This window comes from Schistocerca nitens, chromosome 6 (assembly GCF_023898315.1).
Source record: "Schistocerca nitens isolate TAMUIC-IGC-003100 chromosome 6, iqSchNite1.1, whole genome shotgun sequence".
Lineage (NCBI taxonomy): Eukaryota > Metazoa > Arthropoda > Insecta > Orthoptera > Acrididae > Schistocerca > Schistocerca nitens.
The window spans coordinates 416,722,654-416,794,742 of record NC_064619.1 but is presented as its reverse complement, the minus strand read 5'-3'; positions in this window follow the sequence as shown (position 1 = coordinate 416,794,742).

Below are 72,089 nucleotides of genomic sequence, written 5' to 3'. Positions count from 1 at the left end.
AGCAATGTAATCTATTAGATGCTACATAATTGTCATGTATGATTATTTCATTTATTGGTTGTAGGTGATGTGAATACCAATAAAGAACTATCTTGAAATCAAAAACGCAGTCACTTATCTAGCATTTTAGCTGGATCCCTTCATAGTCGTATAAAAAAAAATTCAAACTCTTTAATTGCTGTCACAGGCATCTGGAACAAACTGTTCTGCACTACACTAACATTTCACTACCCTTCTCACATTGAAAAAGAAAGGTGAAGATCCTCCGTTAATCATTCCATACGTTTTATTCACAAATTATCGTTTCTGACTGCTTCTGTACCCCAAACGGAGAAGCAAATTCTCTGTTCATCTTCCAATTACATTTCAAACTCTATGTTCTGCACATCAGTGTGAAATGGAAAGGTCGTCTGTGTTACATCTAGATCTTCATATATACTCTAAGAGTCACCTTATGGTGTATGGCGAAGGGTACATTGCCAGACTGTGTGGCCGTGCGGTTCTTGGCGCTTCAGTCTGGAACCGCGTGACCGCTACGGTCGAAGATTCGAATCCTGCCTCGGCATGGATGTGTGTGATGTCCTTAGGTTAGTTAGGTTTAAGTAGTTCTGAGTTGTAGGGGACTGATGACCACCGATGTTAAGTCCCATAGTGCACAGAGCCATTTGAACCTTTTTTTTTAAAAAAAAAAAAAGGGTACGTTGAGTAATATTGTCGGTAAGCCTCGGTGTGAACTCTAATCTCTCCGATTTTAGGTTCATGGTCGTATCGCGAGATGTATGTGGGAAGGAGCAGTATATTGGCTGACCGTCCTGGGAGTGAACGCTCTCAGAATGTTACCAATAAACCACACCATAATGCACAGCTCCTACCTTGTAGTGTCTGCCACTAGAGTTGAAATTGTAACGAAAGGCGTTGATTATGTTTTGGTCTTCTCTATTTGCTGTATCAGTCTTACATGTCCAAGATGATCAATAGGTTGACAGACGGATTTAGTAACTTACATTATTTGTGGGCGGTCTTCCAGATGGATCTTTCAATGAAATTTTGGCATCTACCCTCATTACTATTAGTTTCATCTGGACTTTTCGCTTTAAATCGCAGCATACCAATTCCTTCCGATGTTCCACGTATCTTGAGCAGTCGACCTGCCTGTTTATGCACAATACATTTGTTTACATTGAGAATCAAGTCACAATCGCTGCACCAAGCCTCGATCGCCTGTAGGTCTTCCTCTGTGCCGCTAAAATTTTCTAGTGTTGTGACGTCTCCTTTTTTCTTGTTTCTTTTCTCTCTTTCAACAGTTTTCTAGCTGTGTTTCTGTTGGCCACCACGAATTCCTTTTCTGTGTCAAACACTGCACTCAGATTCTCTTGTACCCAACGTATTCACGTATTCTTTAGACATATTCTAATCTTTGTCTCCCTCCACAATTTTTAACCTCTACAGCGCCCTCTAGTAGCAACGAGGTTTTTCCTTACTATCTTAACATGTGTCCTATCACCCAGCCCCATCTTCTTTTCAGGGTTTTCCACATCTTCCTTTCTTTGACGGTCTGCGGAGAACCTCCTCATTCCTTATCACTCCATCTAATTTTCAACATTCTTGTGTAACACCACATCTCAAACGCTTCGATTCTCTTCCGTTCCGTTTCTCCCATTGTCTGCTACTTCTAACTAGTTGTCTTTATTCGATTTATTCGTGATTCATTTTCTGTATTCTTTAGAGTTCATTGCCCGCGCGGGATTAGCCGAGCGGTCTGAGGCGCTGCAGTCTTGGACTGTGCGGGTGGTCCGGCGGAGGTTCGAGTTCTCCCTCGGACATGGGTGTGTGTGTTTGTCCTTAGGATAATTTAGGTTAAGTAGTGTGTAAGCTTAGGGAGTGATGAACTTAGCATTCAAGTCCCATAAGATTTCACACACATTTGACATTTTTTAGAGTTCATTCCATTCAATTGATCCTGTATTTCTTCTTCACTTTCACTGTGGACAGTTGGACTGATATTCTTTAACGTTGAATTTGAACCCCATTCTTGAAATATTTTTTTATTTCTGTTACTCCTTCTTCTATGTATAGAGTGAACAGTAGTGGCAAAAGACAGCTTCCCTCTCTTGCACCCTTTTTAATACGACCCCGTCATTATTGGTTTTCCAATCTCATTACCTCCTTTTGGCTCTCGTACAAACAGTATTCGCCGTCTTTCCTTAAATCTGACACTATCTTTCTCAGAATTTCGAACGACTTTCACCTTTTACATTGTCGACCGCATTTTCTAGGTCGACAAAGCCTATGAACGTGTCTTGATGTTTCTTCAATCTTTTTTATTTTTTATTTTTGTTTTTTACCATGCGCCCCGTCAGGATTGACACTCTGGTGTCTTTACCTATCCCAAAGGCAAACTGATCGTCATATAACAGGTCCTCAATTATTTTCACTTCTGTAAATTATTCTCAAAATTATTTGTACAGAAACCAGATGGCAGTTATAAGAGTCGAGGGACATGAAAGGGAAGCAGTGGTTGGGAAGGGAGTGAGACAGGGTTGTAGCCTGTCACCGATGTTATTCAATCTGTATATTGAGCAAGCAGTAAAGGAAACAAAAGAAAAATTCGGAGTAGGTATTAAAATCCATGGAGAAGAAATAAAAACTTTGAGGTTCGCCGATGACATTGTAATTCTGTCAGAGACAGCAAAGGACTTGGAAGAACAGTTGAGCGGAATGGACAGTGTCTTGAAAGGAGGATACAAGATGAACATCAACAAAAGCAAAACGAGGATAATGGAATGTAGTCGAATTAAGTCGGGTGATGTTGAGGGAATTAGATTAGGAAATGAGACACTTAAAGTAGTATAGGAGTTTTGCTATTTGGGGAGCAAAATAACTGATGATGGTCGAAGTAGAGATGATATAAAATGTAGACTGGCAATGGCAAGGAAAGCGTTTCTGAAGAAGAGAAATTTGTTAACATCGAGTATAGATTTAAGTGTCAAGAAGTCGTTTCTGAAAGTATTTGTATGGAGTGTAGCCATGTATGGAAGTGAAACATGGACGATAACCAGTTTGGACAAGAAGAGAATAGAAGCTTTCGAAATGTGGTGCTACAGAAGAAACTGAAGATCAGATGGGTAGATCACATAACTAATGAGGAGGTATTGAATAGAAATGGGGAGAAGAGGATTTTGTGGCACAACTTGTCAAGAAGAAGGGACCGGTTGGTAGGACATGTTCTGAGGCATCAAGGGATCACAAATTTAGCATTAGAGGGCAGCGTGGAGGGTAATAATCGTAGAGAGAGACCAAGAGATGAATACACTAAGCAGATTCAGAAGGATGGGGGATGAAGAAGCTTCCACAAGATAGAGTAGCATGGAGAGCTGCATCAAAACAGTCTCAGGACTGAAGACAACAACAACAACAACACATTATTCTCGTCAGCTGATTGTCCGATTGTTGTAGCACTTTATTTGCATATGCTATCTTCGATACTGTGTAGATTATGTCTATCCAAAATTCTGACGGTATGTCGCCAGTCTCATTGATTCTACAAACCAACCTGAATAATCGTTTGGTTGCCATTTCACCAATGATTTTAGAAATTCTGAGTGTATGTTACGTACCCCTCCTCCGTTAATTGATTTCAGCTCTTCCCGAGCTCCTTTAAAGTGTAACTCATATACCAGATCCCCTATGTCTTCCACATCGACTCTAGTTTCTTACTCTATGACGTGAGCAGACAAGTCATGGTCCTCATAGAGCCTTCAGTGCACTCTCTCTACTTATCAGGTCACTCCTAGGCGTTTTGCACTGGAATTCGCGTCACACTCTTAACTTATCACCCTTGTTTTTAATTTCAACGACGGTTGTTTTACCTTTTTCGAAAGCCATGTAAGTCCTTCCGACGATCAGTTCTTTGTCGATGTCATAATACGCGATTCATAAGTCGCGATGTCATAATAAGCGGAAATAACACACGTTCCAAAATACTGCAACATACTGTCGTCAGCGCTAAATGTCTATGGTTTTGTGCTAATTGGTTTTTCCTGATGACATTTCACCCCTAGTGATCTGGTATGGGTAAGAAAATACTGAGATAAAAAAAATAAACGGTAATGTCAGTAAATAATGTATAAATCAATCAATAAACATCGCACCTCGCTTGATTCGCATTCTGGTCGTGCGATATCATCCGTTGCAGAGACGGGCATGGAAGAGCGTCATTGAATCATTATGTTGCTCAGACTAGAGATGGATATAAGGCGCACCGGGCTGCATTTCTCTGTGAAGTTGAGAGTCGGTCGCACTCGCCCGACGTATCGCTCGCTGTTCCACAGTGCACGCCGTGTCGTCAGCCACCTTACATAATGCACACTGCAATCTCCCGCCTCAGCTGCACAGTGTAGCTACGCTTTGCCGACTCCATTGTCTTTCTGCATTACTCAAAACGAAAACACCTTTTCTCTCCTGGTCGCTGGACCATATTGGGAAAATGCGAAGGGCTGTCGAACAGACGCACACAAGTTTCTATCACTGGCGTCTGTTTTATGCTCGGGTGTTATGGGCTTTCCAGAGACCGAAAATCTCCTCTGCAGGAATCAACACAGATTCCGCAAATAACGATCGAGTCAAATCCACTGCGTTCTGTTTGTCTGGCGCACAGATTGATGCTGAATACCTTGACTTCCACAATGTGTTCGGCTACGTTTCTTGCTGTCACCTGCTGAGGTACGAGCTGAATATCAGAAAATGGTTTTGATTGGATTGATTACCTACTATATAGGACACAGAATGTCTTTTGTAACGCAGAAAATTTCTAAGACGCAAAAATAACTTCGAGTGTAACCCAGATGATCGCCACTGTTCACAAATATGTAACTATATTACTTCGTTACCTTCATGAGGGTGGTCCAGATGATGCTGTTGTAGACCGAGAAGTCATAGGGAAAAGCAAGAAGACTTGCAGGGAATCGACACTTAGTGCATGGACTAGTAGCTGAAGCTCAGCATTAACAAAGGTAAAGTTTTACGTACAAACAGATGGAGAGACCTGTTATTGTATGATTACACGATTGTTGAAGAATCAGAACATAGGGGTGTTTCGTCTGGGGCGATCTAAAATGAAACGACCCTGTAAAACCAATCACAAGTAGGGCAGATATCAGACTCAGATTCAGTGGAAGAATCATCTGGAAGGGTGGTGCATCCAAGAAGGAGGTAGCTTACGAAACTCTCATTCAGTCGACCCTTTAGTACTGTTCATCAGTCTGGGACTCAGACGATTCAAGGCTGCCGGCCGGGGTGGCCGAGCGGTTCTAGGCGCTACAGTCTGGAACCGCGCGACCGCTACGGTCGCAGGTTCCAATCCTGCCTCGGGCATGGATGTGTGTGATGTCCTTAGGTTAGTTAGGTTTAAGTAGTTCTAAGTTCTAGGGGACTGATGACCTCAGAAGTTAAGTCCCATAGTGCTCAGAGCTATTTTAACCATTCAAGGCTGGTAAAGCAAATTGACTAGATCGAAAGAAGAGCAGTGGGTTTCGTCATGAAAGTTCGTTTAATCAGCGCAAAAGCCTCACAGACATGCTCGTTCAATTCCAGATACAGGTGCTACAAGAGAGGCGTTGTGGTTGAGTGTGTGGTTTACGAAAAGTCAGGAAAATTTTACACGACTTGTTTACCTAGAAACAGCTTTCGACGAAGTAATTTGGAGGAAGATGTTTGAAATCCTTAAAAAGGCAGCCACATGCCGTAGAGAACGGTGGCTAATGTGCTACGTAGAGAAACCTATCAGTAAAAATAAGAGTCGACCACCAAGAAAAACTGACTTGGATAAAAAGGACCTAAGGCAGTGATGCAGTTTTTCCTGTACTGCTGAATCTGTATATCTAAAGAAAAAGGGCTGTCGTAGGAGACTGTTGCAAATGCTGTGTCTGACACCAACATCACATTTGACTAAGATACAGCGCGACCAATAGGACAGTTAATGTCAATAGGAAGACACAGCACTGAGTTTTACCGTTCTCGGTGCAAGAAAAGTTGCTTATATAGTTGTTTCTCAATTCTCCTTTGCTTTGTGTCATCAGTCTTCTGACTTGTTTGATGCCGCCCTCCAAGAATTCGTCACCTGTTTCACCCTCTTCTTTTCATAGTAGCACTTAGAGTAGGACTTGCACCCAACGTCTTAAATCATTTGTGGATTCTGTTCCCACCCCCATTCCCTCTATAACTTTTACCCTGTGCTGATTTCTCTGGTACTAGGTAAGTTATTCCCTGACATCTTGACAGAAGTCTTATTATCCTGTTTATCCTGGTGTCAGTGGTTTTTACACTATCCTTTCTTCGCCGATTATGTAGAGAAGCTCCTCATTCCTTACGTTATCAGCCCACCTGATTTTCAACATCCTTCCTTAGAAACGTGTCTCAAAGCCTTCGATTCCCTTCTTTCCGGTTGCCCCACAGTATATGATTTATGAATATACAATGCTGTGCTCCCAACTTACTTTGTCAGAAACTTCATCCTGAGGCTCCGACCTATGTTTGATTCTAGTACAATTCTCTTAGCCAACAATGTTCTCATTCCAAGTGCTAATCCACTTTTTGTGCTCTCCTTGCTTCATCCGTCGCATGATATTTTGCTTGCAAGGTAACTGAATACGTTCACTTAGTCTATACCGTGGGCCACAACACTGATGTTCAGTACATCGCTGATTTCATTTCTGCTATTCTTCATTAGTTCCGCCTACCTTCGGTTTACTCTTAATCCATATATAGTTCTCATTGGACTTTGCATTCCCTTCAACACGCCCTGTAATTCTTCTTCACTTTCACTGATGATAGCAATGTCATCATCGAATCTTATCAGTGATATCCTTTGAATCTAAATTCTAATTTCGCTCTTGAAATTTTCTTATTTTTCCATCATCGTTTCTTTAATGTATAGATTGAACATTACGGCCTAAAGACTCATCCCTGTCTTACACCCCTTTTTATCCGAGCACTTCGTTGTTAGTCTAACATAGTTATTGACCCCCACTTTGTTCTTGCATCCATTATATAATAGCTTAGTGTCCGCTGTATCACTCGCGTAGCCTTTCTATTTTATCGAATTTTTATGTTGTTCACAAATTGCAATACCTTCTAATCTTTCATGCTAATTAAGCCCATATAAGCATGGTATTTTCCGAATGTACTTTCGACCAAAACCGATGCTGGTCGCTGGAGCCCAAAGTTTTTGTTAATCACGCGTTTTGTGTTCTTGTGGACATATATCCATAGCAACTTTCATCCCCTAACAAACAGGGGTTGAAATTCCAGAAAGCATGAAACGTATTTTTTTTATTTCTAGCGGAGAATTCAAGTAGAAATTGTCACAGATGTGGCCTTAAAATCTTTTAATAGTTCTTCAGTAATTATTTATTTTCAAAGAAACTTTCACCCATAATTTTATCCCAGTAGTGGTTGAGTTCCAAAAAATGCTGAAATACGTGTTTTTTTATTTTCTGACTGAGACACGAAATACCAGTTTTCGAATTTCTAGCTTCAAAATACTCTTAATAGCGACATACTTTCAAAAAGCCTTTCATCCCGTATTTCACTCACATAGGAGTGGAATTTCTGACAATCCCTTTTTAATCGCTGCCTACAGTATAAAATTAAAAACCTCTCAAAACTTCAAGATTTTCTTCTTAGAGGTTTAGGCTGGACGATGACGAGTCACTGAGTCAGTCTGACCTTGTTTCATCCCCTTTAGGGTTTAATTTCCAAAAATAGTGAAATATTTATGTTTTCATCTCTAACCGTGAAGCCAAACACCAACTTTCAAAGATCAAGCTTTAAAGATGCTTTATTTACATAAAACGTTTCACCCCTATCTCATCCCCTTAGGAGTTGAATTTCCAAAAACAGTGATACACATATGTTTTATTTCTAACAGAGAGGCCAAATACAAAGTTTCATAGATTTAGCTTCAAAAATACTTCAACACTGAAATATTTCCATAAAAATTTTCAATCCTCTATTTCATCCCCACAGAGGGTGAATTTCCTAAAACAGTGAAACACCTTTTTTTTAATTTCTAACTGAGAAGTCAAATTTAAATTTTCATAGATTTAGCTTTAAATAGGCTTTCATAATAACATATTTTCATTAAGTCTCGTTCCCTATTTCACTCCCTTGCGGGTTCACTTCCAAAAATAATGAAACTCATATATTTTTATTTCTGACTCAGAAGTCAAACACCAATGTTCATAGATATAGCTCTAAAGGACTTTAGTAGTTCTTTAATAATTATATTTTTCAAGAAAACGTTTCATGCAATATTTCGCCCCCATATGGTTAAGTTTTCCAAAATGCTGGAAAACATATTTCCTTATTTCGGATAGATAAATCAGTTTTCGTAGCTCTAGCTTCAAAATTACCTATCGACATTTTTTTAAAAAAACCCTTCATCCCGAATGTCACCCACTTAATGTTGTAATTTCTAAAAATTCTTTCTTAGACGACTCCTACTCTATAAGATCCATACCTGCTTCAAATTTCAAGTTTCTATCCTTAGTGGTTTGGGCTGGTTTATGATGGGTGAGAGAGTGAGTCAGTCAGTCAAAATATTACATTTTGTACATAGAGAAGACAATCCGTCTTTCCCTACAACTGACATCTGTTTCTCTCAGAATTTCGAACATCTTGCCCTTTTTCCATTGTCGAAAGCTTTTACCAGGTCACAAATCCTATGAGTGAGTCTTGATTATTTTCAGTTATTGCTTCCATTGTCAAACGCAACATCAGAACTGCCTCTCTGGTACCCTCTGTTTTTTTAAAGCAAAAGCGGCCGTCACCTGACAGATCCTCAATTTTATTTTGCGTTCTTTTGCCTATTATTTCCCTCAGTAACTTGGATGCAAGAGCCGTTAAGCTGACTGTGCACTAGATTTCACATTTATCTGCCATTGCTGTCTTCGATATGGGTGACAATTTTCCGGGTGCCTAACGGTATGCTTCCAGATGTACATATATCTCCAAGCACACTCTAAATTGAATAGTCGCTTGCTTTCCACTTACCCCAGTGATTTCAGAAAATCCAAAGGAATTTTATCTCTCTTTTCTGCTTTATTTGATTGCAAATTTAAACTCTGACTTTATTCGCTATTAATAGCTGAAATTTATGCGGAAGGTAATTAGTCTTTCTCCTCTCTCATCCATACTCACCATATTATCCGTGAGTCTTTTTTTCCACTCCTTCTCCAATTTCCGAGTTCCAAGCTCACAATTATAAAATTATCATCTCGCTTTACATAATGTATTACTGTTCAGTGTCTTCAATACTTGCTATGTATCTCTATTTTCTACTGCTACTGTTGTTGGCGTTGGTTTGCTATTGATTGTCATGAGAACAGTCGGACCACTGAATTATTAGCAACTACTCATTCTACCCACTGTTTTTCTATTAGTAACGAATAGTTCTCCCACTATCTTTTTCAACTCCTGTTGATATTATTCTTCTTTCGTCTCACCAGAAATTCCTACCTTATCGTTACATGATCTTTTTCAAATTTTTGACCAAGTCTGTCCTCCGTAAGAAAGTAGAACACTTTACAAAAATACTCTATATATATAGTCATTTCTAGAGAAATATGTTGCTAGCAAATGTTGATTCCAATGAAAGGAGCCATCGGTGCAGACTAAGCAGACTCTTCAGAATAGCTGCTCAGTGATGGTACGCACTGGAGAGACACTGGGCAAAGTGCATTGAACCAAAAGATAATTTTGAAGAAAAGAAACAAATGCATATTTTATCCAAAAATATATTCTTATCAAGGAAAAACGGAAAGCACCGCCATTGTGGACACAGACGGGATAATCAACTACATTTACATCACAAAAAGAAACTATGGCTCAGAAACTGATCGTTAATGTTATTTTATTATACCACGAAGAGAATTAAATCATATGTGTTATTTCACGATTTTCAATTATTGTTGTGTACTACTGTAAAAGGGGATATTAGTGAATCCAAAGTGAAAGAACTATGTTTGATGTAATGCACCAAATATAATTGGAATGAAAGAAAGTGTTTTAACTGACTTGCCAGTTCGGCATCTGGAAGTCTACATATCTGAAGCAACCACTAATGTGTTTTCTCATTATATACAAACATACCGAAAGCTATGGATTTCGTAATGTATGCAGATCCACTGTAAAACTCAACCTCCGTTTTCACCTCATAATCGGTAGATTCTATTCAACCACGTATATTTCGTCCAGGATTTGAGCTACAATTATTAATAAATGTTAAAGGAGACATGGCCACGAAAAGGAAGCTATTTCGGCACTGATGCGGCGGGGGGAAGAATTGAAACATTATCAGAATGCTGTTCAATACTCACAAAGTAACACCTCGTGAGCAGGGCACGTTAGATATTTTGATTCCAGCTGCCTAGGAAACTAAAAACTCGTTCATCTTCGTTCCACTTAGACACTTTGTATACATACCACAGTTTAACCTTTCGCTACAGCATGCCATTTCTAATTCCATCTAAATTGATTACGTTAAAACAGAATAGAAACCTGTGATCCATTGACATTAGTTTACAGTTCCTTTCTCTCCAATCACAGTCACCTCTGGCTGCAGGTACCTAACGTGGTCATCTGCTTTCCTCTTGAGAGCCGGGCCCTTGGTCTTTCGTCAGTCCGCGTCTGCTAACGCAGGAAAACGGCCACGTAAAACTGGTACTGCCAGCCCGCACGCATCCGTCGAATAAAACGTGCAGCCAAACGGCTGCCATGGGCCGTGACTCGCTCTAACTGTCAGAATAATGGCTAAATGTTTTACGTTAGTGAGGCACTGAAACGGAAAAAACGTCTCAACAGTTTATCACTACGTACTTTGCTGGAGTACAGAATTTTCACGTGTTGAGAGACGGGTATTTAGTAATACACGTACGCCTCGATACCCTCGAACTCCTCAAGGGACGTGTATTGCACCTTGCCTTTCGCATTCGACCGTTTTTTTCCACCTCGTATCTTTCTGCGTTCTCCACATCTTCTTCTCTTCTTACAGCAACTTCGCACTCAGTACGTAAACATAAAACCCCAATCCATTACCCCACTTCGCTTCCAAACTAGGCTCATATTTATTCTTCGATGCATTTCCATCCATTCTCTTCAGCCAAAACTTCAAGCAGCTTCGACTTCCAAACCCTGAAATTACTGCCGACATCAATGACATCCTACACAGTCCATCCCAGACTTACCCTCCCAGACATACCTCCCTCGTTACACCTGTTCTCAACCCCGCCATTTCAATTCTACATTAGCGTCTCCTGCAGTTCTTAGCTGTCAAACGTCTTTTCATCTCCATCACGAATATAATGTTAACATTTACTAGATGTTACTGCAGCATCATGTTCATTTCCCACTAGAATCTTCCTCAGAAATCTCCTAGTTCCCAACCACACAGATTTAAAACGATGTCTAAAGTTGTGGCGAAATTTCCTTCGGATGTTTGTATCTCATAGCAACGAGTATTAGGAACAACTCAAATCATCGAGTATCGCCAGAACGTCATACGTTACGCAAAATTTTAAACCCCAAACAGCCATTTTATGACGAGACTGACGCTTCGAAACTAGTAATGAGACTTTCTGTTCATAATAAAAAGCATCATTAACAGTGCTATTTAACGTTTTTACTTCATTTTAAGGATCAACCAGTAATTTGAGATAGCTTCGAACTAAAAATGTCAGTTTTCAAAAAACTACAAGAAATTGTAGAATGTTTCTGTTTAATGATGATACTAGCTTGGTAATGTAGGATGCTGACTGCAAATCAGGTAATGTATCAACTAGAGCAAGGAAACTTGTAGACACTAAATTGATACTATATCACACTAAGACCAAATTGTCTCAGATTTTAACAAATGATTCAACTAAAACTGACATTTTGATAACACAGTATGGGCACAGGATTAGTGCATCTGAACAATTTAAATTAATAGATGCTCAGATACATGTTAAGGTGTCATGGAAAGACCATGTTCAGGATCTTGTTCAGAAACTGAAAGCTGCAATATGCACCGTTACAATAGTGTCTGCAGTAAGCGATAGTCCGACATGAAAATAGCTCTGAGCACTATCGGACTTAACTTCTGAGGTCATCAGTCCCCTAGAACTTAGAACTACTTAAACCTAACTAACCTAAGGACATCACACACATCCATGCCCCAGGCAGGAATCGAACCTGCGACCGTAGCGGTCGCGCGGTTCCAGACTATAGAGCCTAGAACCGCTCGGCCACATCGACCGTCAGCCCGACATGAAATTAGTCTGCTTCCCATATTTTCATTCGCTTATGCCATACAGCATTATAATCTGGTGTAACACTTTCTACTCAAAAAGCGTATTTTTTGCTCAGAAATGGGCAGTTATAACAATATCTCGGGTAAGCTCTCGAACCTCCAGCTAAACCCTGTTCAGGAGAATTCTGACGTTGGCTTCTCAATATATATTTTCTTTAATGTATTTGTTTTTAATAATATGACCTTTTTCTTTTTGAATCATCAGTTGTCTGACTGATGGAGCCTGCATAGATAAATCCCCTGTGCCAACCTCTTCAACTCAGCGTAGCACTTGCAACAAACACCCTCTATTATTTGCTGGATGTATTCCAATCTGTACCTTCCTCTATAGTTTTTACCATCTACAGTTCCTTATAGTATCATGTAAGTAATACCCTGATGTCTTAACAGACGAACTCCCATCATGTCCCTACTTTTTGTCAGTGTTCCCCATACATTTATTTCCTCGCTGATTCTCTGCAGAACCTCCTCATTCCTTACCTTACAAGTCCATCTACATTTTAACATTCGTCTGTAGCACCTCATATCAAATGTTTCGATTGTCTTCTGTTCTTGTTTTCCCAGAGTCCATATTTTACTACCATACAATTCTGTACTCCAAAAGTACATTCTCAAAAATTTCTTCCTCAAATTCAGGCCTACGTTTACTATCAGTAGACTTCTCCCGGCCAGAAACGCCCTTTTTGCCAGTGCTAGTATGCTTTTGATGTCCTCCTTGCTCTGTACGTCGTCGGTTTTTTTACTGCCTAGGTAGCAGAATTCCTTAACTTCATCTGCTTCGTGACCATCAGTCCCGATGTTAAGTTTCTCGCTGTTACCATTTTTACTACTTCTCATTACTTTCGCCTTTCTTCTATTTACTCTCAATCCATATTCTCTACTCATTCCGTTCTGCAGATAATGTAATTCTTCTTCACTTTCACTCAGGATAGCAATGTCATCAGCGAATCGTATCACTGATATCCTTTCACCTTGAATTTTAATTCCCTTCATGAACCTTTTATTTCCATCATTGCTTCCTCGATGTACAAACTGAACAGTAGGGGCGAAAGGCTACACCCTCGTCTTACACCCTTATTAATACGAGCACTTCGTTCTTGGTCGTCCACAGTTGTTATTTCTTCTCGGCTTTCGTGCATATTATATTTGACTCGTCTCTCCCTATAACTTACCCCTATTAGAATTTCGAACATATTGCACCATTTTATATTGTCGAACGCTTTTTCCAAGTCGACAAATCCTATGAACGTATCTTGATTTTCCTTTAATCTTGCTTCCATTATTAGCCGCAACGTCAGAATTGCCTCTCTCGTGCCTTTCCTAAAGCCAAACTGATCGTCAACTAGCGCATCCTCAATTTTCTTTTCCATTCTTCTGTATACTATTCTCGTATAATGCTATCCCGAAAGTCAGTTGGTATTTCGACAGACTTGTGCATTCTACTCACTCATGTGAATAGTCGTTTTGTTGCCACTTCCGCGATTGCTTTTAGAAATTCTGATCGAATGTTATCTATCCCTTCTGCCTTATTTGATCTTAAGTTCTCCAAAGCTCTTTAGAATTCTGATTCTAATACTGGATTCCCTGTCTCTTCTAAATCGACTCCTGGTTCCTCTTCTATCACATCAGACAAATTTTCCCCCTCATAGAGGCTTTCAGTGTATTCATTCAACCTTTTTCGGTCTCTCCTCTGGATTTAACAGTGGAATTCCCGTTGCACTCTTAATCATTTCTTTTTCGATTTCTTCATATTTTTCATGCAGCCATTTCGTCATAGCTTCACTGTACTCTCTGTTTATTTCATTCCTCAGAGACTTGTATTTCTGTATTCCTGAGTTTCCCGGAACATTTTTGTATTTCCTCCTCTCATTGATCAATTGAAGTATTTCTTCTGTTAGCCATAGTTTCTTCGCAGTTACCTTCTTTGTACCCATGTATTCCTTCCCAACTTCTGTGATGGCACTTTTTAGACATGTCCATTCCTCTTCAACTGTACCACCTACTGAGCTATTCCTTATTGCTGTATCTATAGCCGTAGAGAACTTCAACCGTATCTCGTCATTCCTTAGTACGTCCCCATCCCACTTGTTTGCTTATTGATGCTTCCTGACTAATGTCTTAAGCTTCAGTCTACTCTTCAACGCTACTATATTGTGATCTGAGTCGATATCTGTTGCTGGGTACAACTTACAACTCAGTATCTGATTTCGGAATCTCTGTCTGACCATGATGTATTCTAACTGAAATCTTCCCGTATCACCCGGCTTTTTCCAAAGTATACCTCCTCCTCTTGTGATTCTTGAACAGGGTATTCGTTATTACTGGCTGAAACTTGTTACACAAGTCAATTAGTCTTTCTCCTCTCTCATTCATTGCCCCAAGCCCTCATTCTCCTGTAACCTTTTCTTCTTCTCCTTCCCCTACAACTGCATTCCAGTCCCCCTTTACATACTGTATTGCCCTTTCAGCAACCTCCTATACTTTTTCGGTTTAATGTCAGTTCTGATAAGAACAACCCTATCAATGAACTGATAACTGTAACACGCTTTCTGCTCTAGCTTCGTATTCATAACGAAACTTTCTCCCGTTATACCATTTTCTGCTGCTGTTGATACTACCCTATACTCATCTGACCAGACATCCTCGACTTTTTTTCCATTTCACTTCGCTGACCCTTACAAGTCTAAAATAAACAAGAAAAGATCCCGGTTACCGGTTAGGCAGCAGTAGCGTTCCCGCAAACAGTTTAGGCATGGTGGTGTCTCGCATCACTTTGCGGCGTTTACTGTGGGTGGCAGGCAAGCACGGCGGCCGCTACACTGATGTAGGCCTCCCCAGCCGCTGCCGGCTTGCGTCGCGGGTTTGCATAATGCCCTGTGGCAGGAACCGCACTCATGCACGCCACAGACGCCACCACCCCCACCGCCACCAACACCGCCCGAGCGTCAAAGGTCTGACGCAGCACGCTCTGAGCCCCATTGTCCCTGCCCGGCCTGCTGTTCTTCATTCATTTCTGATTTTCCCCACTCATCTCTTTCTCCGCATGAGACGAAATCAGCTGTACCACAATGTTCAGTCTTGCGCCCTGTACTCTTTCTCTTCTGACAAAACTGCTCTAGACACAGACTTCCTCTCTTACTTTGTCTACACTTCTGTGATACCACATTTATACAACTTTTATACTCAGATTTGGAATGTATCCTTTTTATACTTTTTCTGTGTTTTTCCTTTTCTAAGTTGTAATTTCCTATTGTCATTATTTACACTGGCATTAAATTATTATAATCCTGTATAACATGTAGGACATATCTCTTCTCACTGCAAAAAATGACCCTAATAAATTTGCGTCCCTGTGTATTTTGTGCTATGATTTAGAGGGCAACAGATATTTGTACTGATATCCCTCTAACGTACATCAGTCACTGTTTACACTGAAATTAATCCACTCTTTATTAGATTCCCTGGACAGGTGCACCACACAAAACCACTAACGATCGTAATAGTTGGATATGTAACACGAGTGTTGAGCATTCTGTTTAACATACTCTGACAAATTTAATGATAAGACATTCTGCGTGTTGTCCAAAACCTCTGTTTTCGTGGTTTGGTTTCCTTCACACTAATGTATTTGTGAACGCTAGTCTGATGTTGTCTGCTGATGAAATAATATTCAGAAACTCTCTTGGTAATAAACAAATATCTACATCTACATCTCCATACGCCGCAAGCCACCTCACGGTGTGTGGCGAAGGGTACTTTGAGTACCTCTATCGGTTCTCCCTTCTATTCCAGCATCATATTGTTCGTGGTAAGAAAGGTTGTCGGTATGCCTCTGTGTGGGCTCTAATTTCTCTAATTTTATCCTCATGGTCTCTTCGCGAGATATACGTAGGAGGGAGCAATATACTGCTTGACTCCTCGGTGTAGGCATGTTCTCGAAACTTCAACAAAAGCCCGTACCGAGCTACTGAGCGTCTCTCTTGCAGAGTCTTCCACTGGAGTTTATCTATCATCTCCGTAACGCTTTCGCGATTGCTAAATGATTCTCTAACGAAGCCAGCTCTCTCCGTTGGAACTTCTCTATCTCTTCTATCAATCCTATCTGGTACGGATCCCACACCGGTGAGCAGTATTCAAGCAGTGGGCGAACAAGTATACTGTAACCTACTTCCTTTGTTTTCGGATTGCATTTCCTTAGGATTCTTCCAATGAATCTCAGTCTGGCATCTGCTTTACCGAATATTAATTTTATATGGTCATTCCATTTTAAATCACCCCTAATGCCTACTCCCAGATAATTTATGGAATTAATTACTTCCAGTTGCTGACCTGCTATATTGTAGCTAAATGATAAAGGATCTTTCATTCTATGTATTCGCAGCACATGAGATTCAATTGCCATTCCCTGCACCATGCGTCAATTCGTTTCAGATCCTCCTGAGTGTAAGAAAACCCAGCTTGTGTTTTTTTAACTATAAACGAAACATTTTCACTGTCACTGACATTCACAAACAACGTTTATACCAGTTCTGAAGATTAAAACTTCTGCTGCGAGCTAGTCCTGTTGTATCCCTTGATCCGGCTGGGGGCCTCGTTTGCAGTAATGTTTCGCAACTGTGCACACGTAAGTTGATCAGCAACTCCCTTGTCTGTGATTGAAAGTGAGACTAATTCATAACTTTACACTAAGTACTGATGCATTAACGTCAATAATTTGTTTTCATACCAAGAAAAAAAGACGAATGGTTTTGCAGGACGTTCTACTCGTCTAATGAGAAAACTGGTCATATTCTTCCTCAGTTTTCGTCAAATGTAGTGATTAGTGCGTGAATTTTTAGCATACTTTGGAACGCCGGAGAACCTTAGTGTCCCAATCCAGTGATGTCGTTTGTATTGCCGTATGAGGATTTGAGCAGCTGGATAGAGATAAACTGCCTAACTGAACGTTTTCTGACACATTACAATATCTTGCAATCTCTTCTCTTACTTTTCAGCTGAATGCACTGTTTCCTGCTTTCATTTGTTTAGCAATGCGATCACATTTGAGGTTGATTCGTTCATTCTTAAACACTAATTATCATTCAATTAGTCAACCAACGTAACTAGTAATTGTCTTGTTTATAGAATTTCTTCAATACATTTAGGGGATCTAAAGTTATAATGCTACTACAGATAAAATTCCAAACCATTGTGCAATTGTTGTGTTGCTTGAGCTTTTCCCAACGGACTACTCGTAGAAATGGTTCTCGGGCAAGACGTCGGACGGTCCCCCGACGCTACCTCCCCCCCCCCCCCCCCCCCGCCCTTATGTTAGCCGTAGACTTCCCGATGAATTTTACGTGCGTTTTTTCAGTCATAATGATAATTCTTTACTGATTTTGTAAATTCCAGAAAGTGGTGTACCGTATCTGAGATAATAATGAAGACCATGTCCTGTGATTTGCAAAGTACTCGATTAGCTTTCTTCCTGCATACTGTATTCTCGAAAATCGACTACATCTTTTGAATCAAAAATTTTGGTCTTCAGGGCACAGAATATCAGACAGTATCTCCTAAACATGGAATTAGTATTTGTCTTACTCAAGAACGTTTCAGTCGTCGGAATGCCCAGATTTCCTTGACCGAATTAAAAGCTGGTATTACAGTTTCATGGGGTTCCTACATCGATAATACCATCTTTAGTTGTCACAGTGCGATTAAAAGCCAACAGAAGATTTGCGTTATTCCATCAGTAGACAGCATAAATTATGCAATGGCGATAGTTAACGAGGAGCTTGTGTGGTCATTATCTCTGTTAGGCGTCCCTGCAGAAAAACGCATGTTAATCTCTCTTGGCTAATGTATCAAGGACAGAGCTGAAAAATATTATTATGAAGATGTTAATTAACTAATTAACGAAAAACACTTTGAAAATAGATTCAGTGGCGTGTCTCGTACATGTGCATTGGTATTCCTTATTCCTCTCTCTCTCTCTCTCTCTCTCTCTCTCTCTCTGTCTGTCTCTCATGCAACTTGCAAAGTTTTTCTGTTTCACTCATACAGTACTATGATGACAAATTGTAAACAAATAACGGAAGGAAAGAAAAAGCGCAGCCAAAACTGAAAAGATATAATACAAAAAAATGTATCATGGCCACAGACTCCAAATCTACTTAATGAAAACAAACTGCAAAATATATAGAAAGCGTACTACGACAGTCTTCATGCTGAATACTGCAGGTTGAACATGTTACAATACACACAATTATTTGTAAACAGAATTTTGTTTTCTGCAGTAGTGATGTGACAGCGCGAAACATAGTGAATGATTAACTAATGTTTTGTTTCTAACATGGAGTCTGTAACAGCATTGCCCATGAAAGCCTAGGTTTCGCGTTCGAGTCTACCACACAGTTTGAATATGCAAGAAAGGTTCAAGATTGTGACAATTTCACTGCTGATTTCAAGCTACGTTTACTGCTGCATTACCTTCGACAGTACCATCGCAAGTTTTGCTTATGTGATATTTGTTTACTTATTTTTATTTCACCTGGAAGGATTCAAGCCTAAAGGTCGTTTCTTGCAACTAACTAAACGTCCTGAGGAAGCTAAAATTACAACTGGTATAAATGTGAGCAACATTTAGTAACAGTAATAATAACAACAATAATTTGCACTGCCATCCAAAGTGTCAGCAAAATCAAGGAGACACGACTTGCACTAGTTTCCACACAGGCTTAGAAAATCGAATTGCAGTGACTCTAGCGTAAACCACGGAAATTGGTCCCAATGGTTCTCAGCACACTGGGAGCAGTGCCGGATCTTGAGGGTGCTTGGAAACCACTGGCACTGATAAAATATCCATCTACCAAAAAACAAAAGGTCACTTTATTGGGACCTGCAAGACTTGTCTGGTGATAAATGAGTTAGAGCAGTGATCGCTAACTGATGTATCGCAAGGAGAGAGGAGAGTAAAATATGAGCATTGGAAGGGATGTAAGGCAATAATGGTCACTGTCACACAAGTTGTTCATCATATATGGAGAAGAAACGATAGGTAAGGCCACAGAGGAGGCAAGAGATATTGCAATTTGTGGATAAAGGATAAAAACAATAAAACAAGGGGATGATCAAGCACTAATGGTGGAATCAGAAGAGTAACAACGGAAAATGTTAAAGAATATTGCAAGAACGGGCGAGGAGTATGGAATGAAGATAAATAGAGCAAAGAAAAAAGTGATGAGCATAAGCAAGAAGGCAGCTCCAGCTAACATATTGTTAGAAGGTAAAAAGATAAAACAAGTAAAATTCTTTGTGTTCCTAGGAAGTTTCATCATATGGAGCGAAAGCTATACAAAAGAAATAAGGAGTGTTACTGTGAGGAAGAGAACATTAGAAAATGCGAAGCAGCTACTAACAACTGGAAGACTTGCACAGGGACTTGATAAATGTTACGTCTGTCGTTTAGTATTATACAGCTGTGAATCATGCATAGTTCAAAAGAAAACAGAAAGATATTTAGAAACTATTGAAATAAGAATGCTCAAGGGGAAGCGGTCGGGAAGAGTCAAGGAAAAAAGTGTAACTAAGAAAATAAGTACAGAACGAAAATTATTGGAAATGATCGGAAAGAGGAAAAAATCTTGCCTGGAACACATACTGTTTAGGAGTTGTCAGGAACAAATAATTTTAGGAAGAAAAGTGGAAGGAATGAGAGAAAGGGGTAGCATGGGAATTGGAGTGATGGACGTTAGAAGAGGACGAACGTACCAACAGATGAAGAAAGGTGCTCAGAACAGAACACGATGGTCAGAGTCTCAGAAGATAGAAACTCTAAAGAAGAGAAGGAAACACTCACATTCCCAGACCCTTAGAAAGAGTCAGACTACTGAAAAAATACGAAAACCAGCGTGGTGCGCAACTGTGTTCGCTGTGTTGATAATAATAATAACATTTACAGTAAAAAATATGTCGAACTTAAGAAATGTCGGTGTTATCAGCAATGAGCAGTTGCTTCATTCAGTCTTTTCGAAAGCGAGTAGCGACATCTAATAGAAACGTGTGACAACAGTGCAGGAGAAATAAACGTGGAGAGGAACTGGACTTGTAACGGGAAGTGTGAGAAATTATATGGTAAGATTAGAAGCTGAGATAGAACTAATGAAACAAAAAAGAAAGAACGACAAACGCACAGATACTTTGCAGGGTGGCAGAAACACTGGTTCTATGTCGAGAGGGAAGCTAAGCCGAAGATAAAGCTTTAATATCATTTTTGAGGATCTAAGTTTCTGTAAGTTGGAGAAGTACAAATACGCAAGCAATAATACGTTTCGCAGAGGTTTGTAAGGGACATGTAGAAAAGAAGATGACGGTGTAATGTTCCGCCGACGATGAGGAACGCTTTGAGGTCCTAAGCTGGGATTTGGCTTTTTTGGGGAAGGAAATCAGGCGTTCTAAGGGAATCATAACGGTATTCGCCTAATGCGATATAGAAAAAATGCGGAAAAATTAAATCTGAATAGCCGTTCGCAGGTTTCAGCGGTCGTCCCCCATGATGCGAGTCCTTTGTGACTCCTCACTCGGTAGGACTTATAGAGGAGCTGTTTTAGAGATGATTACAAAATCTGCTGATAAAGTCGAGATTAGCATAGTGAAGATGTGGAAGGGATAAGAGGAGCGGGACCAGCGAAGCGGGCGACGACAGCAAGTAGGGACAGCTGTAATCTGCGTGAGGCAGGTGACGCGAAAGGAATGGGGATTGCGGACGTCAGACACAGCCCGTGGAGATTGGCTGCGCGGCACGGCGCGGCGCGGCTGGGGACGCCGTATTCCCGAGTCTGCTATCTCGCCCACACTCTGAATTCCAATGGTCTGCAGGAAGCGGGCAGGGACCGCGCGGCGCGCCCACCCTCCGCCACCCACCGCTCTCCTCGGCCGCCGGCGTCCGGCGTCTCATGGGAAATGTGCCCGAGCGCGCTAGCCCTGCTGACTCGGCCGCCGCGAGTAGCGAGTAGCGAGCGGCGGGGGGCTGCCTGCCACGACATTTCGCGCCGCTTACGAATGGCGGCGGGAACTTCATCCGGCTGCGCTGCACGTCCCACGGCTGCGGAACGCAACTTGCAGACTAAGCAGCCGAAGACTTCAGCGGGCGTCGCTTGCTCGCGTCCCTGATTATCTGGTAGCAGTCCCGCTAAGACTGACGTTAACTGGGATCTGGCGTCTTTCAAATGCTGCGTAACAGACGACGCAAAATTGACAGACGATCCTGAGATCTTTCTCTGATTCACGACTGGGATTTGAGGGTTCCCTATAAAAAGATAGTCATAAGGTAATGTTTTGTGGGACGGGTACAGTACCCTCATGAGCACTTCTATAAGTTGATAGAGAATAGCAGTTTTTACTTATTAAGGTTGCTCTACATGTTTCGCTTTTTAGAATCGAATATACACCAACGTTACAACGAAATTTTCCTTCCACTTACAGTCATCTGACTAGTTCCTTCCGACCCGAAACTAATTCCCATCCTAAGTCAACCTCTTCAATTTAAAGTAGTACTTACACAACAGCGTCGATTATTTGTTGTATATACACCGACGAAAAGAGTAGCAGCACCAAGGAGGTGGTGGTGGTAGGTTCCTATGGGACGAAATTGCTGAGGTCATCGGTCCCTAGGATTACACACTACTTAATTTAACTCACATTAAATTACGCTAAAGACAACGCACACACCCATGCCCGAGGGAGGACTCGACTCTCCGACGGGGGGAGCCGCGTGAACCGTGGCAAGACGCTCGTGACCCTGCAGCTACCCCACGCGGCCACCAACAAGGCCTGTCAACATAAGCGAAAGTTCATCGGCGTGTTTCTACATCTGAAAGAGGATATCTACACTACTAGCCATTAAAATTGCTACAACACGAAGATGACGTGCTACAAACGCGAAATTTAACCGATAGGAAGAAGATGCTGTGATATGCAAATGATTAGCTTTTCAGAGCGTTCACACAAGGTTGGCGCCGGCGGCGACACCTACAGCGTGCTGACATGAGAAAAGCTTGCAACCGATTTCTCATACACAAACAGCAGTGGACCGGCGTTGCCTGGTGAAATGTTGTTGTGATGCCTCGTGTAAGGAAGAGAAATGCGTACCATCACGTTTCCGATTGCGATTGCGGTTTATCGTATCGCGACATTGCTGATCGCGTTGGTCGAGATCCAATGACTGATAGCAGAATACAGAATCGGTGGGTTCAGGAGGGTAATATGGATCGCCGTGCTGAATCCCAACGGCCTCGCATCACTAGCAGTCGAGATGACAGGCATCTTATCCGCATGGCTGTAACGGATCGTGCAGCCACGTCTCTATCCCTGAGTCAACAGATGGGGACGTTTGCAAGACAACAACCATCTGCACGAACAGTGCGACGACGTTTGCAGCAGCATCAGCTCGGAGATCATGGCTGCGGTTACCCCTGATGCTGCATCACAGACAGGAGCGCCTGCGATGGTGTACTCAACGACGAACCGGGGTGCACGAATGACAAAACGTCATTTTTTCGGATGAAGCCAGGTTCTGTTTATAGCATCATGATGGTTGCATCCGTGTTTGGCGACATCGCGGTGAATGCACATTGGAAGCGTGTATTCGTCATCGCCGTACTGGCGTATCACCCGGTGTCATCGTATGGGGTTACACTTCTCGGTCACCTCTTGTTCGCAATGATGGCACTTTGAACAGTGGACGCTACATTTCAGATGTGTTACCACCCGTGGCTCTACCCTTCATTCGATCCTTGCGAAACCCTACATTTCAGCAGGATAATGCACGACCGCATGTTACACCAATAGAATAGGTGCGAAAGCTTATAATATCCCTCTCATTATAGCTCTCAAGTCCGCCAAGTGGTGAATCACCTCCTCGTAGTATAGCAATTGTCAACCAAGAATTACCACTCACAACCTCTGTAGTTGTACAGGAAAAATTAATCTTACATCCTACAGAAGTTATTGGTCCTCCAAGTAGTTGCTGTTGTCCAGTTGGCTTTGGTGTAAGATCAAAGGTATCTACATTCTTGTAAACTGGTAGTCTCATTCTCCTTCTGTATCTTCTCCTCATGTAAGGCATGGCTGTGTGTACTGTGCGGCTGCCTCGAGTCGAATGAGCATGCTGTTGCCTCACGAGCGAGACTGGGTCCCCCTCCAGTGGACGTAGCTACTGATAAGAGCTCAGCAGCCAATCAGAGCGCAGCCGGAAGGGCGTCGCCGCACCGGAAGAGCTCTTTTGCAGCGGATCGCGCTTAGTTAAAACTGTGCGCGATCCTGCGAGGCCCTAGCGGCGGCGATTGGATCTAGTTTCAAGGTCACCCGCCTTGTGCAAAGACATGGCGCCTAGAGACACAGCCATGCCTTTCTGGATACAGAAAATGTTCGACTGCTGCCCTGGCCAGCACATTCTCCAGATCTCTCACCAAATGAAAACGTCCGGTCAATGGTGGCCGAGCAACTGGCTCGTCACAATACGCCCGTCCCTACTCTTGATGAACTGTGGTATCGTGTTCAAGCTGCATGGGCAGCTGTACCTGTACACGCCATCCACTCTCTGTTTGACTCAATGCTCAGGCGTATCAAGGCCGTTATTACGGCTAGAGATGGTTGTTCTGGGTACTGATTACTCAGGGTCTATGCACCAAAATTGCGTGAAATATAATCACCTGTCAGTTCTAGTATAATACATTTGTCCAATGAATACCCGTTTATCATCTGCATTTCTTCTTGGTGTAGCAATTTTAATGGCCAGTAGTGTATTTAGCTTTCGGTTCAGTCGCATAAGAGTGACGCTTGTGGCGTCACAATGAAGATCTAAAATAGGTTCGGTTTAAATATAAGCTGTATCGCCCTCGAGCGTTAGTTGCGTTTGAGATTCGGGCGTGGTGAGCTGATGGTAGTCAAGAAGCGACGAAGGCGGCGTTATCAACACCCCACTAAGTGTGAAAGATACCGTATAATAGGGCTACAAGAAGCTGGATGTTCCTTACGCGATACTGGGGAAAGAGTTGGCAGGAATGTAGCCACTGACCATGATGACTCACAGCGATGGTCACAAGAAGACTGGGCTTCGGAGAGCCACGTGGCACTACCAAGACGGAGGACCATTGGATATGGAGATTGGCTCTGGCGCATAGTACTGCATCTGCAGCATTTGCGTTCTGAGCAGCAGTTGGCACCACACGAACTGTTACAAATTAATCACTTCAAGGACAGCTGCAGGTCGGAAGCCCTTAGCGTGCTAAACCCAAACTACCGCTATTTGCAACATCAGTGGTATACACCGAGAGCTCATTGAAGGGCAGGGTGGAGGCCTGTTGTTTCTTCTTAAAGTTGGTTCTGCCTCAGTGGCAGTGATGGCCGTGGGGAGAAGGACCAGATCTGTCTCCAATATAGCACATATGGCACATCGCTGGACGACAACTCCAACATAACCATCTCTTTATAGAGTGACCAATTGCTTTGGACATGGTTCTCCACCCAACAACCTTGCATCCGTTACCTGTACAACTCAATGGACGCCCTTTTGCTTGCTTGCATTCAACATTCTGACGGTTACATGGGTTATTAATGCACGATCGCTTCATATTTTCCATGGCTTAACTCGCCTTACATTAAGCTGTGAACTTGCAATGCTAATCACTTACGTACATATGTTACCTAGACAAATGTATTCCCAAAATTTAATCATTCCACATTAATTATTTTTTGGTGTTGCGATTTTTTTCCCATCAGTGTCTTCCAGTTTCTGGCATATCCTACACTTTCTGCTCTCCACTGCTACCTGAAGGACCATGGAAGTTATTTCTTGATGTCTTAACATACACTCCTGGAAATTGAAATAAGAACACCGTGAATTCATTGTCCCAGGAAGGGGAAACTTTATTGACACATTCCTGGGGTCAGATACATCACATGATCACACCGACAGAACCACAGGCTCATAGACACAGGCAACAGAGCATGCACAATGTCGGCACTAGTACAGTGTATATCCACCTTTCGCAGCAATGCAGGCTGCTATTCTCCCATGGAGACGATCGTAGAGATGCTGGATGTAGTCCTGTGGAACGGCTTGCCATGCCATTTCCACCTGGCGCCTCAGTTGGACCAGCGTTCGTGCTGGACGTGCAGACCGCGTGAGACGACGCTTCATCCAGTCCCAAACATGCTCAATGGGGGACAGATCCGGAGATCTTGCTGGCCAGGGTAGTTGACTTACACCTTCTAGAGCACGTTGGGTGGCACGGGATACATGCGGACGTGCATTGTCCTGTTGGAACACCAAGTTCCCTTGCCGGTCTAGGAATGGTAGAACGATGGGTTCGATGACGGTTTGGATGTACCGTGCACTATTCAGTGTCCCCTCGACGATCACCAGTGGTGTACGGCCAGTGTAGGAGATCGCTCCCCACACCATGATGCCGAGTGTTGACCCTGTGTGCCTCGGTCGTATGCAGTGCTGATTGTGGCGCTCACCTGCACGGCGCCAAACACGCATACGACCATCATTGGCACCAAGGCAGAAGCGACTCTCATCGCTGAAGACGACACGTCTCCATTCGTCCCTCCATTCACGCCTGTCGCGACACCACTGGAGGCGGGCTGCACGATGTTGGCGCGTGAGCGGAAGACGGCCTAACGGTGTGCGGGACCGTAGCCCAGCTTCATGGAGACGGTTGCGAATGGTCCTCGCCGATACCCCAGGAGCAACAGTGTCCCTAATTTGCTGGGAAGTGGCGGTGCGGTCCCCTACGGCACTGCGTAGGATCCTACGGTCTTGGCGTGCATCCGTGCGTCGCTGCGGTCCGGTCCCAGGTCGACGGGCACGTGCACCTTCCGCCGACCACTGGCGACAACATCGATGTACTGTGGAGACCTCACGCCCCACGTGTTGAGCAATTCGGCGGTACGTCCACCCGGCCTCCCGCATGCCCACTATACGCCCTCGCTCAAAGTCCGTCAACTGCACATACGGTTCACGTCCACGCTGTCGCGGCATGCTACCAGTGTTAAAGACTGCGATGGAGCTCCGTATGCCACGGCAAACTGGCTGACACTGACGGCGGCGGTGCACAAATGCTGCGCAGCTAGCGCCATTCGACGGCCAACACCGCGGTTCCTGGTGTGTCCGCTGTGCCGTGCGTGTGATCATTGCTTGTACAGCCCTCTCGCAGTGTCCGGAGCAAGTATGGTGGGTCTGACACACCTGTGTCAATGTGTTCTTTTTTCCATTTCCAGGAGTGTATTTCCTGTCATCCTGTGCCTTTTTATTGTCGATATTGTTCCCTTTCACGATCTGCGGATCAGTTTCTCAGTACTTCCAGTTGGCAGGCAGCCAGAAGTATACTTGAAACCAAGTGTACTTCTTTACTGCGTTCATAGGAATATGTCATACCACCTCCATTCTCTCACAGAATCTAGTAGTAATTTGCTGCACCAGTTGTAGTTTCTATTTATTGTGGGATATAGCCTTCAAACGTCGTGAAATGTCTCTTTTCCCTTTCCAAGACAGTAGGAAGTACACATATCACGAAATATTGCTGTCTTGAAAGCCAACGGAAAGTATGCTTACCACCGAAGACGAGACATGGAAGTGGACTTCCAGCAAAATCAATATTTCTTTTTGTGGAGTGCAGGAAGCATACATATTACTTGCATCTTGTTTTACTATGCACATGGGATACGTCTCATCCCCTCTGGGCCGACCGGGGTGGCCGAGGGGTTCTAGGCGCTACAGTCTAGAACCGTGCGACCGCTACGGTCGCAGGTTCGAATCCTGTCACGGGCATGGATGTGTGTGATGTCCTTAGGTTAGTTAGGTTTAAGTAGTTCTAAGTTCTAGCGGACTCATGACCTCAGAAGTTAAGTCCCATAGTGCTCAGAGCCATTTGAACCATTTGAACCCCCTCTGGAGGTGTGTGACATCTTGCAGTAGTGCGCTGTAACTGGTGTATATAGAACGCCTGCGTGATGTCTTGTGGTAGTATGCCGCACCAGGTGTATAAAAATGCTACATTAATCAGTTTCTGTTTTTCGTGAGACCACTTCTGTTGTCACTTGTGAAGTCGGAACATATTGTTCCGTTTCTACAGTACGTAGTACTGTCACTTGCTGCGCGTTGATAAACAAGCTGGTATGAGCAGAAATCGCCAAACTGTCAAACCAAGATCATAGTGAGTTCGTTTCAATGATGCTTCACATCATCAACGGAACTTCGAAGTTTTCGTAATGGTAACAAATGACAGCTCACAAAATGGCATTGGATAAAATACTTACCACCATAGACTAGACAAAGCCAACTGATCGTAGGTCTAGTATAACGCCTAAAAATTAACTTTCATGAGTCACTGCAATAAATGCCTGAGAAAGTTTATCTTATACTTCACTCAGTTTTTACCATCGATCTATAGAACCACATCCGCTACGGTCGCAGATTCGGATCCTGCCTCGGGCATGGATGTGTGTGATGTCCTTAGGTTAGTTAGGTTTAATTAGTTCTAAGTTCTAGGCGACTGATGACTTCAGAAGTTAAGTCGCATAGTGCTCAGAGGCATTTGAACCAGCCAGAACCGCATCTCAAATGTTTCATTTCTCTTATTTCCTGTTTTCTGACATGATTCACTGCTGTACAGTTTTGTGCTCGAAACATATATTTTCAGAATATCTTCCTCAAATTGGGGCAGATGTCTGATATTTGTGGACTACTTTTGGCTCGGAATGTCACCTGCGACTCTGCTACTTCGTTTATATGTCCTCCCTATTTCGTCAGTCATGTATTATTTTGCTTCCAAGGTTGACTCAATTCCTTCACCTTGTCTGCTTCGTAGTTCCGAATTTTAATGTTAATTTTATACTTTTCCATTTTAATTCTTGTACACATTCTATATTACGCACCTTACTAATAACTTACAGCTATTTGTCTGAGAATTTGGAACACCACTTATATCATTTTATATTTTTAATGCTATTTCTAGATTGAAAAATTGTATTAATATGTCTTCATTTTTCTAAAAATTATCAAACACTCCATCAGAACTGCCTCTCTGAAAACTATAAATGTCCTAAAGCCAAAGCGACCGTTTTACCACCACGAAAAAGTAAAGTTGTGTTTTGCAAATGCCGTTGTTAGAAGTTAGCTTAAAGTATGTCTAATGGAAAAGCCAATTGATCTAAGTGCTAAAAACATCCTCTTTTTACAAGGGAGTGAAAAAATGTTTGGAGATAAAAATTTAGACAAATTCTGTAGTTATTCTTTTGTTAACTGTTGAGAATAATGAACACTTGCAGATATAGCAACATTGTTTGAAAGTATAGCAAGAATGCCCTTCTTCTTTGTTTCACTCAAAATTTTGTTGCTTTCAAGTGATGAACAATGATTTTTCGTTTCAAAATAAACTGAGTTTCCTATTGAAAGAGGTCACTACATCTGTTTTAGTAATGAATAGGGTCTTGGATCTCCTTTTGAGATCCACAGCATTGAAGTTAGACTAATAGCAGTCTTCGAGGAGTTAATGTATTTTAATGAGTAACTGTCAGAATCACATAAGCTTTTTTGAGTAGTGTAGGACTTCCCACCGTATTTTGTCTCGTGTTCCAATTTCGTTCTCCGCTTTCCATTACTTGATGAAGTGAAGACTGCAACACCCGTTTCTCGTAGATATCCAAGAGGAACAATAAACTAAGCGAGAAGGAAAGAACATTACAGTGACTTACCCTTAGGGTAAGGCAGAAATCAAAAATTCTCTCCCATTATCAGGTTGGTTTCACGTTTCGGTCAATGATATCCGCTGCACGCAGACACTCCCGAGTTTTCATCCCTGCTACAAAAATAAGTTTGATGAGCCAATTCTGGGATCCCCGTAAAAAGTTTATGCACCAATTGCTGACGACCTCCTCCGAGTCCAGAAAATTCCTCTCGCTTTGAGTTTCTCATGTTTTCCCATCCCTATCTTTTTAGCAAATCTCAGAATGTGAGTTTACAGCTTGCCGAGTCCGACCTCCTGCCCTGTGGTGCGGCCGCCAGCGGGGCACAGAGCTCCGCCACAAACAGCACCCATCGCCCAGTGAATACCTGCCATGGCCTTTCAGTGAAAACAGTTTTACAAGCCACTTACTGTTCTACCCCGTGACCTTCGCTTTCCCACAGTCAGCCAACTGACTCAGCTCAAAGAAAAATAACACATAGCTTTCAATATGAAGTAGAAGTGAAAGCAAAAAGTGCTTACTAACGTCATAGGCAATGGTATTTGTTTCGATCAAATGTATACTTTCATGCATCACTTGTAAATTGAATTGAATTGCTAGTCTAATTTGAATAGTGGGTTATTAATTAGGTTATGGAGAAGTCCCGGAAAAAATATGCCATTTAACAATATACATATATGCTCTCAACCAATGTTGTTACCAATGCATATTATTTTTTACCATGACATAACCAGTAAGTCATTATTACCATTGTTATAGCGCTTTCTTCGTTTATCCACTTTCGAAATGAGTTTAAGCTTTACTACTTCGTTTGATAGTTTCTGCCTTCCACACAATCCCAAAATCTCTTCATGAATTCACTATGTTTTTACTTTGCTGTGTTGATGCCAGTCTTCTTTGTTGGCTTCTCTGTAAACTGAATCAGACAGTGTTGAGGGAATTATATTACTAAATTCTATACTAAAAGTAGTCGATGAGCTCTGATTCTGGAGCAGCAATATAACTTTGGTTAGTCAAAGTAGAGAGGATGCAAATAGAGACTTCCAATAGCGAGACAAGTACTTCTGAAAAAGAGAAATTAAATATATAAATTTAAGACGTGTGTATCCAGATTGAAGCGGCGAATGAAAATTTTCAACAAGGCCATGATTCGAACCTGGATCTCCTGCTTACTACGCTCATACCCTTTGCACCACAGCATGGACTACTCTAGCACATCTCTGTCCAGATTCCCATTCACTTCTCAGCCCACTTGGTATTCCCCCTTAAACTCGAACGTCATTGTAGAGGCTCTCTAATTGTATTGGAACAGCACTTCAGCATCGAACGAAATGGGGGATCCTCATCGAAATTCAGGCATAAATGTTTTCATCAAATGTAACTATGTGGTTCCAGAGACCTTTTCAAGTTTCAAACATTGCAGTTGCGCAAAACCACTTATGCGAGGACGGTGTAGTGGTTAGCGCATCTTCCTAGTGAGCAGGAGGTGTGTGTTCGAATACCGGCCTTGACAAAACTTTTCATTTGTCATTTCAGTCTGCATATATACATCATAGATGTTTGAGACATGAAAAGGTCTCTCTAACCATATGGTTCCATTGCTGTAAGTTAGGAAGTCTCATCTGAATTTATTTGGAGTGCAGCATTTTATGGATGTGAAAAGTGGACAGGAAGAAAACTGAACATTTTAAATGTGATGCTACAGATGAATGCTGAAGATTCGGTGAGAAGATAGAATAACTAAAGGAAGAGCTACTGAATAAGTTGGGAAGAAAAGATATCTATGGCCCAGCTTGACTAAAAGTAGGGATGTGTACTAGGACAGGTCCTGAGGGATCAACTTGGTAATGGAAAGAAGTGTGGGTGGAAAAAGAATTATAGAGGGAGATCGAGGCTTCAATACAGCACATTGGTTTAACTGGATGTAGGCTCCAATCATTATGCATAGATGAAGAAGGTTGTTCAAGACAGACTGGCTTGAAGAGCTGAATGAAGAACACAGCAGTAACAAACTTAGAACTGCGCTACATTACTAGTGTCCAAAGGCCAAACGAGTTATTAAGTTTTCTTATGTGATTTCCACGTTTTATAAATCTTCCCAGTTTCTTACAAATAGTTTATTTTTTACCTCTTTTGAATTACTAATACTGAATAATCAGTTGGTGATTCTATTTTCCATTCACAAAACATGGACACAGAATTTCAAGAATCTTTTCTGCATGCTGCTAATGAACTTACGTTTGTGTGTAGAGATCAGATGTTCTTTGCTTTTTCTAAATTGAATTTTCTTGTGTTGGGGCATATATTTTGGTACAATTATTAGTTATTTGTCTTTTTACAATTTTTGTACAACTAAAGAGTGCCCTCCAACAGCTATGGTCTCTGTTACATATAGTCCGTTAAAAAGAAGTGTCTTGTAATAGCAGTTTCACATTACCATATTACTTTTTTGTTATATTGGTTCCATGGAATTCTGAATCGCTACTGATGGTTCATGGGTTGCGCTAGTGCCAAACCTTGATAGCCATACGATCTCTCCTAGGTATTTGAAGGATTGTTTCATCGGTCTCACTACTGCCAAACTTAGCAAATTGTTACTGGAACTTTCCTACTACTTCGATGCAGATTTTCCACTTAATTGGTTTTCTCATATCTCTGAAAATACCATTATTATTACTTATCAACATAGGTTTTCCATGTAATTAGTTTTCTAGTATTTCTTAAGATATTATTATTTTTATTACTATTATTATTTATGATAATCATTACTAAACACCTTATTGGAATGAATAACAACATGTAACAAGATCAAAAACATATCCTATTTGGCACTTATGTCAAACATTTTTCCCACTCTAGAGCACAACTTAATTTCAAAAGAAAAAAGTTACCAATGTCACTTTTGCTTTCATAGCTATGCGGAAGACGTAATTTGCATTTTGCTGGAAATTTAAAAAAAGTTGTTCCTATTCTCATGAAGGTCATCCGTGCTATGCTGCAGTCGACAATGTAAACAGATTTTCATAGTTAACACTGAAACACAATAACTGTGTTGGTACTATTTCTAAAGGGTTGCTTTGAAATGTGTTTCCTTGTACGAGAAACAGGTACAATCTCTGAGGGTATTTTTTAATGTATCCTGACGAAAACAATGATGGTTACATGGAATGATTTCATGGGCTGCAAGCAGCCACCCACTGGCCTCTATAAGAATGTATTTTGCCAAAAAAATGAGACGTGTGTAAAGTGAAAACTGTGTGTCGGACACGTATCTCCGTTTTTGGACAAAGCACATAATGGAGAGAAATAGGAACATAACAGCTTCCTTAGCATAAAAATTCGGAACGACATAATAGTATAAGAAATGAAATAATTCACTCATCTACGAAACAAAGGATGTCTCAAGCAAGGAGGATATCAAAAATACATCAGCTAAGGCGAAAAAGGTTTTCTCCCACAAAAGAGCTCAGATGGTATCAAATATTTAAACAGAAATGAGGAATAGGAGAAGTCGATATCTGGAAGCAAAAACTGTACCCTAGGAAATGCGGAGGAGATAAAACTACGAGCATTCGAAATATGATGCCATTTAAGAATGTTTAAAGTAAAGTGAGGAAATAAAATACAAAATGAAGAAGTTACATGGACATCAGGTGAGGAAATGAGTCTAGGAAAAACCCTTGCCAAGAGAAGGAAGATGTTAGTGGGACTTCTACTACAGCAAGTAGGGGTAGTTAACTTATACAAGAAGGAGCAGTACTGGGGAAAATAGTAAAGGCAAGCAAAAATTAGCATGCGTAAAACAAATTATCACTTAGAAAGAAAATACGAATACTGCAGTACCTGTATCATTCCTAATTAGGATGCTATGTTCCTTTCGACATGTATGCATGTAAAAAGAACGGCACTGTGGTGAGTACAGCTGATGAAAATACGTTAAATGTATTCACAATTGCGAATATGGACAACCATCAGCTTAAGAATAGAAAGTACAGGAAGAAAGTATTGGTTGCTCAGCAGAGTTCAGTAAGTACAATGTGTATTCACCTCTGCTCATCATGTAGGTAGACAACAAAGTAAAGTACCCATAAGGGAAGGAGGAACCGAAATGGAACGCCACGAGTTGAGAGGTATGTGATGTTACTGCAGTAATTAAAAAATCGAGTCAAATTTACAAACAACATGGTTGTATGAATCCACTTATCAGTATGACGTTTCATCCTCTCTGGCCCAGATACATAGACTGGTTTAGATCAGGAGGGCTGCCATAAAGTCATTGTATCCTCTGCTGACGTAAACTGGCCCATACTGGTGTAACAAGTCCTTGATATTCTCGATAGTGGCACTGGGACAGAGCTTACACTCGAACTGCACCACACATGTTCTATCTGCATCTTTTTTACCTCGGAAGTACCTCAACGTTACTCAGACAGTTCATAGAGCGACTTGACGTATGTGGGCGAGGATTGTTCAGTGGAAATGTAGCACCACTATACCATACCATTAGATATAGCACATGTGCACAAAAAATCCCTTTGATCTACTGTTGCGCCATGAGAGTTCTTCCAGTCACTATCAGGCCTGGCCTGGACTCATACCCAATGGGACACTATGACGCGGGAAGTATACCGCTCTATCTCCACTAAACAATGGATGAAAGAGATGCTTTCCGTGGTCACTGTACACTCACCGATAGTGGTCATCGCGATTAATACAGTGACACATCGTTAAACACAATGTGACGCCATCCATCAGCTTCTCTAGTTTCTTGTCATCACACCACTCCAAACGTAGCCCTTTGTATTGTGGCTTTAACGGCAGCCTGCAGATGGGACAATAATTCCTTAGTCCATGTGCTGCTAGTCTGCTCCAAATAGTGTGAGATAAGATAATGTTGCAGTAAGTCTGTTACTTATTCTCAGACGGCAGAGGGAGATGGAAGGGGTTATACTGTGTTTGGTGTACAATACAGCAATACTCTCTTATGTTGGTCACAATTAGTTGACCAGAAACTTGACGACGTTTTTTTTTTTTTTTTTTTTTTTTTTTTTTTTTTTTTTTTCATCAGTCTACTGACTGGTTTGATGCGGCCCGCCACGAATTCCTTCCCTGAGCTAAACTCTTCATCTCAGAGTAGCACTTGCAACCTACGTCCTCAATTATTTGCTTCACGTATTCCAATCTCTGTCTTCCTCTACAGTTTTTGCCCTCTACAGCTCCCTCTAGTACCATGGAAGTCATTCCCTCATGTCTTAGCAGATGTCCTATCATCCTGTTCCTTCTCCTTATCAGTGTTTTCCACATATTCCTTTCCTCTCCCATTCTGCGTAAAACCTCCTCATTCCTTACCTTATCAGTCCACCTACTTTTCAACATTCGTCTATAGCACCACATCTCAAATGCTTCGATTCTCTTCTCCTCCGGTTTTCCCACAGTCCATGTTTCACTACCATACAATGCTGTACTCCAGACGTACATCCTCAGAAATTTCTTCCTCAAATTAAGGCCGGTATTTGATATTAGTAGACTTCTCTTGGCCAGAAATGCCTTTTTTGCTATAGCGAGTCTGCTTTTGATGTCCTCCTTGCTCCGTCCGTCATTGGTTATTTTATTGCCTAGGTAGCAGAATTCCTTAACTTCATTGACTTCGTGACCATCAATCCTGTTGTTAAGTTTCTCGCTGTTCTCATTTCTACTACTTCTCATTACCTTCGTCTTTCTCCGATTTACTCTCAAACCATACTGTGTACCCATTAGACTGTTCATTCCGTTCAGCAGATCATTTAATTCTTCTTCACTTTCACTCAGGATAGCAATGTCATCAGCGAATCGTATCATTTATATCCTTTCACCCTGTATTTTAATTCCACTCCTGAACCTTTCTTTTATTTCCATCATTGCTTCCTCGATGTACAGATTGAAGAGTAGGGGCGAAAGGCTACAGCCTTGTCTTACACCCTTCTTAATACGAGCACTTCGTTCTTGATCGTCCACTCTTATTATTCCCTCTTGGTTGTTGTACATATTGTATATGACCCGTCTCTCCCTATAGCTTACCCCTGCTTTTTTGAGAATCTCGAACAGCTTGCTCCATTTTATATTGTCGAACGCTTTTTCCAGGTCGACAAATCCTATGAAAGTGTCTTGATTTTTCTTTAGCCTCGCTTCCAATATTAGCCGTAACGTCAGAATTGCCTCTCTCGTCCCTTTACTTTTCCTAAAGCCAAACTGATCGTCACATAGCGCATTCTCAATTTTCTTTTCCATTCTTCTGTACATTATTCTTGTAAGCAGCTTCGATGCATGAGCTGTTAAGCTGATTGTGCGATAATTCTCGCACTTGTCAGCTCTTTCCGTCTTCGGAATTGTGTGGATGATGCTTTTCCGAATGTCAGATGGTATATCGCCAGACTCATGTATTCTACACACCAACGTGAATAGTCGTTTTGTTGCCACTTCCCCCAATGATTTTAGAAATTCTGATGGAATGTTATCTATCCCTTCTGCCTTATTTGACCGTAAGTCCTCCAAAGCTCTTTTAAATTCCGATTCTAATACTGGATCCCCTATCTCTTCTAAATCGACTCCTGTTTCTTCTTCTATCACATCAGGCAAATCTTCACCCTCATAGAGGCTTTCAATGTATTCTTTCCACCTATCTGCTCTCTCCTCTGCATTTAACAGTGGAATCCCCGTTGCACTCTTAATGTTACCACCGTTGCTTTTAATGTCACCAAAGGTTGGTTTGAATTTCCTGTATACTGAGTCTGTCCTTCCGACAATCATATCTTTTTCGATGTCTTCACATTTTTCCTGCAGCCATTTCGTCTTAGCTTCCCTGCACTTCCTATTTATTTCATTCCTCAGCAACTTGTATTTCTGTATTCCTGATTTTCCCGGAACATGTTTCTACTTCCTCCTTTCATCAATCAACTGAAGTATTTCTTCTGTTACCCATGGTTCCTTCGCTGCTACCTTCTTTGTACCTATGTTTTCCTTCCCAACTTCTGTGATGGCCCTTTTTAGAGATGTCCATTCCTCTTCAGCTGTACTGCCTACTGCGCTATTCCTTATTGCTGTATCTATAGCGTTAGAGAACTTCAAACGTATCTCGTCATTCCTTAGTAATTCCGTATCCCACTTCTTAGCGTATTGATTCTTCCTGGCTAATGTCTTGAACTTCAGCCTACTCTTCATCACTACTATATTGTGATCTGAGTCTATATCTGCTCCTGGGTACGTCTTACAATCCAGTACCTGATTTCGGAATCTCTGTCTGACCATGATGTAATCTAATTGAAATCTTCCCGTATCTCCCGGCCTTTTCCAAGTATACCTCCTCCTCATGTGATTCTTCAACAGGATATTCGCTATTACTAGCTGAAACTTGTTACAGAACTCAATTAGTCTTTCTCCTCTTTCATTCCTTGTTTCAAGCCCATATTCTCCTGTAACCTTTTCTTCTACTCCTTCCCCTACAACTGCATTCCAGTCGCCCATGAGTATTAGATTTTCGTCCCCCTTTACATACTGCATTACCCTTTCAATATCCTCATACACTTTCTCTATCTGTTCATCTTCAGCTTGCGACGTTGGCATGTATACCTGAACTATCGTTGTCGGTGTTGGTCTGCTGTCGATTCTGATTACAACAACCCGGTCACTGAACTATTCACAGTAACACACCCTCTGCCCTACCTTCCTATTCATAACGAATCCTACACCTGTTATACCAATTTCTGCTGATGTTGATATTACCCGATACTCATCTGATCAGAAATCCTTGTCTTCCTTCCACTTCACTTCACCGACCCCTACTATATCTAGATTGAGCCTTGCATTTCCCTTTTCAGATTTTCTAGTTTCCCTACCACGTTCAAGCTTCTGACATTCCTCGCCCCGACTTGTAGAACGTTATCCTATCGTTGATTATTCAATCTTTTTCTCATGGTAACCTCCCCCTTGGCAGTCCCCTCCCGGAGATCCGAATGGGGGACTATTCCGGAATCTTTTGCCAATGGAGAGATCATCATGACACTTCTTCAATTACAGGCCACATGTCCCGTGGATACACGTTACTTGTCTTTAATGCATTGGTTTCCATTGCCTTCTGCATGCTCATGTCGTTGAACATTGCTGATTCTTCCGCCTTTAGGGGCAATTTCCCATCCCTAGGACAAGAGAGTGCCCTGAACCTCTATCCGCTCCTCCGCCCTCTTTGACAAGGCCGTTGGCAGAATGAGGCTGACTTCTTATGCAGGAAGTCTTCGGCCGCCAATGCTGATTATTTATCAAAACGTAGGCAGTGGCGGGGATCGAACCCGGGACCGAAGACGTTTTGATTATGAATCAAAGACGCCACCCCTAGACCACGGGTACCTTGCTGCGACGTTTATATCTGCCCTCAAATCCATGTAGCCTTTTATTACCCATTACTAAAGGTATCAATGCCACAGGAAAGATTTCGATATGTAGCAACAGAAATTTTGGTCATTTGACGTAAAATGTCTGAGAGGTGGGAAAGAAGTTTTAAATGTAACCTAAAATCACTTCCACTCTATAACTCTTTCTATTTCATGCATAAATTTTTAATCAAAAGGTAGTAGAACTAGTTTTTAAGTATGACTGCATGACTAGGAGCAGAAGATAAGATGTTCATTAGTGTTAACATTAATCTTTTCTACACACCATGTAAACTGAATTGTTCCACATGGTTTTGATAAAACAACCCTTAGAATGATCTATAAAACCTGTAACTAACGAAATAGCCCGATAGACAAAGCTGGATGATGTAGTTACAGAAGAAAGTGGGAAGTCCTACCCCACTCAAACAGGCTGAGGCAGTACAAAACTTGAGAAAGCGAGAGAATAGCAGCAGACAACTCTTGGTCGCTTTTGTCCCTACTCTGTTTATTACCTAATCCATATTCTGTGCTCGGTATGCCACCTATTTCTTAACTTAGGTCACCCAAATGTGCCTTATTTCCGCCCAGAAAGGCTATATCGTATGCAAACCATGGTATTAGAAAACTGTACTCCTGGCATTTGCATTCCTCTTCCGAAATTTCTTTCACTGTCCTCACTGCTTCTTTGAATAAGACTTGTGATAAGCTGCAGGCCTGCGTTATACTTTCGTTTCATGAATTTGAATTTTTATTACTTCCACTCCAGTATTGTTGATGGTCTCTGTACTTTAGCACCAATCTGATCAGAACTGCTTTGATTTTGACTATAAATGTTAGGAATGCATCCTTACTTTTTCTTGAATCTTCCTTCCATTGTTAAGTGCAATATTAGAATAAATTTGGTAATCCTACTCCACCTTACAATGTCTAAAACTTTCTCTATGTTCACAAATGCAAGGAGTGTATCTTTATTACACATTAATCTGTGGCCTATTGCTAAACACATTATCAGTAATAATTTATGGATCTGACAGTGGAGGTCGGTTGAAACGTAGTTTGCAGAGAATTTGAAAGATGTATGTGTTCGGTATTTGAGGTGTTGGCATCGGAGCTACATACGATTGGCGTTAGAAATTAGACTATGTGAGTAATAATCAACCATTGCTACACAAGAAAAAAATTAACATGGAGACAAACTTCGATCTTCTAGCGATGTTACGTTTCTCAGTCTATATCAAAAGATAAAGTCCTCTGTTATTTGATAAGGGAACCATGTTACCGTAGCCAGTTGTGGCTAGTAATTTTAGTGACAGGTTTCACTGTGTTTATATTACTCTAAAAGTAGAAATCATGACAAATTTAGTAATCTGTTAGTTAAAGCTCAGTTGGAAGACTAGGTTGTGGATATTTGGATTGGGAATATGTTGTTACAGGCCAGTGTTGTAAATAATAACGGTTTAAGACTATCGTAGAAAATCAATAGTTCTTCAGAAACAAGATACAAGTGGAAACTTGACCAGACTGTCGTCTAGAGATGTTTCGTTCCCGAGTACATCACAAGAGAGATTTTATCATTGAAACTAGCTGTGGCTTATAAATTTTCCTGGTTATGCAGTGATTCCGTTACTTGTGCTTCACTTGAAGGTCTTGGCCTCTCGGCTGTTCCGCTCTCATTCTAGCAAACTCTCCCGAGTTTTCCTTATTATTTTGTAGTTTAGTATTTGTTTTTGTGGTATTCCAGCCTCGAGATGACCAGCGACTTTATTTAACCTCACTATTTCTTTAAATTACTGTCTTCGTTAATTGCGTCCATATTTGATTTGGTGGTTTGTATTTTTTCACATTTAATTTAATAGTGACTAGTTTCGAAAGCTTTCTTTCTCTTTTAAATCATAACCTTATTTAAAATTGCATTAGACAAAATGTAAGATAGAAAATATTAAAGAGTAGTTTGCTAGAAAAGTCTTTGTATGCGCTAATACTCTGCATTTTGCATTTTGACTAATGATGTACTTTCAGAGTATGTATTACTTTTCAAATGAACAAATACATTATAAAATAGTCGCCATAACTCAGATATGAACACAACTAAGAAAGAAAATCAAAGAAACAGTAACACTTGTTTTGTTCGCCTTTTTATGGCATTTATTCTGTCTGTTCCACCATTTTACTCTATTTCATTTTATTAATTCATTAACAGAATGAATTCCCAAATCTGCTCAGTTGTCTTCATTCCTTATACGATCCATAAGACTATAACCTCTTCTGCGTCTCGCACATTTTATTTCAGTATTTTTGTAACTTTAAACATAAATATTGAGACGAGTCTCGTAGTTTATTAGTGCAAGTCGGCTGAAGATGAAAGAGTGTTTGGGAAATTTGAAACTTTGAGGTTGAGGAATGTATTAGTATATACACTAAAATGTAAATCAGACGACGGATTAGGCTGTTGTGTATCACTTCCTTTACTCACAGAGTAGCTCGGCTGATATGCTGGGTTGCCTACCTCGCCAGACACGTTGCAGGGAGGCAAGCCGCTCGCGTGGCCATGCCGTCCCGCAGCGGCGCGGCCGAGACATCGATTATCCGCTACGGCGTCGTCCCTTCTCGGCCTCTAAAGACATCCTCGAGCTTCTCCACGGCTATTTTTGACGCACCGTTAGGCTATCCTCGAGCTGTGTACCCGCAAAGGCAAGCCGCTTCTCTCGGCGGCCGCCAACGCCCTAAGGGGATAATCCGCCGTCGCGAGTGTCGAAGAATAACTGCGCGGTGGCCGGGTCGCACAAGAGCCGCATAAATTTTAGTAAGGCTTTGTCGAGGGCTCCGGTGAGGCCGTCTGGCGATCTTCCCTTCCCCGTAATACGACGGTACACACTTCGACCAAGAGAAGGTATCTATAAATTGAACCCGAAAACCTTAGGAAGACAATTGTAAGGATACCACAGGTTCATACACTTCGAGATAAACATCTAACGGACGGAAATAAATTGTTAATGTTTATCGATATAAATAATTTGCACCTTACAGTACAACTTAAGCTGAAAGTAGTGACTGCCAATAAATATTTATTTTATTCATATAAATAACTTACAACTTAAACTCAAACTGACAATTGTCAATAAATATATTTAGTGTTTTATTGTTAAAAATATCTTATAGCTTGTACGATGGAGGTTCGATAAATAATCTAACACATTCGTTTCTGAAAGCAGGTCAGTTTTATTCAGTTTCCCAATACACAATGTTTTTCCCCACTGTTTTGGTCACAAAAGCCTATTTTTCAACATAATCAACCTTCAAAACGATGGCTTTATGCCACCTTACTGGGACGGCCAGTTTGCTCACATAATACCACTCTACTGGTCTGCATCGGATCCAACGTCTTACAACACCATTGACGTCCCCGTCATGCACGTACTACTTCCAGCGGAGTGCATCCTTCATTGGGCGAAACAGATAGAAGTCGGAGGGTGCAAGATCCGGGCTCTAGGATGGCGCCGGCCTGTGTGGCCGAAGGGTTCTAGGCGCTTCGGTCTGGAACCGCGTGACCACTACGGTCGCAGGTTCGAATCTTGCCTCCGGCATGGATGTGTGTGATGTCCTTAGGTTAGTTAGGACGCCAATTGTATGTAGCATCCATGCCAGCACCCCAAGTACAGAACACACACATCTTTCATATACTCTGCAAACTACGTTTCAACCGATCTCCACTGTCAGATTCATAAATTCTTACTGATATTGTGTTTAGTAATAGAACACAGATTAAGGAGTAACAAACTTACACTCCTTGCATTTGTGAACATAGAGAAAGTTTTAGACATTGTAAGGTTGGGTAGCATTACCAAATTTATTCTAATATTGCACTTAGCACTGGAAGGAGGAGTCAAGAAAAAGTAAGGATGCCTTCTTAGCATTTATGGTCAAAATCAAAGCAGTCTTCATCAGATTGGGGCTAAAGTATAGGGACTATCAACAATACTGGAGTGGAAGAAATAAAAATTCAAGCTAATAGGTTTAACCAGTTCTAAGTTCTAGGGGACTGATGACCTCAGATGTTAAGTCCCACAGTGCTCAAGCCATTTTCTAGAGTGTCTGAAGAAAATGCCCAGTGAAGTTTTGTGAGCTCTCTCGGATGCGCAACCTTGTATGAAGCCATCAGTTGCCATGGAGAAGGAGAATTTCGTTTGCAGTTTTGTAGAGACGAACACGGTTCAATTTTCTGAGGGTAGCACAGCTGTTGACGGGCGGACGCCACACGGGAGATCAGATACGATTGCGTGATATTCGTGTGTTGATGACAGACACCTCACCCGACGACTCAGCATGCTTTGTTCACTGCCAGTCTCCGTAGACATTCTGCAATCGCCTATGAATCTCTACGATGCTCTGGTTTCCCGCGAAAAGAAACTCAGTGACATCTCTCCTTGAAACGCACCTTCGTCACAGATGCCGTTTTGGAGGCTACGTATGGCTCCACCACCCATCGGAACCTCGTGAAACCGTAGGGACTGAAGCGGAAATATTCCATGATGTCCCAAACCAAATTCCGCGTTTTTCCAACCGAAACTGGCTGAGAATAGAACGTGTTGTATTACTTGATGAACGCCCGTCCTGTAAAAACTTTAGCTCAGTGTAACGGCCACCAGATTTAAGGCATGCATTATACGATAACCTACCGACAGATATGAATTCTGTGTACAAAACCCCTTGGTCTCAGTGCTTGCACATAACGTATGTGACAGGAGTGTAATTCCGCACTACTTATTTCATGTGTAAATTTCATGGGCGTGGCGATAAGCGCTTAATGATTTTTGTTTGTTATTTGTTATTCAAGGCATCATACAATAGAAGCAATAACATTACTAGGTAAAACTGTAGTTTACACTATTAAAACGAACGTACTTAACGTCAACACATTAAAGTCACACACTATAGTATGTTATATAAGTATGTCATATAATTAGGAAGTCGTTGTTCACCAACGTTCTCCAGTGTTCAGATTCCTAAATTTACACAGAAAACAGTAGCCTGAAATGCCCTGTTATTTGCTGTAACTAAGTCGACTAAGCTCAACGGTTCATTCAACTTCCTCCAGATTAGCAAGTGGGATTGATATTGTGATTCGCAGAATTCATAGCGTTCATCAGGTTTAACGGAGCTCCATTCCTTCGAATTTCCTTTACGTCAGGATACGCCCGTCTTTAAACAGCTCAGAACTTTCTACGTTATGTAAGTGTGTTAGAAACTCCCAGAAAATTCCTCATTCGGATTCTTCCATGTGCCTAGTGAAGGCGACTGCCACCGGTTCCACAAGGCGTTAATTATGCGATTATAGAGTTGCTCTGAGTGATTGTAAAAAGCTCTTTCTTGGTTTCAGTCTCAGCGGCCGAGGACCATTTCCAAACATAGAGTGTCTGTGGTGCGTCTGTAGCTTTTGTTTATCAATCTCTGCAGCTGTTCTTCTGCTTATTTCTTCGGGAGCTATGACCATAAGCTGACAGATTTGATTTACAGACGTTGGGCGAAGACATCCTGTAATAATACGTCCTATCTACACCCTAACTGATTCGCGTGAGTAGAGTTCCGCCAGACAGGGGCCGCAAACTTCGTGGTTGAAATACTAGGACGACTGTAGTTTACAGGCGAATTTTCTCATCTACGAATCAACACTATCAACACCAATCTTACTTCGCGTACAATTCTTTATACAACTTTCTTTTTGTTTTCATAGCGCTGGAAGAGACGGCGAATAGAAATTACTCATATCCTTTTCTTATTTCTACGTCTGAACTCCGAAAACTACCTTACCTCTGGCACCCCCACCATTTTCCACTATCTCTGTTCCATTCGCGAATAGTGCGTGGGAGGATCAACTCTTTGCAAACTTCCGTATCACCTGAAATTTCTCGGATTTTTGGTCGCTGTCATTTCACGAGACATGTATGAGAGGAGCTACTGTGTTGCCCGACTCTTCTTCTACCGCACAGTCTCGGAATTTCAACATTAGCTCTCACCGTGATATACAGCACCTTCTCTTGTAGCGACTCGCACTGGACTAATATAAGTTGATCATCTCCGTCTTATATGGAATACAGTTTTCCCTTTTTCTATTAACATTTTCACCAGTGTTCCATCTCCAGTTCTAGTATCTGTCGTCCAATTCCGAACATCACTTAAATTTAGATAATGATAATCAACACAGGTATACCTAATACAAACTGATCAATATGTTGATAGCATCTGTCTCCAAGCGCCCGTCTGTATATTGGTATCTTTGACTTTTGAGCAATCGATCAGGAATTTTAGCTGAATTTGGCAGTTGCCGTTTACCACATTATAGTTTACATGGTGAATCTGAATTCCACCGACAAACATTGAGGAATTCACTATGGACAAGAAATAAATCCCAGTAAACAAGGGCTCTAAAAAGTATACCTTGAGAGCTATGAGCCCTTGTCCATCTTCGCTGCTCTGAAGCGAATCTCTTCTACTGTAGAAGTACTTGCAGTCACTCACAACGTATGCATTTTAGAATACATGTCTACCAGACTTTTCTCCTTGTTTTACTCCATGCTACTACATCCCAAAATATGGAAACTGTAGAGGAGATACGTTTCACAATGTCGAAGGTAAACACATATACATCAATTTAGAACCTATGTTTATTAAATACTTTTTTCTTAGTTTTCGTATGTATTACCATATCTGAAAGTTTGTCGATTAAGTTCTGGTTCATTTTGTAGTTACTGCATTGGGATGACCTTATACGCTTGCAGATACCTAATATATCGATTGCCAATCATGAATCCTTTTGTGCATTGAAACTGACATATCTTAAAAAAGACAACAAAATCATCTGCTTGGACATAAAAGACGATAGTAAAAGGGAATATGAAACCTTTTTATTCTCAGAACTTTTTTTTTCTTTTTTTCCAAACGAAGACGTTTGCCCAGCACCCTGTGGCAAGACCGATGAAATATCTTGTAAGATTCCAGCCACGGTGATCATGCATTAAATGTTTGTCTGCAAATCCTTCGAAAGGGTAGTGTTGCACTTTCGCCAGTAAGTCATGAACTGTAGCTAGTTGTATGTTCTTTTGAAAGGCGAATGTTCATTGGAGGCAAACGTATCGTCACAAGCGTCCCATGGGTGATAGGACCTCTCCTGTTCCCTCTATACATGAACGATCTGATGTATAGGGTGCGCAGCACTCTGGGAGCTTTTGCTGATGACGCTGTAGTATACTAGAAAATTCCGTCTTTGAGGTGAGTGTAGTATGATACAGGATGACTTGGACCGAATTTCTATTTGTTGTGATGCTGATTGCTTTAAGTGCGGGAAATTTAAGTTAATACAGAAGAGTAAGAAAAACAATGCTGTGATTTTTGAATACATTATTAGTGGTGTGCTTCCCGGCATAGTCACGTCGGTTAAGTATCTGAGGGTAACGTTGCACGAGCACCTGCAGTCGGTAGTAGAGACGGCGAATGCTCGAATTCTTTTTATTGGGAGTATTCTAGGTACGTGTAGTTCATCTTTAAAGGAAACAGCGAACAGAACATTTGCATAACCTTGCCTTGAGTACTGTGCGAGTGTTCGGGGTCCTCGCCAGGCCGGCTTGAAGGGAAACACAAAAATATTTCAGAGGCAAGCTACTACATTATTTACCGGTAGGTTTGGTCAACACGCGAATATTACGGAAATATTCCGTGAATCGAAATGGGAATTCCTATCAGGAATCTTTTCAGAGACACCATTGAGAAATACAATATTGCAGTGCCTCTGTTGCTCAGAAGTATGATGCTCACTGTTCACGACATATGGAAGTTGTGTCTAGCCGTGCGTCACGCACGGACAGCCTAATCATAAAGCGACCGATCGCTATAAGCGGGAAATTCGAATTCGAGTCCCTGCAGGGCACAAATTTTCATTGTCGTCTAAAAATGGTTCAAATGGCTCTGAGCACTATGGGACTTAACATCTATGGTCATCAGTTCCCTAGAACTTAGAACTACTTAAACCTAACTAACGTAAGGACATCACACAACACCCAGTCATCACGAGGCAGAGAAAATCCCTGACCCCGCCGGGAATCGAACCCGGGAACCTGGGCGTGGGAAGCGAGAACGCTACCGCACGACCACGAGCTGCGGACCATTGTCGTCTTCTATTATACAACTGATGGATATCCATATTCGCTAATGCGAACATTTCATGTATACTTCTGAGAAAGTTTAGAGAACTGTAGAATTAACCTATTACCACCAATGTATACATCAAGTATGGGCCGCGAAGACAAGAGCTATGAGTGAAAGTCCATACTTCTCGTGGACATTACGGCAGTCAGTATTCATACGGAAGCATGTCAACACTCGCTTTTCCCTCGTTTCATTATAGAGAGAAACAGGAAAGGGCATGAAACTTCCTGGCAGATTAAAACTGTGTGCCCGACCGAGACTCGAACTCGGGACCTTTGCCTTTCGCGGGCAAAGGTCCCGAGTTCGAGTCTCGGTCGGTCACACAGTTTTAATCTGCCAGGAAGTTTCATATCAGCGCACACTCCGCTGCAGAGTGAAAATCTCATTCTGGAAACATCCCCCAGGCTGTGGCTAAGCCGTGTCTCCGCAATATCCTTTCTTTCAGGAGTGCTAGTTCTGCATGGTTCGCAGGAGAGCTTCTGTAAAGTTTGGAAGGTAGGAGACGAGGTACTGGCAGACGTAAAGCTGTGAGTTCCGGGCGTGAGTCGTGCTTCGGTAGCTCAGTTGGTAGAGCACTTGCCCGCGAAAGGCAAAGGTCCCGAGTTCGAGTCTCGGTCGGGCACACAGTTTTAATCTGCCAGGAAGTTTCATATCAGCGCACACTCCGCTGCAGAGTGAAAATCTCATTCAGGAAAGGGAATGACTAACATTGGTATCGGATACATTCCGCCGTGCACCCAACGATGGCTTAATGTGCCTGTATGGAGAGGTATATTCCACTATCGACATATCACAAACGATTGCCGATTGTTTTAAACGATAGCGCATCCAGCGCATTGCTAAATATGGAACATGTGTTTAGAATACATTCTTCACTCGAAAAAAGAAGGAAAATTAAGAGTTTAACATGTCGTCTGTCGAGGTCATTAGCAACGGTGCACAAGCTCAAATTAGGGAACGACGGGGAAGGAAATACGCCGTGCACGTTCAAAGGCACCATCACGATATTTATCTTGAGTGATTTAGGGAAATGACGCAGAAAACTAAAACTGGAGGGCATTTGAATCGTCGTTCTTCTGAATCCGAGTCCTGTCTGCTGACCATTACGCTACCTCACTCGCTTTGGACGTTACAGACCACGTAGTGCCTGATATACTCCTTCCCGAACATGACTCCTTATTAAAAATCACTAAATTTAAAATCTGCTACCACCTGCATAATTTTGACTCTACAGGCTTGCGGAAGGAGCAGTACAGTAGGAAAATAGGAGGAGCGGAAGAAGACTAGAAAACAGTTTCACGTGGTATTACTCAGCCTTAACCAGACGTTGTCTTTTGCAACACACCAGGACAGAGAGCCTTTGCGAATTTTATCCAGTGTACTCAGCTGGGCAGTGCCTGTGCTTCGCAGGCAGACGCGTGAACAATATAAGCAGATGTCAGCATTTCAGAGAGGACGTGTAGTTGGGCTCAAAGAAGCATGTTGGAGTAATCAACGATTCGCTCTACATTTGATTAGGTGCGATGCCACTATTCGACGATGTTGGCCGGAATGGGTGAACCATGGCCGAACACAGTGTCAAGATGAAGGCGGTCGACACAGAGAGTCAACAGAAAGACAAGACCGAGCAATCGTCAGAGATACACTCAAGAACCCCGAATAAATGATTGTCATTGATCCGACATGCAACTAGTGTGTCAGTGCCAACAAGGACCACTTATGGCGGTTCACAGAAAGAGGGCTGAGCTCACGCCACCCCTACCGCTGACTACCAGTGGCCTCTGTCCACCGATAAGTCCATTTTCAGTGATCTCGGGCAAATTCGGCCTGGAATCTTATTGACTGGAATATAATTGTGTTCAGTGATGAGCCCCGCTTCACACTGAGCCCCGATGACCAGAGCAGACGTGTCTGGAGACGCTGCGCATAATGGTGGGATACCAACCCGACAGTCGCCTGCCACACGGCCCAACAAGGAGGAGTGATGATCTGGGGTGCCATTTCTTTCTATACCAGCACCGCTTTGGTTGTCATCCGCGGCACTCTTACAGTAGGTCTACGATATTCTACGCCCTGTTTTGTTACCCTTCATGGCAAGTCATCCTGGGCTTACGTTCCAGCAAGATAAAGGCCGCCCACACACTATTTGTCCTCGTGCTTGTCAGTTGAGAACGTTGGGAGCATTATCGGCAAGGCCCTCCAACGAGCATGAGATTTTAAGTGTCTGACGCACCAATCGGACAGAATTTGGCACAAAATCTCTCAGGATAACCGGTCGTATAAGGGCCAGAGGCAGACCAACGCGTTATTAACTTGCTTACTAGTCCGCGGCTCGTGGTCTTGCGGTAGCGTTCTCGCTTCCCACGCAAGGAGTCTCGAGTTCGATTCCCGGCGGGATGATGGATTTTTTCTGCCTCGAGATTACTGGGTGTTGTGTGTCTTTCATCCTCATTCACTCGCAAGTCGCCGTAGTGGCGTTAAAGAACTTGTGAGCGGTGGCCGAACCACCCCGCGAGGGGTCTCCCGGCCATCAGTGCCATACACTCATTATTTATTATCAGTAACTTGCTCAGTTGGCGAATCTTTTCTCTTGAATAAAGCTATGCTTGTCTGTATGTGTACATCACATCTACCGATCTATGTCCATTTGGATAATTCCTTTGTGGCACGCCTTTTCTTTCTTTTTTTTTTCCTTTCTTTCTTAGAGTGCATTAGCAGATGACAAAGTATGTTTCCCGTTGTATTTTCGCAGTTGTATGGATAAAGGGAAGAGTATCCAATACTGATCACGGACGATGGATGTAGTAGTTACGTCGTGATGGAAACATCAGCAGAAGACTGAAGAAGATAGCATCAAGTCAGTTGAAAGACTACACTAAATAAACACAAAAATTTACGAGGTCTGAAAGTCGTGAGCAATAGATTAAATACGAAAGGCAATAAACGTCTACAGACCGACTTGTTTTCATGAGGACTGTATTCAACTGCAAAGTTGTCTTTGACGTTAATCCCATCTAGAAAACTTTCGCCTAGCCTGCTCTCCTCCTCAGGCCAGCAACACAGCTTTCCTGTTGAATATTCGTATTCTGATGTGCGCCGTTTCATTCCCGTGAACGGCTTCACAAGGAACATGACCAATTTAGAGGGAGGGTTTAGCATCCCTCAGAGAGCTACAAACACTTCGGCTCGGCGCTAACTCCGTACTTTCCTTAGCTCTCAGTCTTTTTCCAGAGATTCAGCGCTTACCTCTCCGGCACGTTGTATAAGAATTATTCATCTGAGACAGAACACGAAGTAATACAAACAGCAGTGATACGAGCTTCGCGCACGAACAGTGTGGTTACTGTAACAAATTACTTGACTCGTCAAACTATGAACAGAGGAAGGAAGCATTCTTCTGGGTCTATTTTTAATTTTCATTAAGTCCGCAAACGAAGGGCTAATGACGAAACTTAGTATGCTTCTAGTGAATAGCTTCAGTTTTATCGAATTGAGAGTTGTTGAAATTTTAGATACTCTTGTTAATTGGAAATGTAGTACATGAACTGCATATATTTATACATATACCTTTTACTTCAGTTCACAAGTGTCACTGCCATCAGTTTTCAAACTTCATCTAATTTAGATTTCTCAGGTTCTTTTTCTGTATAGGATGAATATTTACACGAAAACCCTGCTTTTAACCTATAACAAATAGACTTCATTCTTACTGATCGCTTTGACGAAGAAAAAAATGTAATATTCGTATTCGGCACAAAGTCATAACTCAATTTGTTAGTTTTGCAACTCTCTTATACTTCACTTAAGTGTTAAGCGTTAGCGTATTAAAATAAAATAATTCACCGCTGGAAATAGGCTTGGTGCATTCATTGGATTGACACATCACTGTCCTCTGAAAAGTAAAAGTCTCATCAAGTACTAACAGTAAAAACAAAAATCACGATGACAAAAGCAAATTTTTTGTATGATGGAGAGAATTCGTAATAGGATGAAACGAAGAGTAACGAAACTATTATTTGTAATCATTTTTTTACGTTCGGCCTGTGAATCGAATTTATTAGAGAAAGAAGGCTTTGGACATATTATACTCATACTGACTAATATAGAATATAGGAGTTACTTATCTCCGCAAAGAAAAACATTTTGGCAGTTAAGTGAAATTGCCAGTGAGATCGAAAAGTGCTCCCAATAATGTCATTCTTGTACTAATATGTACATTTACTAGCTTGTGATGTAATGCATGGTATTAAAAAATAATGAAGCTAATGAACTAAATAGCTTTCTACATGTTTGTGGGACCATACTTCGAAGTACCAAAAATTGACGAAGGATTCAGAGCAATTACTCTTCCCGTCTTGATGTCTAAAAGCGAAACATGGCTGTCAAAATGGAGACGGGCATTTGTTAAGCTGACATAAATAAAACGTCTTTGCCATATAACAGTAAATTAAGAGATGAAGTATTTGTGACGTATGTGAGTAGAAATCGAAATTTAATATTTACGTATCTCCAGTTCTCAAGTGTAGCTGGTTTTGAAATAGGTGATAACCAAAATGTTAAGAATATGAGAAGGATAAATTTTTGTTGTATAAATATCTCTGTAATTATATGCACTCATTTAGAGCTTACGTCGGGTGATTCTTTCTTAGATCCAAGGTTGCCTAAATATATGATGATGTACTGTTATGGCGTTTGTGAAATTATTATATGACCGGAGACTTTGTTTTCATCACCACTTTTTCTGCTGTTGACATTGCCCTTTACAAAGCAGACAGCAGTCAAAGGAACAGAACTAATTAATGTCTTAACAAATAGTGTGGTTTTGAATAAGATTCTGAGCTTTCATCGGGTTTTCACCGATTTTTAGGATTCTTTTCAGAAATATCAATCTGCAGGGTTCTCCCTACACAAGTTGTCCGAAATAAATTGTCATGTTGTTACAGAGATAGTACCGGTAAAGACTAAAAGCTAAATAGTTAGTACAGGCTATTCTGTCCTTTGATAGCCCTCTGTCCGTTGACACCACAGGGATGGCTACCAATCATTAATAGACATCTTTCAGCCTTCCTTAACAAATAATCACGAGCGATTTAGCTGCAACAGTATATGGTCACATACATGCGACACACGCTCCTGTAATTTCATGGGCTTGAAATACACTAATGACCTTAATTTCCCCATAGCCATAAATCTAACGTCAGGTGAAGAGGAAGGTCCCGTTAATGAACCTTTCAACCAATCCATACCTCACAAAAAGTTTGTGTTAGGCACTGTCATATCGTAGTAGGAAAAAGGGTTGTACTCTGTGATGCATAAATTAAGTCCGTTGTCTATTTGTTCGGGTAAATCTTTAGTAACTTCGAGAATTTGCTACGCGGATATCGGTTAATTTTTAAGAGAAAGTGTGCAGCACTCATTCAGAACTCGTTTCCGTACGTTGATAATAAAGCAAAATGCCCTATCGTTCGTTTCCACCCACAAAACGATATGTACGAATGGGATGATGAAGGACATAATTGTAAAATAACTGGTAACTCGGTAAATTGTTTCCTGACATATGCTGATGAGCGAAAGCTTAATAGCCACTGCCCATCCCTCGACTGAATCTGCCTTGTGGAGTAGCGGCTATGTTACAAGGTAAGGAAAGATCAAGGTATCCAGCGATTGAATCCCTGATTTCAGAATTCAGTATCTCAAAAACTATGATCGATCGACGAAAGCTGTAAGATAGTTATACAGAAGTTGTACGAAAGTTTTGGAATAGTTCGAAAAATTGCTATCAGACGACGCTGTGCTGACAATACATAATGCCCATAAATAATGCACCCCAACTCTGGGCGATAGTTCCACCGTTGGAACGTGAAAGGAGGGTAGGGAACCGAAGGAAGAGGTGAAATCATGTTTTCCATTGAGAAACGTGTTGTTATGATGCTGGGTTACCACGGGTTAGAAGACAGTCCTACGGCAAGAAGGCGTAGTTTTGAACAAAAGGACCTGGTGAAAAACCATTCGCAAGTTCTTCGGCAAATTCCAAGGGACAGACAGCGTTACTGATGATCTAGCGTGGAAATGTTGGCCCCTGGGAAACTCATTACTCGGGATAATGTCACCACGCTCTCTGGAATTTTTCAGTAAAATCCAAGGAAATCCGTCCGATGAACTGCAGCAGAGACTGGCTTGCAGGCTATACATGTATCTATTCAAAATCCAAAGCGAGCAGGCCATACCTGTACAAGCTGTTACTTCAGAAGGCTGAACCATATTCTTACATGATTGATAATGAAGAATTTTATGTTTGTTGCATCTGATTCACATATGAAGCACACGTCCTCCTGAATGCATTCATGAATAAACAATACTGGCTATTTTAAGGTCTCGAAAAACGCTATTTGTGAGAAACGAAGCCATTGCTTACTCCTAAAGTTACTGTTAGGGCTACGGCAAGCAACAGACGCTTTATTGGCCCTTTTTTTGTCTCAGACGCTGTCACTGGTGAACGTTACGTTGTAATTTTCAATCAGTTCGTTTCCACACAGCTAGCGTTGGAGGATCGACCAGTCACAGTGCGGTTCACGCACGATGGGTTTCGCTTGCGAATGAATACTTTGGTGACATAGTCATTGTCTTCGATTACAGCAAATTTAATGCCTCAGGGATGGCTTGCCCTCCTCATTTGTCCGATCGAATACATTGAAAGACACTGTCTACAGCAACCATCCAAACACGCAGGACGAGCTTGATTCGGCGATCTGTGTGGCATCTGAATCCACTTCCGTCGAGACGCTGCAGGATGTGATGAAAGTTTCATTGTTTCTTTGCGCCACCGCCGTACTGCGAATGAAGGGCTCTTTCGAAAAGATTGTGATGTGACTGCAGAGATTGTCTGCAGAGGACGATTTTAATTATGAACGCTGAAACTATACGAGCTGTACAACGTACAGCACCATCTGTTAGGAGCTTTCCTATTTCGAAAATTCTGTATAACTTCTGTACAACATTCTTACAGCATTCACAATGAATATACCCTTTGTTGCATACGTCTACCGATATTAGTTACCAGGATATTTAAATCAGAAATCAGGGACTCCTTCGCTGGACACCCCGCGCATAACCGCAGCAGATGTTGTACCATTCTGTGGATGATATTGCCAGAAAATAAGGAAATACATGGACAAAAACGTTTTCATAAAGGAAAGGACAGATTATTTGTGCCCCGGGTGCCAACAACCTTATCGGAAATAAAAGTATGGCATTTCAGTCTTTGATCGCTATTTTTTATTTTCAATGGCCGATTTCAGGCTAGCTGCCCATCTTCAGATCATATATTGCAGTTACATAGTAGTCAGTACAGAACTATCGGTTCGCTGTCATAACTAAAAAGTTATGACAGCGAACGGATAGTTCTGTACAGACAAGTTACTATGTAACTGCAATATATGATCTGATGACGGGAAGCTAGCCTGAAACCGGTCATTGAAAATAAAAAATAGCGATCAAAGACTAAAATGCCATATTTTTATTTAAAGAACTATCGCAGAAATCCCATTAAGACAATCATGTCTAGTTTTGATAAACCTTATCTGAAATGGCAAAACTTGTCGATTCTACATGTGCTACTGTGGAAAGCGGTTCAAATATTGTAAAACACGCGTAGGCGGTAAGGTTTTGGATGTATGTGCGTCAACACAGAAAGTACGAGTCGGAAGCTTGCTTGCCACTTCTTTGAATTTGGATAGGTGGTGATCGTGGCAGATCTGTAACTTGAACAAGTTTTTCGGACACCGTTCAGTGTAGATTAACAAGGGGCTCCGCGTTACACAGCCCATGGTCAGTTATGATTACAGTGGACAGGACCAAGAAAGAAGTGTGAAGGACTAGCAGTTTAATGTGTCATGCACCCAAAGTATTGTTGAAAGAGTTGAAGAGAAGGTTGTATGGAATGGTTCACAGATGGACCAAGGACCAAAAATGGCTCTGAGCACTATGGGACTTAACTTCTGAGGTCATCAATCCCCTAGAACTTAGAACTACTTAAACCTAACTAACCTAAGGACATCACACACATTCATGCCCGAGGCAGGATTCGAACCTGCAACCGTAGCGGTCGTGCGGTTCCAGACTGTAGCGCCTAGAACCGCTCGGCCACTCTGGCCGGCGACCAAAGACCAATGAAAACTTTTCGCCTGGTGAGATGTATCATGTTTCGCATTACACCAAGTCGATGGTCATGTAAGGATACGGCTTCATTCTGGCGGAAGGGTGTTAGAAACATTAAGTGTGCCACGGATGCGTCCTGGAATTATGCTGTGGAGGAGCATTCAGCTGGGCTTCCGTGGGACTTGCGGTAGCAATCGAAGGCACCGCAATAGCTGTGGACTATGGGAACAATAATGCAGCCCACGCACATACCTTCATGCTTGGGGCCCTCCCGGACAGTGATGGTCCCTTTTAGCTGTATAGCTATCCCTTTCACAATGTCAGAAACGTGCTACGGTATTTTGAGGAGAATGATAGTAAACTTACTTTTATGTCTTCGCCTCCATATTTGCTTGATCTGAATAATTTGAAGATATTTAGGTCTCTGTCGAGTGCCAGCTCCACGACCACAATTCATCAAATATTAATAAACGGAAATCGCCTGACCTCTGCGTGTACATCTGGTGGCGCATGCATCCGAAAACATACCAAGGACTTGAAACTCATGCCATGCAGAATCGCTGATGAACTGTCTTCCAAAGATGCACTAAAACCATATTAGGCAGGTGTTCATAAAGTGAACCCTGTCCACACAACCTTCTGTTCAACTCTGTCAACGACACATTTACACTGCTAGTCCTCCACACTTCTTTCTATTACCCTTTTTCTCAAATGATATCAAAGTCGTCTGGTCATTCTCCTTTTTCTGGTTGTGTGTAAGCTCTCGCATCAATCACACCTGGCTATATACAGGACTGTGAACCGCGAGACGTGAATTACTCGTCCGCGTCGGAGAGCGCCGACGCTGTTGTGACATCTGGCCGCGGACGCTGAATTGCCGTCCCCCGCCACGCCGCGCCACGCCTCGCTTCCAGTAACCACTTCCGCCACTGGCACACCAGGCGGGCACCTGCGGGTCTGCAGGCGTAGCGCGGCGCGTTAATTGTGCAAACAGGCGCGCGCTGCGCAAATACGGCTGCAGCCGGATGGGCCATGCATAAGTCAGCCGCCCGCGCCAGGGCCAATGACTTTCTGGCCGAACTGGGCCCGCGGCCACCGACCGACACAACGCGCACCATTCTCCCAGGGGCGCTGTCTCCTCGGTCTGCTACAACCTTCCACAACACGGTGGAAGCGCGGAAACCGTCGCTCCAGTTGCACAGTCTCTCGCTTTTCAGAAAAAGCACCTATCCCCTGTATTTCACGTTGTGAAATAATACAATAATCCAGGGTTAGGCAAATAAAAGTGTCTCGGGTGAGTGGATACGGTTGGACATGAATGTATGCATAGAGCCGCACCCTGTGAAGCACACACCACGTGTACACCCGCCACGTGATCCACACCGGTTCAGAGCATAGTTTGGGCTGTGTCATTGCGAGTGGACAGTGCAAAGGGGACTGGACCGTGAAAATTTACTTTCAAAATGTTTTCTTACAGAATTTACTTTATTTACTAGCGATTCATCAAGAACATTAACACATTTAATCACACTATGTGAGCGTGGAAGTAGTTGCCGGGGAGTAACATGGAAACAAATTAAATTTCAAATTTCAACAAATGAAAATTTTATTCCTAAAACCCTTTCATAAAAAAATATTTAAAACTACAATCAGAAAGAACCCTCTAAATATCAAGTTACAGTTATTCAGAGGCAGAAATAATAATTTTTTTCTATTATGGCAGTAGGAGCCTTCGGGCGAGAAGCTTGCCGCTCCCTTTTAACACGGCCGTAGTCACGACCGCTCACAAAAACCTCTGAAAGACTACACTGGTGTCAATCTGCAACTAACCAGATTACATTAAACTAAAATTTTTAACAACTCACACAAACACATAAACTATGCACCCCGTAAGAGGGATGAAGATGGTATAAAACACTCACATTAAAATTATTTGCCACCGAAAGTGCAACTTGTTTTTAAAAGAACTCTTACGGTGGAAGGGTGGCAACGTTATATACTAAAATGACCATTTAAATAAATCTATGAAATGCAGTCTTACATAAAATGTAGAAACATGCTCTACATTACACATATACCGCCTCTCAAGATGATAGGCAACATAAAAACATATTTCAGAAATTCGGCCGTTACACCTTAAGCAATAAATTCGTTAACACCGAATCCGACAAACATGACAGGGGCAGCTATTAACGTACGGCAGACCGACAGACAGACAGACAGACACTAAATGCCTAACAAATGCGGACGAGAGACAGACGAGCAAGCTGGAGACGAGAGACTCACCTAGAAAACAAGTAGAATTTAACAAGTAAATGAAACAACATATCACGAGTCACTTAACTTCTAATAAAATCCGATTTCTGGCGAAGACCTGGCGCAGTACCCCCAACGCTCTCCCGAACCGTCCGCTGCCAGCCGCTTCAACGGACGCAGGAAGGCGCGCCGATCTCCCGTCTCACGGCGTCGCAACTCGCCCCGGCCAGCCCGTTGTCGTGGTTTGCTCCTGTTGCTCTCGTGTCGGCCACGAAGCCACTATCCCTCGTTATACGGTGCGGCCCATTGGGCTCACATGCGCCGACGCTCAAGGCGGACAAGTCATCTTGTGTCTCAGTGCGCGACCAACCAACCGATCTATCCCACAGCCAATAACCGTTGCCCCAGCAACTCGAGCAGACTGGTGGCCTAACCCATACTAGCACTCCGGACAACAGACAGACACGGACTGCCCCACACTGACCCGACTGACAGACTGACTGACTCACTCCGGCTGACTGACCAACTGACGAGCTCATAGCGCCCCTTAAATGCACGTGAACAGGCAACTTTTCCCCTTTCCCACTGGAGGGAGACACCAAAGCTACGATTGCCACAGCGGCGCCACCGCCAGAAACGGAAGGCGACTGCTTTACACTACGCACTGTGGCGCGCTCTTCAAAACAGCAAACTTTACCACGGCTCAGGTACGATAGTACTCAAAGTGGAAATGGTTCAAATGCCTCTGAGCACTATGGGACTTTACATCTGAGGTCATCAGTCCCCTGGACTTAGAACTACTTAAACCTAACTAACCTAAGGACAGCACATACGTCCACGCCCGAGGTATGATTCGACCCTGCGACCGTAGCAGCAACCCGGTTCCGGACTGAAGCGCCTAGAACCGCTAGGCCACAACGGCCGGCCTCAAAGTGGAGTATGGGGTGTTCGTTATTAAAGTTAAGTGACAACTAAGACATGGAACGGAGTGGTCAGTTGTTTGCTGAGAAGTTAAGTGGTGTCAAAGTGCCAGCAAAGAGTGCCATGCAACGCATGGTCAAAATATGGAGTCAGATAGGATCTGTTTTGAACAATTCAGAAAACATTCCGAAACGTGACCGCACACCAGAAAATGTGGTTGCAGTTCACCAGAAAATGTTTCAGTTTCCTATGGAATCAACCTGACGCCTGCCGCAAGAGACAGGTATATCACGTCGATCATGCAGACGAATACTCCGCTTGGACCTGCACATGCATCCCTAGCGAGTGTCTGTTGTTCATGCATTCATACCAGCAGATGCTCATCAGCGTCTCCAGTTTTGTGATTATCTGTTCACTGACATAACAGTAAATGGCTTGGACATAGAGCTGTTCTTTAAATCTGATGAAGCCTAGTTTCACCGGAGCGGTTATGTCAACTCGCCAAAACATTGACTGCACTCGTCTTATGTTACTGCGTGGTATGTTCACATGCCCCTTCATTCTCACTCTGATCTTCTGTGACGAGCTGACACCTCGCAGCCCTGTATACAGTGATACGTGCATGTTATATTGTGCAACACATCATTCCAGCTTTGCAAGTACACAACTGTGTCCACGCCACTATTTTCATGCGAGATGGGGTGACACCACATGTCGCTTGACAGGTGAAAGATTTACTTCGTGATTGATAACGACTGCGTCATATCTAGGCAATTTCAGGTTGTGTGGTCTTCTAAATCCCCCGACCTAAATCGATGCGACGTCTGGTTGAGGGGATGTATGAAAGATAGTGTCTATTACGGATGCATCCGGGCTCTTCCCGACCTGAACGATTGTAGTGTATTGCATTGAACCGGGACCTAGAAACGACGGGAAGGCTTCGTCCCGTCGTAGTCCTCAGTGGTTCACTACCCAACAACAAGCCACAGCCGTCCATTCCCCCCACCGCCCCGCCCCACACCGAACCCAAGGTTATTGTGCGGTTCGGCCCCCAGTGGACCCCCCGGAAACGTCTCGTACCAGACGAATGTAACCCCAAATGTTTGCGTGGTAATCATGGTGTATGCGTACATGGAGACAGTGTTTGCCCAGCAATCTCCGACATAGTGTAACTGAGACGGAATAAGGGGAACCATGGCAGATGGAAAACCAGCCTTAAAAACAATCCATAGGCTGGCCGACACACCAGACCTCAACACTAATCCTCTAGGAGGATTCGTGCCGGGGACCGGCACGCCTTCCCGTTTAGGAAGCAGCGCGTTAGACCGCGCGGCTAGCCGGGCGGGTGATCTGAAGGATAGTATATGATGACATTCACTCAGATCACACTCGATACGCTGCGAGCAACTTAACATAGTGCTATGGATTCAGCTTGTTGCTGAGTCAAGAGGTCATATTGGAAACGCGTTATATAGGCCGGCTATAAGTTTGTAATTCTTACTTATTTCTGCTGAAGAATTCCTCTCCAGTACAGAAGAATTTATTACGGAGAAACAAGTTTAATATGATTTTCAGGCTTATCAGAATATCTGTTGACTAGTTGACCTGTCAGGTGTTGTGACGGACTGCTACGGTCGCAGGTTCGAATCCTGCCTCGGGCATGGCTGTGTGTGATGTCCTTAGGTTAGTTAGGTTTAAGTAGTTCTAAGTTCTAGGGGACTGATGACCACAGCAGTTGAGTCCCATAGTGCTCAGAGCCATTTGAACCATTTTTGTTATGACGGATTCCAGCCTCGTCCCTGCACAATATTTCGATAGCAAAAGTCTTTGCCTTCATCAGTTGCTATCTGAGACTGCTAGTTGAATGGAACGGTTCCAATATTTACGCGTGCTGTCTCCCTTGTGGAAATGGACCGGGGACGCAATACACAGAAGTACACTCGAAAAGAATTCTGCAGTCGGTCAGACATTACATTTCCGGTGGTAGACTGTCAACGAGTTTTATAACCGTGTGTTTCCCTTATTTCCGTGCCAAAGTTAGATGCACTAGAGAGAAAATCAATTTTCTTTATAAATATTTCCATTAGTTTAAAACTTTTGAAAAAATCAGTAAATAATAATCTACTGTGAAACTGTGGTTAGAATTTTCCAGTTGCTTCAGTCTGCTTGCAAGATGCTCGTGTATGAAACCCACAAATAAGTCTGCTAATTTTCTTTTCTACAATGGATATTTTCTGCCTTATTGAGAAGTCACCACAGAAAATTATTCCTCACGGCCTGACTGAATGAAAATATGCAAAATGTAACTTACCGATTCCTATGTATTCAATGTTCGTAATTATTTTTATGGCAAAAGTAACTGAAGAAATATGTTTTAGCAGTTCTGCTATATGGTTTCTCCAGTTTATATTTGCAGTAACATCCACAAGCAGGACGTTCAAAATATCTTGTTCACTGTTATTACTTTTTATTTTTGGTACACTACTTTTGACAGTACAAAACTGAATGACCAATATTAATTTTGTCAATGATAATGGTAATCGACCTTGTTGGTTGTGAATAAAATTACTTGGAGACGTACACTAAGCTGTCACATCCTACGCAGATTCATACATTTACGTGAACTGAAGATTGATCAAATACCGAAAAAAAGTATAAGATGAATAAATTACATAAGAATAACTGGTTCCTGCAATTCGCGTAGTCAGGTGAGGTGTGTTTTACAATGCTTAAACTTAGTCTATTTGAGAAAATCCAGTTAATAAATATCACAAAACCACGCTATATCCCTAGAAGGTGGTTCTTTGCTAGGGCCATGGGGCCATGGTTCCTTTGAAACGGGCACGGCGGGTTTTCTTCCCTGCCCTTTAATAATCCGAGCATGTACTCCGTCTTTCATGACCACGCTATCGATGGACGCTAAATTCTAATCTTCTTGGCTTCCTTCTTTCCTCAGGTGGGCCATAAAGCTTCTGTCTAGAGCAAAAATGACTAAGTCTACTTCCTGATTCAAATAAAGTCATTTATTTATCGTATGGTATACATTAAAGGTTTTGGTATCACAAGAATAGCTATAGATAACCTAGAATCAGAAAAGTAATGAACCCAAGATCGAGCCCTGGGGAACGCACCCTACGAATTCTCCCAGTGAAAACAATTGCATTACTCGAACATATTATGGCAACTTTAAGCATAGAGTTTGTTAAGTACAAAACAAAGCTGCCCTCATTAAGCAAGTATCCATGGAAACCTAATTTCTCATTTTCATTTCAAATATATTTGTACTGAGTAGAACAGCATTTAATACGAAGTCGAAGGCGGCACTCAGCCACACATTCGTGATAATCTCGCAAATGGCTAACATTCTGGATCTGTTTTTAATAGAACGTCTTCGGCTTCCACTTCCACTGTAACATACCTTCCATAGCGATTTCCAGTTGTTTGTCCACGCTCATTAGTTCTCTTGCGTGAATATAAGAACAGGTGCAACATTTAGAAACAGAGAGTTTCTGGTCACGGAAGTCTAACAGTAAATGACCAGTAGTCAAGTGACTCGGTGGGGCTCAGAGGGAAAAACTTCAAAACCCCTTTCCTAGTTTCATCTACAGACATAATTTGTTTGCAATATAGTGCCTGTAGTACCCAATGTTACTATTTTCCGAAAATTTACCTAGCTTGTTCGTGCAGTGCTGTTTATCTTGTAGAAAAGAAGAACTGTTAGTCGTCTGCTATAACTGAAATTTTTTTGATTAACTTCTCATGGTTGGGATTCACAGTAACATAATATTTCTTAAAAGACATCATAGTCACCGTTGACTGTATGAAATATTTATTATTACTTTTTCTCCTTAACCAAAAACGTTTCGCCTAATTTATTGAGGTATGCCCTGTAGTCTGCAAGGATAATGATTATTATAATCATCATTTAACTACAATGTTTATACTTCTGTTATCGTCTTATAAAATATTAAAGTCTGTAGAATATTAAAGTGCTCTGTCTACTTATAACTACAGAAAATTACTAGTTAAAGCAAGTGGTGTAATGAAAGAGAATATAGTAAAGTAAACGACTGAAAATAATTATAGTTAAAGAGTAAAAGTAGTACAGAAACTAATTGAGAAATACACCGAGTGGCACTGTGGTTCGAAGTCCACGTTAATCTGTAGGTCCCTACAACTGATTCGATAGTGTTCCGTCTCCTTCATTGTTGTACATGCGTGCGAAATCACGGCAGTTAGTTCTTCGGCGACGTATCTCAGTAACTGATAAGGAGAACAGCGCAACAACTGCACAGCCTTCTGTTATTTAGTTCTTTACTTGAGTTTGCGATTGAGTGTGTATTCGCTATGAAGCTATGAAACATACGTAAAAAGCTCAACGGAAGAAGCTGTACCGAAATCAGAACTAGCCTTCGAAATATTTTGTTAATATGTTTCAGTCTTTCAGTTTAAAATGCACTTTCATAATTGTGAATACATAAGTTTTCCACAAGTTAATCGAGAATTCCAAAAAACCCAGTATTTATAATGAAAATTGGCGACTACCTCGTAAACGCAAACAGAGATGTTAATTGTTGCTCGCAGAAGCAGTTAACTTTGTATATATACCAAACTCCATTTTCTGTAACAATTTTTCCAACACTTTTCTTTTTTGATAAATCAGGGTGGAAATTAACCTTTTCTTTAAATCAGTTTTTTTAGTACTTGGTTTCTCGGCGATATGTACTGATAAGTGATTTTAAATCCATGAGCTTAAATTTCTTGACGCAGCTGGCAGCCAAAGAGAACTTTATCAGCTATATTTTTCTCTTGGCACAATGTAGCAGTCAAAGAACTGAACAGGAGAGAGAGAAGCAATGTGTTGTATCTACTGGAAAACAATATACAATGATAGCTTCATTTCCTTACAGTATATTATTTTTAGTTCTTTTGAATTTTTTGATTTCAATATTATTAAAACATATATTTTAATGATGTTATTTCCTAATATTTTCTAATCGCTAATAAACTTAACACTGCATCTACCATCAAAATAAGAGAGAGGTAACAGTGGATCAGTTCAGGTATCGGAGACAGGCAAAAGCATACGGTCTCCATCTGGGACACACAGAAAAAACACTTTGTATTTCGCAAACATACCTTCAGTTTTACTTCTACAAAACATGGAGACAACCCAGAGAGAAAATTATGTCGCAGAATGATATATTTATTGGTGTGTGTGTGTGTGTGTGTGTGTGTGTGTGTGTGTGTGTGTGTGTGTGTGTGTGTGTGTGCCCCATCACCTAGGCTTCCCATTTCTCTCGAAATTTGCTTCATCGTCTCAGCAACGAGACATAATTATCCGATATATGGGAGATGTTGCTCTGCCTTCGGCGTACCACTCCCTCCCAAGACGGTCCGCTTAATGTTCCTCGCGCCCGGCTGTTAACGGAAATGTCAGACGCAGGTAGCCGCCCCTCTGGAACAGCTGGAGAAATTTTAATCATATCAGTTGTCGCAGCGCTGCCGCCGCGGAATATTAAAGCTGGCAGCGCTTTATCACCGCCACCTGTTGGCTATTAATATCACAGCGGGAGGTGAGCCCGCAACTCCGGAAACGGCTTTTACGAGCTCCGTTACTGCTTTACGTTCGCAGGAGGTCTCAGGTGGCGTCAGCAGGACTCGAAGATGTCCTGGTTGGGCCAGTCGTGTGTTGCGTTCCACTTAGTTCTGCACGGGTTTTTCATGTGTTGCATTCATTATCACTGGAAAAGATGGCAAAGAGGATTACGGTCAGCGGTCATGTTTCTACTCTCCAGTCTCCGAACAAAATAAAAATACACTGATAACAATAAGCACTATTATTTGTAGCTGTATGTGATGTTGGCTATGTGTGTAGTCTTGATTTCTACGACGATGTTGGTGCTGAGGGTTCCTGATAACGTTTTCTAGGCAAGGGCGTTGTATGTAGACAGCACTGGTGAGGAATCATCATCATCATATCCAGTTTTGGTTTAGGCATTCTTACAAGTTCCAATGTCAGGCAGATTTCAAATGATTTTTCCATGTCTTCTTAGGACGCCCACTATCTCTTTCCCATTCAGGTGTATATTTTGTACACTACTGGCCATTAAAATTGCTACACCAAGAAGAAATGCAGATGATTAATGGGTATTCATTGGACATATATATTATACTAGAACTGACATGTGATTACATTTTCACGCAATTTGGGTGCATAAATCCTGAGAAATCATTGCCCACAACAACCACCTCTTGCCGTAATAGCGGCCTTGATACGCCTGGGCATTGAGTCAAACAAGTACAGCTGCCCATGCAGCTTCAACAAGATACCACAGTTCATGTAAATGTAGATGTCGTGTGACTAGGGCCTCCCGTGGGGTAGACCGTTCGCCGGGTGCAAGTCTTCTGATTTGATGCCACTTCGGCGACTTGCGCGTCGATGGGGATGAAATGATGATGATTAGGACACCATAACACCCGGTCCCAAAGCGGAGAAAATCTCCGACCCAGCCAGGAATCGAACCCGGGCCCTTAGGATTGACGTACTGTCGCGCTGACCACTCAGCTACCGGGGGCGGACACCATAGTTCATCAAGAGTGGTGACTGGCGTATTGTCACAAGACGAGCCAGTTGCTCGGCCACCATTGACCAGACATTTTCCATTGGTGAGAGATATGGAGAATGAGCTGGCCAGGGCAGCAGTCGAACGTTTACTGTATCCAGAAAGGCCCGTACAGGATCTGCAACATGCGGTCGTGCACTATCCTGCTGAAATGTAGGGTTTCGCAGGTAACGAATGAACGGAAGAGCCATGGGTCGTAACACGTCTGAAATGTAACGTCCACTGTTCAAAGTGCCGTCAATGTGAACAAGAGGTGACAGACGTGTAACTAATGGCACCCCTTAGCATCACGCCGGGTGATACGCCAGTATGGCGATGACAAGTACATGCTTCCAATGTGCGTTCACCGCGATGTCGCCAAACACGGCTGCGACCATCATGGTTCTGTAAACAGAACCTCGATTCATCCGAAAAATGATGGTTGTTGTGTTGCAAACGTACCCATCTGTTGACTCAGGGATCGAGACATGGCTGCACGATCCGTTTCAGCCATGCGGATAAGATGCCTGTCATCTCGAGTGCTAGTGATACGAGGCCGTTGGGATCCAGCACGGCGTTCCGTATTACCCTCCTGAACCCACCAGTTCCATATTATGCTAACAGTCATTGGATCTCGAAAAACGCGAGCAGCAATGTCGCGATACGCTAAACCGCAATCGCGATAGGCTACAATCCGACCTTTATGAAAGTCGGAAACGTGATGGTACGCTTTTCTCCTCCTTACACGAGGCATCACTACAACGTTTCACCAGGCAACGCCGGTCAACTGCTGTTTGTGTATGAGAAATCGGTTCGAAACTTTCCTCATGTCAGCAAGTTGTAGGTGTCGCCACCGGCACCATCCTTGTGTGAGTGCTCTGAAAAGCTAATCATTTGCATATCACAGCATCTTCTTCCTATCGGTTAAATTTCGCGTCTGTAGCACGTCATCTTCGTGGTTTAGCAATTTTAATGGCCAGTAGTGTATATTGCTTTAGGTATTCGTTCATCGCACATCCGTTGAATGTATTCATGTCATTTCTTACTGTAGTTTTCTGAAGTATGTTTTTAAAGCTCACTTCATTTCTGGTTTCACTCTTCCTTTCTCATCAATAAATTTGTAAGAAGCTAGTGATCTTAAGAGTCTCGTCTCTGCTTCTTCAATTCTCCAAAGCTGACTGGCTGTTAGAGTGCAAGCCTCTGACTCATACATTTGTACTGGTACTGCTATCGCATTGCATAATTTTAGTACTATCTTTTTTGGAGAGAGTGCGATTTATAATACCAACAGTTGAAGCTCTCGCGGCTTGCATTCTTCATCACTGAGTGTAATACATGGGGTCTCACACACCACGTATTTAATATTATTTATTTATTAGTTGTAGCACACGAAAAACATAGTGGGGATTATTGGAAAGGGCCAATAGAAGGTATGTCGCTGGTAGGAGTCGGGTAAGATTGCATTTATGCAAGAGGAATGCTACCATCAACGCTCTTGAGATTGCCAAATTCTGGTCTGCATTGCCAAATTCTGGTCTGCACTAATGTAGGATCTGCGCTTATATTTTTCCTGGCTTGAATACAGAAAGCAAGTCCAAGTGGATGTAGTTAACACTAGTAATACGGAGGATGGACTGGCATTAAAGTAGTCTGCTGATTGAAGAGAGCAACAGATTATCCTTAGTGAAGTACAACTGGGTTTTATCCTCTTTGCTTCTGACACAATAAGTAAATACAAACTGAGCTTTGCAATTCGTTATGAATGGGTTTATTTTATTATCCAAGAAGTCGATGAATACCTTTTTGGATGCTGATATAGTATAATTCCGAAACAATGAACGAAAGCATCTACAAAGTGTGTTAAATGTGATCGCACACAGTTCTCACCTTACTCTGCACGAAACAAAACCAAATTATGAGAAGACTTAATCTTAACACTATCATACAACTTCTCACTAAAATTTCTCTAGCCTGAGTGATTGCTCCTAACTACTACAAAAAATCGAAACAGTGACTAAACTTAGCTTCACGTCCTGAATCACTGCTCACGATTAACAGCTTGTACTTCTAGAACATGCCACACCTCCTGCTCGTGACACCCATATTGCCTATATCAACCAGGCTCTTCAAAAAAGCTCATCTTCGTTCAAATGTCACCTACTGAGCTTACAAGTACAACTCAACCTCTGGAAAGGTCCACTGTTTGCCATGACACCACACTCAAAAAAAAAAAAAAAAAAAAAAAAAAAGAAGACTGCACTCAGTCCAACATGTGTCGACGGAACAGCACCCCTGTACGAAGAAGAGATCATAGAAAATGTTCCAGAAGAGTTAATTATACGGGCTTTGACTGGTTCGCCCGCTCAACAGCCGCGGCTACACGCCGCATGGGACAGAAATCAAACGGGCGTGCTCTATGATTAAAATGTAGCACAGACCGGGTCTCCCACTCCGACGTGTGGACGTGGCGTACAAAATAATAAATTACCGTGACACGTCTCCTGGGCGCAGACGTCAGCAGCGTGTTTTATGGCTCGTGTCACGTGTTGCATTCGTGGCGCTGGAAACGCTGAAAGCCACCGTCACTCCTCGCCCCGATGCAAGGACGCTTTCAGTTACGTGTGGCGTTCCTACGTGTGTTATTAATACTGCTTTAATTATACTGCAGCGGTCTGGGAAGGGCAAGGTTCACACCTGTTAGAAGCTACCTTTTTAATCGTCATTGGTGTATTAAGTCAGCACTCATTTGAAATCAATTATCGCTCACAGACCTGGGCCTTTTGTAGGTGCTCCATTTGATGAAAGAGCTGTGAAGCATGTTGCCTTTGACTTAGATGTTTTCAGGAAACACGTTTGATCGCCAGATCTCGTGATGAAAGATCTCATCACACCTAATTAATACCGTGCACTGGAACGATGTGACATCGACAAAATTATAGTACGGGTCTTCCACACAGCTCTTCCATACATCAGAAATAATGTTCTCAACAGTATCTGACAGAACATTATCAACTAACACTACTATTCTTTAGAACTAACACACATTTTTCTCTGCTATCATATTTCCATTGTCCATCAAATAAGAGCCCACTCGATATAAAATTGAATGAAATCGTTAATATTTCAGTAAATGCGCATGCGGCCAGGCAGACCAATGTATGAGATATGTAGAAATATTATTGTTTAGGTCCTGACACATAGGGAAAAAAATTCAAGTTATTTTAAGTATTTTTCATACGGTATAAGAAAACATATTTCAAAGCACACCCCTTACGCCGACAGCGACAATTCTTGCTTTTCCTCTGGCAACAGGCCTTCGTCTTATTTGGACGACCACCTTTTGCATGCATGCTTCTCATATGCAATCAGATTTTCGGTCTACAAACAGAACTAAAAATTTAGGAAATTCGTTCTGCTTCAGCTATTTTTCGCATATGGAATTTAGATCTAAAAACAGATCATGTGGAATCAAACGCTTACTATACCTGTTTCTCTAAATGGTTGAAATCTGTTTCATGACTGAAGACTGGTTCTTTACAAATATCGCGCCTGCCAATGTGGCCGAGTTGCTCAGTGTTTCTCGTGATTTCTGCTTACTCAAAGAAAGTGATGTACATCTTTGATATCAGAATTTCCTGAGAGAAAACACACAAATTACTTTTGTGCTTCATATACTGATACGATAGACGCTAAAAAATACTCAGGAATCGTTTTTAGTGGTCTGAATCGTATTCATTCCTTTTTGCAAACACATTTCAAAACGTATTTTCACAAAGGTTCAAGATATACAATATTTTTTGGCTGCTCTGTACCTGGGGAATTTCAGATCAGACTAACATTTCCAAAATTATGCGATCGCATCTATTTCAAAACAAAAGGGATTGTCATAAAACTATCGAATAAAAATTAATTGCTTAGCTTTACTTTTTCTGCTATAAAAGGAGCAGTATTTTGTGCTCTGCCATTTTCTGTCCTTAAATTACAATTATACTGACCTTCCCTTATTCTTTTCTTCTACTCCTCCTCCTTCATGAAGCATTACACCAGCTGGACCGCTGCGACTCCTAGACATATCCTTCTTCTCTTTAGGATACCAATCGTCGTTCAGGGATACAATCCATCCTTCCTATATGGCTACATGCCTATTCTTTGAAGCAAAAAAGAAGGAAAAGAAGAACAAGAAGAAGGAGAAGGAGAAGAAAAAGAATAGTTGTGAGCTTTGTATGCCATGGATATGTTTTTATTTTTCGATGTGCTTAAATTATACTGATTTTCTATTTTATGTAGATCGCTTAGTGCCCTCTATAAATTATCTCCGTTATTCACAAGTAGTACAGGATCGTGAACACATATAAGACTTTTGATACAGTTTTTTCCTTTGAAACTGTTCTCGATCAAAATTTTATAATCCGTTGTTTCCCTTCATAACGTTGTCCAAATACAGATTAAAAGTGATTAGTGAAATACAACACCCTTGTCTGACTCCTTTATTAGTATTTTATTTGCCAAATTTCCAGATTTTAGCTTTACTTTTGTCTCTGTTTCTATGTATACAATCAGGATAACTCGGATCACACAGAGTGATATTCCCCTCTTTTCTACACTCCTGGAAATGGAAAAAAGAACACATTGACACCGGTGTGTCAGACCCACCATACTTGCTCCGGACACTGCGAGAGGGCTGTACAAGCAATGATCACACGCACGGCACAGCGGACACACCAGGAACCGCGGTGTTGGCCGTCGAATGGCGCTAGCTGCGCAGCATTTGTGCACCGCCGCCGTCAGTGTCAGCCAGTTTGCCGTGGCATACGGAGCTCCATCGCAGTCTTTAACACTGGTAGCATGCCGCGACAGCGTGGACGTGAACCGTATGTGCAGTTGACGGACTTTGAGCGAGGGCGTATAGTGGGCATGCGGGAGGCCGGGTGGACGTACCGCCGAATTGCTCAACACGTGGGGCGTGAGGTCTCCACAGTACATCGACGTTGTCGCCAGTGGTCGGCGGAAGGTGCACGTGCCCGTCGACCTGGGACCGGACTGCAGCGACGCACGGATGCACGCCAAGACCGTAGGATCCTACGCAGTGCCGTAGGGGACCGCACCGCCACTTCCCAGCAAATTAGGGACACTGTTGCTCCTGGGGTATCGGCGAGGACCATTCGCAACCGTCTCCATGAAGCTGGGCTACGGTCCCGCACACCGTTAGGCCGTCTTCCGCTCACGCCCCAACATCGTGCAGCCCGCCTCCAGTGGTGTCGCGACAGGCGTGAATGGAGGGACAAATGGAGACGTGTCGTCTTCAGCGATGAGAGTCGCTTCTGCCTTGGTGCCAATGATGGTCGTATGCGTGTTTGGCGCCGTGCAGGTGAGCGCCACAATCAGGACTGCATACGACCGAGGCACACAGGGCCAACACCCGGCATCATGGTGTGGGGAGCGATCTCCTACACCGGCCGTACACCACTGGTGATCGTCGAGGGGACACTGAATAGTGCACGGTACATCCCAACCGTCATCGAACCCATCGTTCTACCATTCCTAGACCGGCAAGGGAACTTGCTGTTCCAACAGGACAATGCACGTCCGCATGTATCCCGTGCCACCCAACGTGCTCTAGAAGGTGTAAGTCAACTACCCTGGCCAGCAAGATCTCCGGATCTGTCCCCCATTGAGCATGTTTGGGACTGGATGAAGCGTCGTCTCACGCGGTCTGCACGTCCAGCACGAACGCTGGTCCAACTGAGGCGCCAGGTGGAAATGGCATGGCAAGCCGTTCCACAGGACTACATCCAGCATCTCTACGATCGTCTCCATGGGAGAATAGCAGCCTGCATTGCTGCGAAAGGTGGATATACACTGTACTAGTGCCGACATTGTGCATGCTCTGTTGCCTGTGTCTATGTGCCTGTGGTTCTGTCAGTGTGATCATGTGATGTATCTGACCCCAGGAATGTGTCAATAAAGTTTCCCCTTCCTGGGACAATGAATTCACGGTGTTCTTATTTCAATTTCCAGGAGTGTATAACATTCCGTAGTTTTCCTTTAAGAACATTATCAACTCCGTTCCTATGTTCTGTTAAGACTGTGTAAGCTTTTAAATTGTATTCTCTTCTTTTTCTATTATTTGATTCAGTGAGTAAAGGTTATGTGAACTGGACTTACTATTTTGGATGAAGAATTAAAATATCCAGCTCAACGGAAAAAACAAGAAATTTTAAAGTGACTCATGACGAAAAGTCCTCAAACATTGGAGAACTATAAATCACAAAGAAAAGAAACAAAGAAATTAATAAGAGCTGCAGGTAAGGAGAGCATGGAGAAATATACATCTAAATAGAAAGTGATGTACATGGTCGTAAAACTATTACATTCAAAACAATCAAACACATAAAGAAAGAAGAGAAGGATGTGCCAAATTCAGATCTTCTAAACAGAAGACTGAATGAAGTTCTACAAAAATCTGTCGTCTACAGGCAAGTGACGAAGTGGAAGAAATTAACAGATGTCTTTCGAAAATTTATAAAATAGAATTTAAGGAACTAATAGATGCCTTAAAAAGCAGTAAAAATCCAAAAACTGTTGCAACGGACATAGAATACAGAGTAGAGAAAACCCACGAGAAGAAGCTATGTACAGACTTTTCGATTTTTAAATCAATGCAACCTCCTTCTGTGATAGCAGCGATAATGTGGAGGTTCATTGAACCCTCTGCCAGGGCTGGCCCATGTGGCCGAGCGGTTCTAGGCGCTTCAGTCCGGAACCGTGCGACTGCTACCGTCAAAGGCTCGAATCCTGCATCGGGCATGGATGTGTGTGAAGTCCTAAGGTTAGTTAGGTTTAAGTAGTTCTAATTTATAGGGGACTAATGACCTCAGATGTTAAGTCCCATAGTGCACAGAGCCATTTCAACCATTTGAACCTCTACCAGGCAGTTTATTGTGTATAACAGAGTAATCACGTAGATGTAGATATAGATGAGGGAGGAAGGACAGAAAGGGGGAAGGCGCAGATGTACACAGATAGGAGAAGATGGACAAAGAGACAGGGAGGGGAAAATGGACAAAAAGGGAAGAGGAGGAGATGGGCAGAGAAGGAAGAAAAGAGTAGGAAATAGAGACAGGGGAAATAGAGATGGACAGAGAGAAGTGGAAGGACGAGATGGACAGTGAGAGGGGGGGAGGAGGAGATGGACAGATAGAGGGTGGAAATAAAGGGAAAGGAGGATATGGACAAAAAGCGCGGAGTAGGAGGTAGAGCAGGTGAAGAGGTGTTAAGAGGGGGGAGTGGAGAGATGGACTTACGGGGAACAGAAGGAGATGGTCAGAGGGGGAAGAAGCAGGTGGACTGAGAAGATGGTGCAGATGGACAGAGAGAAAGGGGTTGGACAGTGAGAGAGGAGCAGATGGACAGAGAAAGGTGGCAGGAGGTGATGGACAGAGAGTTACAGGAGATTCATAGAGACAGGCGGAAGGGGAAAGATGAGATTAGCAGAGAGAGAGGGGGAAGGATATGGTTTAATAGATGACAGGAATAAATACCATGTGATCAAAAAGTCAGTATAAATTTGAAAACTTAATAAACCACGGAATAATGTAGATAGAGAGGTAAAAATTGACACACATGCTTGGAATGACATGGGGTTTTATTAGAATCAAACAAAAAACAAAGTTCACAAAATGTCCGACAGATGGCGCTGGACAGCAAAACGTCAGTGACTGCGCATGGCAATCGTGTATAAAAGGAACTGTAATGAGGGAGAGAATCAGATGCGCCAGCAGTCGCAACATTTTGACATCACCTGAAAAGGCGCTTTTAGTGAAGCTGTATTATCAGAATGGGGAATGTGCTAGTTCAGCGTTACGATCCTATCGCCATAGGAAGGGGATTCGAACGGGTAATGGTCCGTTGACAAATGCAGATGTGGCGAGAATGATTTCGAAGTTCGAAGCCACGGGTTGTTTAGACGATAGACCCCGTAGTGGCCGACCGAGCACAAGGCGTAATGCTGCTGAGACAGTTCAGGAAGAAATGGAGATTGTAGCGGGTTCGTCTATGCACGGGGAAGTCAGCGCTCATGCAGTCGCACGTCGCACCGGCATTCCATACACTACTGTTTGGTTGGCACTGAGGCGTACCCTCCGATGCTATCCGTAAAAAATCCGTCGGCATCATGAACTGTTACCTGGCGATTTAGTGAAGCGGAGGGCATTTGCGGTGGGGGCGTTCCAAAATATAGCGGAAGATGACGATTGGTTGAGTAACGTGATGTGGACCAACGAAGTTCTTTTCACGCTCTGAGGGTCTGTCAACGCCCACAGCTGTAGAATTTGGGCTACCGAAAATCCTAGAACTGTCGTGGAAACTCCATTGCACGACGAGAAAGTCACGGTATGGGTTGGATATACCACATCTACCGTTATCGGGCCTTTTTTCTTCGAGGAAATGAGTGATTCTGGTTTTGTAACT